This window comes from Chiloscyllium plagiosum, unplaced genomic scaffold, assembly GCF_037043375.1.
Source record: "Chiloscyllium plagiosum isolate Xiang-an unplaced genomic scaffold, Cpla_swu_hap1 HiC_scaffold_39, whole genome shotgun sequence".
NCBI lineage: Eukaryota > Metazoa > Chordata > Chondrichthyes > Orectolobiformes > Hemiscylliidae > Chiloscyllium > Chiloscyllium plagiosum.
The window spans coordinates 36,994,738-37,055,685 of record NW_028270177.1 but is presented as its reverse complement, the minus strand read 5'-3'; the positions used below and the strand labels follow the sequence as shown (position 1 = coordinate 37,055,685).

The 60,948-nt window shown below is 46.6% G+C and overlaps 3 protein-coding genes across 3 annotated transcripts; all 3 read left to right on the top strand.

The window, feature by feature from the left end:
• The first annotated feature begins 1,102 nt into the window (after positions 1 to 1,102).
• Positions 1,103 to 26,524, top strand: LOC148138660 (zona pellucida sperm-binding protein 3-like). The gene is made up of 9 exons (XM_087981223.1): positions 1,103 to 1,288; positions 2,575 to 2,690; positions 2,780 to 2,883; positions 2,972 to 3,149; positions 3,233 to 3,359; positions 3,437 to 3,525; positions 3,610 to 3,731; positions 26,191 to 26,325; positions 26,403 to 26,524. The coding sequence occupies exons 1-9, from the start codon at positions 1,103 to 1,105 to the stop codon at positions 26,522 to 26,524; spliced, it is 1,179 nt and encodes a 392-aa protein (XP_087837349.1).
• Positions 23,444 to 25,759, top strand: LOC148138661 (zona pellucida sperm-binding protein 3-like). The gene is made up of 5 exons (XM_087981197.1): positions 23,444 to 23,668; positions 24,956 to 25,071; positions 25,161 to 25,264; positions 25,354 to 25,531; positions 25,615 to 25,759. Exons 1-5 carry the CDS (start codon positions 23,444 to 23,446, stop codon positions 25,757 to 25,759), a joined length of 768 nt encoding a protein of 255 aa, XP_087837323.1.
• A 15,925-nt stretch (positions 26,525 to 42,449) lies between the features above and the next one.
• LOC148138659 (zona pellucida sperm-binding protein 3-like) lies at positions 42,450 to 44,766 on the top strand. The gene is made up of 5 exons (XM_087981222.1): positions 42,450 to 42,674; positions 43,961 to 44,076; positions 44,166 to 44,269; positions 44,361 to 44,538; positions 44,622 to 44,766. The coding sequence occupies exons 1-5, from the start codon at positions 42,450 to 42,452 to the stop codon at positions 44,764 to 44,766; spliced, it is 768 nt and encodes a 255-aa protein (XP_087837348.1).
• The last annotated feature ends 16,182 nt before the right edge of the window (positions 44,767 to 60,948 follow it).

Sequence of the window (60,948 nt, the reverse complement as noted above, 5' to 3'; positions counted from 1 at the left end):
AATCTGCAGTCCTCACTTTCTCCCTCAACACCATCCCCCAACAAACTCCACCAGAGCAAGGTCAGTGTGGGACGCGATACATGAGCTTCCTCTGCTCATTGTCACTGAACAGACAGCTGTCTCTACACTTTTAAACTAAACGTATAGCTACACGGTCTACATCAAACACTTTCAATCCAGGGACATCCCTGAGTTAGAAACAGAGTAAAAGATTCTACTCTTTCCAACTGAAACAAAATCTTCCTATTTTCTTGAAAACTGGAAGGAAAGCTGTCCCCATCAAAGGCTCCCAGGACAGAGACAGCACGCGGTGAAATACAGAGTAAAACTGCCTCGAGTCTATGAATTAAAAGGAAAGTGAAAGTAAAGCTCTCTCTGCATTGTCCCGATCAAACACTCCCCAGACAGGTACATGACAAGTTAACATATGCATCTTCCATATTGACTCCATCAAACACTTCCAGGGGGAGGCGTAGTATAAGGTCAATCCCTTTGTTCTACCCAAACCCCATCCTCAGACAATCTCTCCATGGGTCTCACTGTCAGTCCCTCGGGTGAGGGAGGGAGGCAGGCAGGACCCAGCAGACACCCTCCTGGATCAATGAGCTACTTGTATCCATGGGGCCTTCACCATGAGACCTTGTGGAGCTGAATTCAGTCAGGTGACAGCACAGCAGCTCACAGCCACTCCTATTGGTCCAAATGAGATAGGCCCTCCTGGTAATAACTCAATGAGTTCAGTCATTGGTGGAAATTGTAGAGATTGGGGCTGGTTGATTGGTTCAATGTTGCAGCGTCTGGTCACATTGGTGTCAGGTGAGTGCAGGTTGTGTGTATAAAAGGAGCTGGTTGGGGGTGTGGGGGGATGGTTGAGTTGTTTGTGATCATGGGTGATTGTGTAGTGAGGGGTTTGTTCCCTCTGTTGGTGTTAGTTGGAGCTGTTTGTTGCTCTGAAACATGGCAACAGTTTCTGAGCCAGAGCTTTCCATGGACAATAGTGAGAGCCAGCCCTGTTCCTGAGAGAGTGCCTCCTCATGGGGGTCCCATTGGTTCTAGTTTCTGAATGTCTGAGGTTGGGAGTGTGTCCCCACTGCAGACTGTGATGGTGCAGTGTGGAGAGCACAACCTGCTGGTTAGGGCCCAGCTGGATTTATTTGGAACCAGGCACCTGATTAAAGCTGCTGACCTGACCCTGGGGACAGCAGGATGTCGTCCAACCAGGGTCTACCCTGAGAACCAGACTGTCCTCTTTGACTATGGGCTGCATGAGTGTGGTAGCAGATTACAGGTAATGGGGGTTGTCTACACTTGCTGGAAGCTTGGGCTGCAGAAGGTTCCTGGCTGAGAGATCATTAATCTTGAGAAGGACCATTCTCCTGCTTTCTCAAATCCTCAGTCCATGTTCCTCTCCTGGATTGTCTGTACCTGAACTGTTCTCTATCTCTAGCCTTGTGCTCCATTCTCATTGGTTTAGAATCCCCTGATGATAGGGGTTGTTCTATTACAATGTGTTTTGTCAGTATGAATTGGGTATCATGTGGTGATTTGTGGGTGATGTTTTGATACTATGAACATTCTCCAAATTTGGTTGTGACCTTCTAAAGTGTGATTTCTTTTTTGATAGTGATTCTTTTCTCCAATGGTGAGGTCACAGGAACATAACTCATCGCAGCATGGCGTGTGGCTAGTTTGAGGGGAAAGTAGTTCCATTCCCATAAGACAAATTGACTTGATTCCCTCCCACTGGGGGCTATTTTATGAATAAACTGACTCTCCTCCTTGAGCTCTACATTTGACCTGTTGGTAAAAGTCTTTTATTTAATACTAGTAAATTGTTGTTTCCTCCACTCTTGTGTCTCCTTGCTATTAATCTCTTGGTATTCTGCTAGCAATCTCTGCTCACAATCTGGAGGTTTCCTGATAACATCGAGAGTTGATGTTGGAAAGATCCCTGCAGCCTTGTTCCTGTGTTAACAATCACCATTTTTTAAAATTAGATTTACATAGTGTGGAAACAACAGGCCCTTCAGCCCAACAAGTCCATGTTGAAGGGTGACGCACCCAGACCCATTCCCCTGCATTTACCCCTTCACCTAACATTCGGGGCAATTTAGCATGGCCAATTCACCTAACCTGCACATTTTTGGGATTGTGGGAGGAAACCCACGCAGACACAGGGAGAAGGAGCAAACTCAGTTGCCTGAGGTGGAAATTGAACCTGGGTCTCTGGTGCTGTGAGGCAGCAGTGCTAACCACCATGTCCCTGTTCCATCAATATTTATCTCTAACTCTGCCTGGGAGCCCAACACATCTCTTTAACCAACATTTGCATCAGGAATTCCCATCCTGATATTTGGCATTATGTAATACATTAAGTTGATCCTAAATGACTAACCCCTGAACTCTTGCACTTGAATACTGGTCTCTCCAGCTTGGTGTGGGAAAGCAGTCTCCTGGGCCCTGAGCCTGTCGCGCTCCCTAAAGCGTTGTCACAATGGGACGGTGTCATTGTAAACACTGTAGATCCTTCTCATTTCAGATCAGCCTCTCATTCTTTAACCTGGTGTCTTACAGATGACTGAAGATTTCCTGGTCTACACAACCCACCTGACCCACATCCCAAACTATCCTGGATCTGTCATTGTGAGAACCAATGGTGCTGTTGTTCCCATTGAATGTCGTTATTTGAGGTGAGACTCTTTACTTGATTGTCAGTACGATCCCCCGCTGTTGTTGTCTGACACTGTCCTAAAATGGCTGCCCTGTCTCCTTCCCCCAGGAAGGGCAATGTGAGCAGCAATCCCATCAAGCCCACCTGGATCCCGTTCAGCTCCACCAGGTCTGGAGAAGGGCATCTGTCATTCTCCCTGCGTCTAATGAATGGTATGTGATGGGTGGCTGGGGAGGGATCTCCTGGTGTCTCTCTGGAGTTGTACCCATTGGCTCCATCCCTTGTCTTGCTGTACTTCAGGTGACTGGCTGACAGAGCGCACTTCCACTGTCTACTCCCTGGGAGACCTCATTCACATTGAGGCATCGGTTTCACTGGCCAACCATGTGCCCCTGAAGCTGTACATTGATCGCTGTGTAGCTACACTGAGCCCAGACAAGGACTCCACCCCGAGATACAGCATCATTGACTACAATGGGTAAGGAGCTCTCTGCTTTCTCCAGCTGCTCCCATCTCAATGGCTTCACTCCATTCACTTCATGGCCCTTTGTCCATCTGCAGTTGCCTCCTGGACAGCAAAGCTGAGGACTCCTCTTCAACCTTTGTGTTGCCGAGAGACGTGCGGGAGCCGGACAAGCTCCGGTTTGACCTGGATGCCTTCCGTTTCTATGGCGATGAGCGATCCTTGGTAAGAGGAAGCTGCTGATGTGCTTCTCCACCCTGGGGAGGGAGTCACTAAACACTGACTTGTTCTGTGTCCCTCAGATGTTCATCACCTGTCACCTGAGAGTTGCTGCAGTGGATCAGGGAGATTCCAGGAATAAAGCTTGTACTTTCCAGAAGCTGCAGAATATGTAAGTTCCCTCTCCCTGTCCCTCAGGGATGTTGTTGGGAGAGGTGATGCACCATGTGGTTAATGGGCTGTATCTCTTGTTTAGCTGGACCCCATTGGAGGAGTCAGACAGTGACATTTGTGCCTGTTGCCATGTGGGGAATTGTGGGAGCACAAGAGAGATCCTGATCCCTTTCAGAGGAAGGAGAGACCTTGGTACTGAACCTGGTAGGATATTGACCCTCCAGATGTTGGGGATCTCCCCTCACCCCCCCCTCCCCTTCCTTGACTGGGATGTTTGATGTTTCAGAGAGTGAAGCTGGATTGAAGTGGGAGGGGGGAGGCCTCACTTGGCCCCCTGACCATCCTGGATACTGAGCTGACCAACCTGCCAACTCAGCCCCTGACTGAGGGTGACGGAAAGCTGCAGGAGAGGTCTCCTAGCGGTGAGTTGGCTGCCTGCTTGTTTCCCTTTCTGTCCCTGTTTTCCCTCCGTAACCATTGGTTTCTCCTTGTTTTGTAGGTGTGGAGTCAGAGCTGGTTGTGATGGTGGTCCTGACTGTGACAGCTGTCTATCTGATCTCTGCTTCATTGCTGGCCTTGTTCCTGTACAGGAGACACAAGCAAACACCCATCAACTGGTGATTGGAATAGTCAATAAAGCAGTGATTCATGGTGTCTTCTCTCTGGACCTGGTTTGTTTTATCATTCTTGGTTTAAACCATCCCTGGGTACAATCCCTGAGTTGAGCCTCTCCAATCCCTGAACTGAACTTTCTGATTGGGTTATGGAAGATATGTTTGCTGCTTCCAGGGAGTACAGGGGATTGATGACCACCTTGGAAAGGGGCTTTCCATTCTGATTAAATCACTGTTTGCAGAATGTGCTGGAAGAACAGCTCCGATGTGGCAGTGTCTGAGGGAGGAACAGCTGGTGTTTCCAGTCTGTTTAGATTCTCTTCAGCAGTGTCCAGGTGCGTTCCCAATGTTACTATCTCCTGGCGTGTGGCCAGTCCTGTTGTCAGTGTCCTGTTTTCCCTCGGAATACTGAAATCTACAGTATTCAGTTTTCAAACCGATGGGCTGAATGTTATCCTGTCCCTAAACCATCAAACTAAATGTCCAGAAAGGTATCTGCTCAGTCAAATGCTGAGAACCCCATTTGGAATATTGATTACTCTTGTTCTATTCTTTGAGGTGAATTTGTTTGACTGTGCTCTCTCATCTAGAACAGGGGATGTGGTTTCAGCCATCTAGGACTACCTGCTCTTTAATATTGAAAATTTTCAAGATGTCACCATCTCGTTCCCCATTTTCCACCTTCCATATTGTCCTCCACAGTAAACACTGAACTGTTCTTGCTCCACATGGGAGTACAACATGTTAACAATAGTCATCAATGAAATGGAGGGCAAGATGTGTAATGGTGGCAGTGTAGCTGTGGAAGAGGAACTGTTCCATGTACCAGACAGAGGCAGGCATAGCTGTGGTCCATGCAGGTGCCCATGGCTGCCCCTTTGGTTTGACAGTTGGTTCCACCCACCACCCTGTGGCTGAACGCTCCAACTGCCCCTCCTATTCTAAGGACCTGCAAGTCCTAGACTGCTTCTGCTACCAAATTCTAGCCACCCACAACTGGAGGAAGGACACCTCATCTTCCACCTTTAGGATCTTTCGGACCCTCCAACCTGATGAGATCAATGTGGACTTTGCCAGTTCTGATCTCGTGTTCTTCCCCTCCCATCCCAGATCCAACTTGCTAACTCAGCACAGTCCTTTCTGAACTGTCCATGTCTATCTTTCTCACCTATCACCAGCAGCCCCACCTTCATCTCCCTGTTGTATTCCCAGCTACCTTTCACCCAGCCCCACTCCCTCCCACTTACCTGTCTGTTGCCTTGGAGTCTCCTTCCACATTCCTGATGCTGAGCTTATTCTTGAAATGTTGACTCCCCTGTTCCTCAGATGCTGCCTGACTGGCTGTACTTTTCCAGCACCACATGGTTTGACTCTGGACCAGTAGTCATAATGGCATAAACCTGGAGAGGGGGGGAAAATAAGTTCCATTTCAAGGCTCCAAAACAACCACTGAAAGCTAACTCTACTAATTCTGGTTCTGAGAGCTGGACTGCACCCGTTCAGGCTGCTTCTTTTATTCCAATTTCTTAAACAAACCCCAAGGCCTCATAAGCTGTTTACTTCACTGGTTACTAATAGACAGTTACCTGCCTTTGCCTCCAAGTTTCTTTTCAAAAACCAGGACAAAATATAATTCTTACATTGACAGTACTGTCACATGCTGGAGACTCTGGAAGGAATTTACCCTCTGGACTAAAAGCAAGATACTGCGCAGCCTGTAAATCTGAAGCAAACCACACAATCCTGGGGGAAAAACAACATGGTCTGGCAGCATTGGAGGAGAGATACTGTAAACCTTTCAAAGGTCACACTCAACACAAAACATGAACTGTGTTTCCACACACTCTGTGAAGATTTCTCTTGCATTCTCGCTGGCGGCATAGCCGTGCAATGGTTAGCATTACTGCATCATTGCACCAGGGACCTGGGTTCGATGCCATCATTGGCCAATGATCTGTGTGGAGTTTTCCCTCCATCTGTGTGGGTTCCTCCCACAATACAACAACTAACAACAGGAAAGCAGATGAACTCAGGGTGTGGTTAGGAACTTGGGACTGGGATACCATAGCAATTACAGAAACCTGCCTCAGTGATAGATTGGACTGGCAGCTTGAAGTTCCACAATACAAACGTGACAGGAAGGGAGGCAAGAGAGGAGGGGGGGAGTGATGTTTTTGACGAGGGATATCGTTGCAGCTGTACTCTGGGAGGGTATTCTTGGGAATACATCCAGGGAAGTTGTTTGGGTTGAACTGAGAAATAAGAAAGGGATGATCACCTCATTGGGATTGTATTATAGACCCCCCAATAGTCAGAGGGAAATTGAGAAACAAACTTGTAAGGAGATCTGAGTTATCTGTAAGAATAATAGGGTAGTTATGGTAGGGGATTTTAACTTGCCAAACATAGACTGAGACTGTCATAGTGTTAAGGGTTTAGATGGAGAGGAATTTTTGAAGTGTGTAGAAGAAAATTTGTTGATTCATTATGTCGATGAACCGACTAGAGAAGTTGCAAAACGTGACTACTCTTGGGAAATAAGGCAGGGCAGGTGACTGAGGTGTCAGTGGGAGAGCATTTTGGGGCCAGCGACCAAAATTCTATTAAGTTTTTAATAGTGATGGAAAAGGATAGACCATATCTAAATGTTGAAGTTCTAAATCGGAGAAAGGCCAATTTTGACAGTATTAGGCAAGAACTTTCAAAAGCCGATTGGGGGCAGATGTTTGCAGGTAAAGGGACGGCTGGAAAATGGGAAGCCTTCAGAAATGAGATAACACGAATCCAGAGAAAGTATATTCCTGTCAGGGTGAAAGGGAGGGCTGGTAGGTGTAGGGAATGCTGGATGACTAAAGAAATTGAGGGTTTGGTTAAGAAAAAGAAGGAAGCATATGTCAGGAATAGACAGGATAGGTCAATGAATCCTTTGTAAAGTATAAAGGTGGTAGGAGTATACTTAAGAGAGAAATCAGGAGGGCAAAAAGGGGACATGAGCTAGCTTTGGCAAATAGAATTAAGGAGAATCCAAAGGGTTTTTACAAATACATAAAGAACAAAAGGGTATCTAGGGAGAGAACTGGGCCCCTCAAAGTACAGCAAGGCAACCTTTGTGTGAAGCCGCAGGAGACCGGGGAGATACTAAACGAATATTTTGCATCAGTATGTACTGCGGAAAAGGACTTGGATGATACAGAATATAGGGAAATAGATGGTGACATCTTGAAAAATGTCCATATGACAGAGGAAGAAGTGCTGGATGTCTTGAAATGGATAAATCACCAGGACCTGATCAGGTGTTTCCCAGAATTTTGTGGGAAGCTAGGGAAGTGATTGCTGGACACCTTGTAACCTCAATAGTCACAGGTGAGTTGCTGGAAGACTGAAGGTTGGCTAACGTGGTGCCACTGTTTAAGAAGGGTGGTAAGGACAAGCCAAGGAACGATAGACCAGTGAGCCTGACGTTGGTGGTAGGCAAGTTGTTGGAGAATCCTAAGGGACAGGACGTACATGTATTTGGAAAGGCAAGGACTGATTAGGAATAGTCAACATGGCTTTGTGCGTGGGAAATCATGTCTCACAAACTTGATTGAGTTTTTTGAAGAAGTAACAAAGAGGATTGATGAGGGCAGAGCAGTAGATGTGATTGAGATGGACTTCAGTGAGGTGTTTGACAAGATTCCCCATGGGAGACTGTTTAGCAAAGTTAGATCTCATGGAATACAGGGAGAACTCGCCATTTGGATACAGAACTGGCTCAAAGGTAGAAGACAGAGGGTGGTGGAGGGTTGTTTTTCAGACTGGAGGCCTGTGACCAGTGGAGTGCCACAAGGATCGGTGGTGGGTCCTCTACTTTTTGTCATTTATATAAATGATTTGAATGTGAGCATACAAGGTATAGTTAGTAAGTTTGCATATGACACCAAAATTGGAGATGTAGTGGACAGCAAAGAGGGTTACCTCAGATTGCAACGGGATCTTGATCAGATGGGCCAATGGGCTGAGAAGTGGCAGATGGAGTATAATTTAGATAAATGTGAGGTGATGCATTTTGGCAAAGCAAATTTTAACAGGACTTAGACACTTAATGGTAAAGTCCGAGGGAGTGTTGCTGAACAGAGACCTTGGAGTGCAAGTTCATAGCTCCTTGAAAGTGGAGTCTTCGGTAGAATAGGATAGTGAAGAAGGCGTTTGGTATGCTTTCCTTTTTTGGTCAGAGTATTGAGTACAGGAGTTGGGAGGTCATGTTGCGGCTGTACAGGACATTGGTTAGGCCACTGTTGGAATATTGCGTGCAATTCTGGTCTCCTTCCTACCGCAAAGATGTTGTGAAACTTGAAAGGGTTCAGAAAAGATTTACAAGGATGTTGCCAGCTTTGGTGGATTTGAGCTACAGGGAGAGGCTGAATAGGATGGGACTGTTTTCCCTGGAGCGACCTTATAGAAGTTTATAAAATCATGAGGGGCATGGATAGGATAAATAGACAAAGTCTTTTCCTGGGGTGGGGAGTCCAGAACTAGAGGGCATAGGTTTAAGGTGAGATGGGAAAGATATAAAGGAGGCCCTAGCGACAACGTTTCCACGCAGAGGGTAGTACTTGTATGGAATGAGCTGCCAGAGGAAGTGGTGGAGACTGGTACAATTGTAACATTTAAAAGGCATTTGGATGTGTATATGAATAAGAAGGGTTTGGAGGGATATGGGCTGGGTGCTGGCAGGTGGGACTAGATTGGGTTGGGATATCTGGTCAGCATGGATGAGTTGGACCGAAGGATCTGTTTCCAAGCTGTACATCTCTATGGCTCTATGTGCAGGTTAAGTTAACTGGCTATGCTAAATGGACCATTGTGTTCAGGGATGATTAGGTTTGGTGCATTAGTCAGGGGTAAATGTAAAGTAAGGCGATGGGTCTGGGTGGCTTACTTTTCAGAGGGTCAGTATGGACTTATTGGACTGAACGGCCTGCTTCCACACTACAGGGATTCTATGTTAATTAAACTCCTGATTCCTTGACACTAATGGCTATCACTGAGCTATCTGTCTCAGGCTCAGGCTTCTGTCTACAGGTGGGTGGAACAAGTGACATAATGGTAGTGTTACTGAGACAGGAATTCAGTGGGTCAGGTTAATCATCTGAGGCTGGGGTCTCCAATCTGATTGTAGTCGCTGATGGATTTTGTGTTCTATCTTTTTTGCGAATATCTAATCTTAGTAATTGTGACTGTGAAACCAATCTTTTATCATTCACAATTCCCATTAGGGAAGGGAATCTACCATCTTGACCTGGTCTGGCCTAAATGTGACTCCAGACCCACAGCAATATCGCTGATTCTGAAATAGCTGAGTAAACCAATCAAATCAAGGGCAATTAGGGACAGGCAACAAATCCCAGCCGAGGCAGAGAAGCCACAGGATGTTAATAGTGAGGGATTGAGCAATGGGAATGTCATGGAGACTGTCATGGTGTGACAGTGAGATTTTCCCTTGTTGGAGACAGTCATTGCCTGACAGTTGTGTGTTCTGAATGTGAATGTTGTTCAGGTCTTGCTGCATTTGAACAGGGGCTGTTTCAGTATCTGTGACGTTGTCAATGGGGCTGAACATTGGGCAATCATGAGCAAACATCCCCACTTCTGACATTCTGGTGGAAGGAAGGTCTTTGATGGAGCAGTTGACATGGTTGTGTCTAAGAGAGTACCTTGAGGAACTCTGGCAGAGATGTCCTGGGAATGTGGTGATTGAACATTGATAACTAGAACCATCTTTCTTTGTGCAGGGCAGGACTCCAAACAGCAAAGAGCTTTTTCTAATCCCACTGAGTCCAATTTTCCGAGGACTCCTTGGTAAATTGTTCAATCAAATTCTGCCTTGGTCTTCAAGCAGTCACCCTCACTTCCCCTCTTAAGTTCAGCTCTTTTACTCATTTGGACCAAGCTGTACTGAGATCAGGAGCTGGGTAGCCCTGGTGGAACACCGACTGAGCATCAGTGAACAGTTTAGTGTGGAGGACATGTGCCTTGATAACACTGTTGACAAAACTTTCCAACACTTTGCTTGTGATTGAGAGTGGATTGGTGGGGGAGTAATTGGCAAGGTTGGATTTATCCCACATTTTGTCAACAGGACACTACTGGGCAATTGTGAGAGGTAATTTCGGTTTAAACTTTAAGATGTGCCTGGACCACAGACTGATCTATAATAAAAGACAAAACTTTTGTTTCTTTTCTAACAACCATTTTATATACTCAAAAGTAGAGTAGTTTAAATTGTGCAGAATGCTGACAATTTGTGAGCGATAGTAAAAACAAGCAGGCTCTTGATTAATGAAGCCATTCACACAGCAGGGAAGGATGAGTCCTTGACTGATAAGACTCCAGGATGGGGGAACGACTTGAGACATCTGTTTCAGATTAAAGCCTTTGACTGATAAGACTACAGGGTGAGAAAAACAACAAACTTTGGAGACTCTGGAGCCTTTTGTTGCAGACTTTGTGATAAAAATAATGATGTTTTTAAGAATGTGAACCTTATGGCTTGTTGGAGCCAAGGAGAGGAGGGACTTGTGCTATATATAATGGAGACTTTGTAAGCCTCAGCGCGCCTTTTCTTTAAGGGTGCCCGACTCTGCAGACTTGACTTGTTAATAAAACTTTGTTTTCCTGAATTTGTCTAGAGCGATTATTGAGAAGCGATTTTTGTTTTTTAACAACTTGGGGGCTCGTCCGGGATCAACACTCCGGCCGCAAGGGGAGTTGAGTAAGGATATCGGAGAAGGTGCACCCTGCTGAGTTCAGCAGTCCCTGATTCCTTGCTTGTCGCCCCGCGCGGCTTGAGCGAGTGATATCTGGGAGGCTCAGGAAAACAAAGGAGGGGTGTACCCGAGGCAGTGGGGACGGTTAACGATCGAGTAATTTCGGTGCACCGAACCCAGGTAAGAAAAAAACTTGCGGGGGCCGTGTTTCCGGAGGACTGTGTACCTACGGGGTGCCTGTGGATTTTTTTCTACAGAGACGTGGGACTCCGGAATCTAGAGACCGGGGCTCGCCTGTGAGGGAATTTGCAGAGACCGTGTTTGAGGAGGAACGTGTATCTACAGGGTGCCTGTGATTTGTGTCACAGAGACGTAGGACACAGGAATCCAAAGACCGGGGGTGCCTGCAAAGGAACCTGGGCGATCACGGGACTGAAGGTCCGGGAATTGGCTACATTGTGATAGATTATCACGGGAAAAATACAAAGTCCTCGGAAATGGGAAATAAGGGATCTAAGGTGATTAAGGGAAAGGTAGGCTTAAACAGGGACAATGACACATACCCCGGGGTACCTGACGATAGTCCGTTAGGGAAAATGCTAAATAATTGGGATCAGGGTGGAAGAAAGGGAAAATCTAAAAGGAAGATGGTAAAATACTGTCAAAAGTGGTCCCAGAAACCTATTCAGGGCGACTCAGTGTGGTGGCCTAGACTCGGTACTGACGAAGACTGGGTCCGGCAAGCCCTCATTTTATATGTCAATTCAAAACCTGATGTTAATCTGGAAGAAAGTGATTATGCCCTTTGTTGGCTGCCGGTTACGATATCTTGCCAAATGCAGGTAACTAATAAAGACTCGAAAGGGCAGAAAGAATGGGACCCTTTAGATCACTTACCACCGCCCTACGTGACCCCGTCTGCCCCACAAAATGTTCCTTCGGGTGACGACGATTCAGGGGAAGGGGAAGAAAATGGGGAGGAATCACAAACTACCTCAGGGGTACAGACCAGATCTCAAGCTGAAAAGGGTCACAGACAAAACCCTGTCTCGATTGCAAGAATGAATCCACTCCGGGAAGTGCCCATGGGGGGCGAGGAAGGAAGGACGGGATATGTGAACGTTCCCTTGACGAGTACTGAAGTACGGAATTTCAGGAGGGAGATGAAGGGTCTACTAGAGGACCCCATGGGACTTGCTGAACAATTGGATCAGTTCCTGGGTCCGAATACTTACACGTGGGAAGAGATGTGTTCCATCATGAAAACATTGTTCTCTAGCCAGGAGCGTCAGATGATACGACAAGCTGCGCTCTTGGTCTGGGAGAGAGAGGGGGGAGAAGGAGGGGAGCAGAAGTTTCCCCTCACCGACCCCGAGTGGAATAAGAACACGGAGGGAGGACGGCGCAACATGAGAGACATGCGGGAATATTGGATAAAAGGAATAAGACACGCAGCCCCGAAGGGGCACAATTTTACCAAGGCCTTTGGTAATCATCAAAACCCGGAGGAAACCCCTACGGACTTCCTAGACAGGATTAGGAAGAACTTGCAGCAGTTTGCTGGGGTGGACCCTGAGACGGACATGGGGCAACAACTCATACGGGTAGAGTTTGTATCAAAGGCCTGGCCGGACATACGAAAGAAGTTAGAGAAAATGGATGATTGGGATAGTAAATCTTTAAGTGAATTACTACGAGAGGCGCAAAAGGTGTTTGTGAGAAGGGACGATGAGAAGCAAAGGAAGGCGACAAAGATAATGATGCAAACGGTGCAACAAATGACAGCTGGAAGAAAGGAAAAGGGAGAGCCGTGGCAGAAACAGGAAAGGGGAGAGTCGTGGCAAGAGCAGAGGAAAAGAGAACCATGGCCGGAACAAAGGAAGAGTGGAGGAACGCGAGACCGCGACAGGGAAACGAAGAGGACACTCAGATGTTACTATTGTAATGAAGAGGGACATTTTAAACGGGAGTGCTCCCGCTACAAGCGGGAGGTGAGGTCATACGCCCTGATGGAGGAAGATTAGGGAGGTCGGGGGTTCCTACCCTTGGGGCAAAAGGATTATCGACAGGAACCCCTGGTAAACTTGAAAGTAGGGTCCCAAGGATCGGAGATCACATTTATGGTGGACTCGGGAGCCGAAAGATCAAGTATAATCCAAATACCCCCCGGCACCCGAGCAGGAGGAAAAGTTATGGGGGTATCTGGAATTGGAGGACATAAATTACAAGTCCCAGTGGTGGAGGATGTGGAAATTGGATATGAAAACAGAACTACTAAACGAGACCTCCTTCTACTGCCATCGGCGGGGTTTAATTTGTTAGGAAGAGACTTGCAGGTCAAACTAGGGATCGGAACGGTACCAAGTAACGGGGAAATGGTGGTAAGGTTGTTCGCCCTCACCGAAGATGATGATCAACAAATAGACCCGGGAGTTTGGTACCGAGAGGGGAACAGAGGGGGTCTAAACATCAAACCTCTCCAAATCACCATGTTACCAGGAAGAGGCCCGGTAAGAAGGAAACAATACCCGATTGCTATGGAAGGACGGGAGGGGTTACAACCTGTGATAGAAAGATTAATCACAGATGGACTACTGGAGGAATGCATGTCCCCTTTCAATACTCCAATACTCCCTGTGAGGAAGCCGGACGGGACATATAGGCTGGTGCAAGACCTGCGGGGGTTGAATGAAGTAGTCCAGGCTAGATACCCGGTGGTACCTAATCCCTACACGTTAATGAGTAAAATTCCCCCCGAACATGAATGGTTCAGCGTAATAGATCTGAAGGATGCTTTCTGGAGTTGCCCCCTTGACGAAGAAAGTCGGAACCTTTTTGCCTTTGAATGGGAGAATCCCTTCACAGGACGAAAGCGACAGTTAAGATGGACGGTCTTGCCGCAGGGATTCACGGAGTCACCCAATTTGTTTGGACAAATACTGGAGCAGATCTTAGGAGGATTTCAGTGTAACGCGGAGAATCAATTGCTCCAATATGTCGATGATCTCTTACTCTCAGGACCAAGAGAAGAGGAGGTACGAGCAGACACCGTTGCCCTGTTGAACCTCCTGGGGAAACAGGGTCTACGCGTCTCCAGGACAAAACTCCAGTTTGTGGAGCGAGAAGTAAGATATCTGGGCCATCAAGTCAGTAAGGGGCACCGCCGTATCACGCCAGAACGAATATCAGGAATTACGGGTATGCCAATACCCAGGACGAAGAAGGAAGTCAGACAATTCCTGGGACTAGTAGGGTATTGCCGGATATGGATTGAAAGTTACACCACTTTAGTAAAATTTTTGTACGACAAACTGGGACAAGCAGGACAAAAGGTGGACTGGTCAGATGAGGAGGAGCAGCGATTTAATATTATTAAAAATAAACTGATTCGAGCTCCGGTATTGGCTTTACCCACCCTGAAGGAACCGTTCCAGTTATATGTTAATAGCGCCGGCGGAATTGCCCAGGGTGTGCTTACTCAGCTGCGGGCAGGGAAACGTCAGCCGGTTGCATTTTTGTCAAAAATGTTAGACCCTGTGTCATGTGGATGGCCGACCTGTATACAGGCAGTGGCAGCTACGGCAATGTTAGTAGAAGAGGCCCGAAAACTTACCTTTGGAGGAAGGATCACAGTATACTCCCCACATTCGGTTAGTGCCATACTGGCTCAAAAGGCTCACCGCTGGTTAACAGACTCTCGCATCCTAAAGTATGAGACGATTTTGATGACCGGGAACGATCTCAATTTTGCAAAAGGTCTCAGTTGCAACCCAGCCCAGTTTCTGTACGGACGTCCTGCAGACGGGGAACAGGAGCATGATTGTGTGGAATTTGTGGACTTGCAGACCAAAAGCCGAGAGGACCTGCAAGAAGCCCCGCTGGGTGAGGGACAGGAACTGTATATCGACGGGTCCTCCCGGTGCATCAGTGGAGTACGATACAGTGGCTATGCTGTTATAGATGGTGCAACGAAACGGACGATTGAGTCTGGACGACTGCCCGGGAAGTGGTCAGCCCAATCCTGTGAGTTGTACGCCCTCCAGAGGGCCCTGAAGTTGTTGGAAGGGAAAGTGGGGACCATATATACTGACTCAAAGTATGCATACGGAGTCGTTCATACTTTCGGGAAAATCTGGAAAGAGCGAGGATTGATAACTTCCCGGGGAAAAGAATTAGCTCACGAACAAATGATCAGCCTAATGTTGGAAGCCCTGGCGTTACCTACGGAACTTGCAGTAGTCCATGTACCCGGTCACCAGAAGGGGTCGACACCGGAAGCGGTGGGAAACCGGCTGGCAGACGAGGAAGCCAAGCGGGCAGCGGTCGAAAAATCCGTCCAATTGTTAACGTTAATACCGTTGAGGGAAGGGCTCGCTAAACAACCCGTCTTCACCCAGGGGGAGATTGATAAAATGGATCAATTGGGTGCCCGGCTAGATACTAACGGGAAGTGGACGGTTCCTGATGGGAGACAAGTACTGAACAAACAGATCACCCGGGGTATTCTGCGCCGATTACACCATCAGACCCACTGGGGGGTGCAAGCCATGTGTGACACAATCCTGAGAGACTATGTATGCAGGGGGATATACACATTAGCCCAACAAGAGGTAGTCGGATGCCCCACTTGCCGGCGTATTAATCAGAAAGCCATGCGTTCTATGCCAGCTGGTAGTCAGCCCCTAGCGATTAGGCCATTTCAGAGGATCCAAGTCGACTTTACAGAATTACCCCCAGTACAGAGATGGAAATATCTGCTAGTAATAGTAGACCATTTCACTCACTGGGTAGAGGCTTTCCCAACTGCCAAAGACGATGCACCAACCGTGGCCCGACTGTTGTTAGAGAACATAATCCCGAGATATGGCATAATGGAATCTATTGACTCCGATTGCGGGACGCATTTTATTTCTAAGCTACACCATTTGATCTGTAGTGCCCTGGGTATCCAATGGAAATTCCACACACCCTGGCATCCTCAGAGTTCGGGTCGAGTTGAGAGAATGAATGGCACGCTCAAGACCCAATTGACTAAGCTGATGTTAGAAACTAAGTTACCCTGGTCAAAGTGCCTGCCCATTGCCCTAATGAGGATACGTACGGCACCTCGCCGAGATGTCGGGGTTTCCCCCTATGAAATGCTCTTCGGATTACCGTATTGGAGTAAGGTTGATGGATGTCCCACTCTACAAGGGGGGGATGTATTTATCCGAACCTATTTACTGGCCTTATCCCGTTCTTTTGCAGAACTCCGGAGGAAAGGTCTCCTGGCTCAGACTCCGCCGCTCGACTTCCTCCTGCATAAGGTGGAGCCCGGAGATTGGATACTTGTTAAGACCTGGAAGGCCGAAAAGCTCCAGCCGCGGTGGGAAGGACCGTTCCTGGTTCTGTTAACAACTGAGGCAGCTGTTCGGACGAAAGAAAAAGGGTGGGTCCACGCATCAAGGATAAAGGGGCCCGTTCCGCCTGAAGAAGAAAGCACCTGGACATGCGAGCAAGGGGACAAGCCGTTGTCGGTAAAACTGAAAAGACAGCAATAATGAACTCTACTTGGACTGTATTGGTGGGGATATTGATCAGTTTACTCCTGTATGTGGGGGAGGGTGAGGGGAGATGTGACAAATGTCGAACTACAGTAAGACTTGGGATTCGAATCTATTCGGGATCATTTGTGTCCCATTCCTATGTGGACGATAGGTGTTACGATGTGAGTGCACGCCACGAATGTTGGGAGGATGGGAGACCCTATTATCAGGTATATAATAAAGGATACGGTGGCAAAATCCATGGATGCCCTATAAATGACCGCTGGGTGTGTATTAGCAAAACTGGGAGGTGGGACCTATCCTCCGTGTTGCTCAGGGAGCAGGTTGACAGAGTCAAGGAGACCAAGATACAGATCCCTGATCGGGGGTTGGGGAAAGAGCAAGACCGTCAGGGAACGGTCATGCTCCCTAAAGTGCCATCTGTATACGAAGAGGTAGAAGGACAGATTGAACTCCCTGATGTTACACAAAACCTGTTTATTGATCTCACCTCTAGAATAGCCACTGTTTTAAATGTTAGCAATTGCTGGGTCTGTGGGGGGCCGCATATGTCGGAACAATGGCCGTGGACTGGTCAAAGCTTAGACATAGGGGAATTGCTGCAAACCACTTGGACTCATGACAACGACAGAAAAAGCCAGGGGTGGAGACTGACAAACAGCCCTGAGGGCCAGTTCTGTATTGAAGGCAAGGGGACCGTGAAGGTAGGGATTAGCCCCTGTCAGAATATATTGGATGCAACCACGCGAGTATGGTGGCCTGAGAATATTGCTTGGTACATTGCAAACCGAGATCATCAAAATTGCATTCGGTTACGTTCTGATTCCTCCTCTTACGAGCTAAGTGCTGACCCTTCCGATGGCATGAAAAGAGTGTGGAATGGTGGTTGTCAGGGGAATCAATGCTGGAATAATCCTGTCCAGACTCTGCCACGGGGTCAACAATCCGAATACTGGAATTGCAGTGGTCCTGGTCCTTATGAGGGCGTCCCTGAGGTAAAGGAGTTGTGGGATGACGTTGTGAGGCAGGGAGGGCCTGCTCCAGATGGCCTATTTTGGATATGCGGTAATCAGGCATACTCCAAACTGCCCATGGGATGGGCTGGGGTATGCTTCCTGGGTCTAATACGACCTGCGTTCTTCCTATTACCCCGGGAGGAAGGCGATGATTTGGGAGTTAAACTCTTTGACTCCCTGCGTAGGTCGCCAAGGGATATCCAAGTCGGTGATTGGGGGGATGAGTGGCCACCGGCCCGGATTATTGAATACTATGGGCCGGCTACTTGGGCACAGGACGGATCATGGGGATATCGCACTCCTATCTATATGCTAAACCGAATTATCAGGCTCCAAGCAGTCGTAGAGGTCATTACTAACCGGACTGCCCTGGCCCTAGAGCTGTTGGCTCAGCAGCAGGATCAGATGAGGGCTGCTATATATCAAAACCGACTTGCCTTGGATTATCTGTTGGCCTCGGAGGGGGGTGTGTGCGGGAAATTTAACCTGACAAACTGCTGTCTAGAAATTGACGATAATGGTAAAGCGGTTTTGAAAATTTCCGATGAAATTCGGAGATTGGCCCATGTGCCAGTACAATCTTGGCGTCCTCTTAGTGACATCGGATGGTGGGATGGTCTCCTAGGTGGTAGCTGGTGGCGCACGGCGTTGCTGGTGGTTGGGGGAGGCATGATTCTTCTTCTCGTATTACCCTGCCTAACTCCCTAAGATTAAGTTTTTAATTCAGAAAAATATTTCCCGACTCCAGGCAGTGGTGGTTCCACAACATGGGACACGGGAACTTAAAGTGATGTTGCTGCGAAAGACCAAGGATTTCCCGGGCCCTTGAGGGGAAGGGGGGCTTATCTGGGTCAGGCACATCTTAAAGAAGAAAAGGGTGGAATTGTGAGAGGTAATTTCGGTTTAAACTTTAAGATGTGCCTGGACCACAGACTGATCTATAATAAAAGACAAAACTTTGTTTCTTTTCTAACAACCATTTTATATACTCAAAAGTAGAGTAGTTTAAATTGTGCAGAATGCTGACAATTTGTGAGCGATAGTAAAAACAAGCAGGCTCTTGATTAATGAAGCCATTCACACAGCAGGGAAGGATGAGTCCTTGACTGATAAGACTCCAGGATGGGGGAACGACTTGAGACATCTGTTTCAGATTAAAGCCTTTGACTGATAAGACTACAGGGTGAGAAAAACAACAAACTTTGGAGACTCTGGAGCCTTTTGTTGCAGACTTTGTGATAAAAATAATCATGTTGTTAAGAATGTGAACCTTATGGTTTGTTGGAGCCAAGGAGAGGAGGGACTTGTGCTATATATAATGGAGACTTTGTAAGCCTCAGCGCGCCTTTTCTTTAAGGGTGCCCGACTCTGCAGACTTGACTTGTTAATAAAACTTTGTTTTCCTGAATTTGTCTAGAGCGATTATTGAGAAGCGATTTTCGTTTCTAACAGCAATTTTCTCCATTTCCAGGTAGATGCTGCAGTTGTAGCTGTACTGGAACAGAATGGATAGGGACACGGCACATTCAGGATCACAGCTCTTTCACCTTATTCCCACAATGTTAGTCAGGGTGCATTGGCGTCACAGTATCCAATGTCTGCAGCTGTTTCTCTGTCACATGGAGTCAATAGTACTGACTGAAGACAGGTATCGGTGATGCTGGGGACTACAATGGATTGTCCCTTTGGAGATTACTGGCTGCAGGTTGTTGCAAATGCTTCAGCCTTATCCTTTGTGCTGGGTTCCCCCATCATTGAGGGTGGGGAAATTGTGGAACCTCCTCCCCTTGGCAAATTGGTCCTTGCCTATGAAAATGTCCATCCCCAGTAACCCCATTTCCCTGTACGTGTCCCACAGCCTTCTAATCCTTTCCTATCCATGAATTTGTCCAAATGCACTTTGAACGTTGTTTATGTACCTGCCTCAACCACCTCTGCTCGCTTCCTATTCCATATGCGGACCTCCATGTGTGTGAAATCATTGCCCCTCAATTCCCATTCATTCTCTCCCCTCTAACCTTAAACTGGTGCCCTCTAGTCCTTGACTCCTCAACCCTGGGGAAAAAGACTGAGCACATTCATCCCATCCATGCCTTTCTTGATCTTTTACACTTCCATAAGATTCCTACCCCAGGCTCCTTTGCTCTAAAGAAAAATGTCTGAGCTTGTGTCACTTCTCACTCCAACTCAGACCCGGAGTCCTGGCAACATCCTTGTAAATTCCTTCTGCACTCTATCCTGTTTAATAAAATCTTTCCTACAGCAAGGTGACCAAAGCTGAACACAATACTCCAAGTGCAGGCCTTGTCACCATTCTGTATAATTGCAACATAACTTCCCAACATCTCTACTCAATGCCCTGACTGATGAAGGCCAGTGTGTCAAAAGCCTCCTTCACTGCCCTGTCTACCCGTGACTCCACTTTCAGAGAACCATACACCTGAACTCCAAGGTCCCTCTGTTCCACTACACTACTTAAGGCCTGAACATTCATCATGAAACTCCTACCTTGATGTGACTTCCCAATACGTAACACCTCATACACGTGCACGTGCTCAGTTGGGAGAAAGTGAGGACTGCAGATGCTGGAGATCAGAGTCAGAAAGTGAGTTGCTGGAAAGGTACAGCCGGTCAGGCAGCATCTGAGGAACAAGAGAGACAATGCTTCATGCACAAGCTCTTCATCAGGAATGAGGGGATGCCCTCAAGATAAATGGGATGGGGTAGAGCTGGGAGGAGGGGAAATGAGGAAACTGGTGAAATCGACATGACCCAATCACATTGGATCATGGTCACCTCCTTCGCTCTCCACTACACCACCAATTTTGGTGTCATCTGCAAACTTACTAACGATACTTCCTATGTTAACATTCAAATCATCTATACAAATGATGAAAAGTAGTGGACCCAGCACCGATCCTTATGGCACACCATTGGTCACAGACCTCCACTCTGAAAAGCCATCCTCCACCACTACCCTATGTTTTCTACTTTCCAGCCAGTTCTGTATCCAAATCTCTGTATTCTATGAGATCTAACTTGCTGACCAGTCATCCATGAGGAACCTTGTTGAATGCCTTACTGAAATTCATATCAATCATGCCCACTACTCTGCCCTCATCAATCCTCTTTGTTACTTCTTCAAAAAACTCAATCAAGTACATGACACATGATTTCCCACGCACAAAGCCATGCTAACTATCCATAATCAGTCTTTGGTTTACCAAATACATGTGAATCCTATCCCTGGGATTCCCTCCAACAACTTGCCCACCACTGATGTCAGGCTGACCGGTCTATATTCCCTGGCTTTTCCTTAGCAACTTTCTTAAATCATGACAATGTGTTAGCCAACCTCCAATCTTCCAGCACCTCACGTGCAACTATCAATGATAGAAATATCTCAGTAAGGGGCCCAGTAATCATTTCCCTAGCTTCTCCGAGATCGAAGGGACACCTGATTAGCTCCTAGGGATTTATCCATCTTTATCTAGAATCATACAATCCCTACAAAATGGAAACAGGCCATTTGGCCCAACAAGTCCACACTGACCTTCTGAAAGATAACCCACCCAGACTCATTCCCCTCCCCTACTCCCCTATTACTCTACATGTCCCCTCACTAATGCATCTAACTTACACATCCCTGAGGAAAGTTTGCATGGCCAATCCACCGAACCTGCACATCTTTAGACAGTGGCAGGAAACCAGAGCACCCAGAGTAATCCCACACAGACACAAGGAGAGTGTGCAAACTCCACACAGAGAGGTGCCCGAGACTGGAATTGAACCCATGTCCCTGGTGTAGTGCTAACCAATGTGCCACCATGCTGCCCCATCTTCCCTTTTAGAGTGAATGTAAAATTCTCTGAACACCCCACACCTGCATCTACCCATCACCAACCCAGCTGCCTTGCCCCCATCCCCAAGGCATCTATCTATCGCAATCCGAGCTTCCTTGCCCCCACCCCTAACCTTCTATTTATCTCTAAGCCCCCTTTCCCAATCCACAATCCTGATGAAGGGCTTATACCCGAAACCAACTCTCCTGCTCCTCAGATGCTGCATGACCTGCTGTGCTTTTCCAGGGCCACACACTTTGACTGTGACCTCCAGAATCTGCAGTCCTCACTTTCTCCCTCAACACCATCCCCCAACAAACTCCACCAGAGCAAGGTCAGTGTGGGACACGATACATGAGCTTCCTCTGCTCATTGTCACTGAACAGACAGCTGTCTCTACACCTTTGAACTAAATGTATAGCTACACTGTCTACATCAAACACTTTCAATCCAGGGACATCCCTGAGTTAGAAACAGAGTAAAAGATTCTACTCTTTCCAACTGAAACAAAATCTTCCTCTTTTCTTGAAAACTGGAAGGTAAGCTGTCCCCATCAAAGGCCCCCAGGACAGAGACAGCACGCGGTGAAATACAGAGTAAAACTGCCTCGAGTCTATGAATGAAAAGGAAATTGAAAGTAAAGCTCTCCCTGCATTGTCCCGATCAAACACTCCCCAGACCGGGACATGACAAGTTAACATACAGAATAATGCATCTTCCATATTGACTCCATCAAACACTTACAGGGGGAGGTGTAGTATAAGGTCAATCCCTTTGTTCTACCCAAACGCCATCCTCAGACAATCTCTCCGTGGGTCTCACTATCAGTCCCTCGGGTGAGGGAGGGAGGCAGGACCCAGCAGACACCCCCCTGGATCAATGAGCTACTTGTATCCATGGGGCCTTTTTTTTTCACAAAGTGCTCCCTCCTGTGTTTTTTTTTCTTTTTCTTTTTTTTCTTTTTCTTTTTCTTAGACACAAAGTGCTCCCTCCTGTGTATTTTTTTTTTCCCCCCCCTTTCTTTTTTTAACCCCCACACTACCACCTAAGTGCGGTAGTGCTTATTTTATCCCCAGCACCCATGGTGTGTGTGTGCGCAGGTGTGAGACACAGTGAAAGACACAAAGTGCACAGAATCTTTATTCAATTTCCACCACCAGGAAGATAGGAGAACACCCGGGTGGCCAGTGACAAACACTGCCCTTCACATCAGTGGGCAGTGCTGTGTGATCAAAACAGTGAAGGGGAGGGTAGGGACTAAATCAAAATAGAATTGGAGGGAGAAATGATGCACTCGACTCCCTGCGGCGCCCACCTCTATCCATTTTTTTTTTTTTTTGGGTCCCTCCCCCCAGCCTTTCCAGGAATACGAATGGCTGGGGGAATACTCCTGTTTTTTTTTCTTTTAATTTAATCCCCACACTACCACCTAAATGCGGTAGTGCTTATTTTATCCCCAGCACCCATGGTGTGTGTGTGCAGGGGTGAGACACAGTGAAAGACACAAAGTGCACGAATCTTTATTCAATTTCCACCACCAGGGAGATAGGAAAACACCCGGGTGGCCAGTGACAAACACTGCCCTTCACAGCAAGGGACAGTGCTGTGTGATCAAAACAGTGAAGGGGAGGGTAGGGACTAAATCAAAATAGAGTTGGAGGGAGAAATGATGCACTCGACTCCCTGCGGCACCCACCTCTATCCATGGGGCCTTCACCATGAGACCTTGTGGAGCTGAATTCAGTCAGGTGACAGCACAGCAGCTCACAGCCACTCCTATTGGTCCAAATGAAATAGGCCCTCCTGGTAATAACTCAATGAGTTCAGTCATTGGTGGAAATTGTAGAGATTGGGGCTGGTTGATTGGTTCAATGTTGCAGCGTCTGGTCACATTGGTGTCAGGTGAGTGCAGGTTGTGTGTATAAAAGGAGCTGGTTGGGGGTGTGTGGGGATGGTTGAGTTGTTTAGGATCATGGGTGATTGTGTAGTGAGGGGCTTGTTCCCTCTGTTGGTGTTAGTTGGAGCTGTTTGTTGCTCTGAAACATGGCAACAGTTTCTGAGCCAGAGCTTTCCATGGACAATAGTGAGAGCCAGCCCTGTTCCTGAGAGAGTGCCTCCTCATGGGGGTCCTATTGGTTCTAGTTTCCGAATGTCTGAGGTTGGGAGTGTGTCCCCACTGCAGACTGTGATGGTGCAGTGTGGAGAGCACAACCTGCTGGTCAGGGCCCAGCTGGATTTATTTGGAACCAAGCACCTGATTAAAGCTGCTGACCTGACCTTGGGGACAGCAGGTTGTCGTCCAACCAGGGTCTACCCTGAGAACCAGACTGTCCTCTTTGACTATGGGCTGCATGAGTGTGGCAGCAGATTACAGGTAATGGGGGTTGTCTACACTTGCTGGAAGCTTGGGCTGCAGAAGGTTCCTGGCTGAGAGACCATTAATCTTGAGAAGGACCATTCTCCTGCTTTCTCAAATCCTCAGTCCAGATTCCTCTCCTGGATTGTCTGTACCTGAACTGTTCTCTATCTCTAGCCTTGTGCTCCCATTCTCATTGGTTTAGAATCCCCTGATTACAGGGGTTGTTCTGTTACAATGTATGTTTTGTCAGTATGAATTGGGTATCATGTGGTGATTTGTGTGTGATGTTTTGATACTATGAACATTCTCCAAATTTGGTTGTGACCTTCTAAAGTGTGATTTCTTTTTTTGATAGTGATTCTTTTCTCCAATAGTGAGGTCACAGGAACATAACTCATCGCAGCATGGCGTGTGGCTAGTTTGAGGGGAAAGTAGTTCCATTCCCATAAGGCAAATTGACTTGATTCCCTCCCACTGGGGCCTATTTTATGAATAAACTGACTCTCCTCCTTGAGCTCTACATTTGACCTGTTGGTAAAAGTCTTTTATTTAATACTAGTAAATTGTTGTTTCCTCCACTCTTGTGTCTCCTTGCTATTAATCTCTCGGTATTCTGCTAGCAATCTCTGCTCACAATCTGGAGGTTTCCTGATAACATCGAGAGTTGATGTCGGAAAGATCCCTGCAGCCTTGTTCCTGTGTTAACAATCACCATTTTTTAAAATTAGATTTACATAGTGTGGAAACAACAGGCCCTTTAGCCCAACAAGTCCATGTTGAAGGGTGACGCACCCAGACCCATTCCCCTACATTTACCCCTTCACCTAACATTCGGAGCAATTTAGCATGGCCAATTCACCTAACCTGCACATTTTTGGGATTGTGGGAGGAAACCCACGCAGACACAGGGAGAAGGAGCAAACTCAGTTGCCTGAGGTGGGAATTGAACCTGGGTCTCTGGTGCTGTGAGGCAGCAGTGCTAATCACCATGTCCCTGTTCCATCAATATTTATCTCTAACTCTGCCTGGGAGCCCAACACATCTCTTTAACCAACATTTGCATCAGGAATTCCCATCCTGATATTTGGCATTATGTAATACATTAAGTTGATCCTAAATGACTAACCCCTGAACTCTTGCACTTGAATACTGGTCTCTCCAGCTTGGTGTGGGAAAGCAGTCTCCTGGCCCTGAGCCTGTCGTGCTCCCTAAAGTGTTGTCACAATGGGACGGTGTCATTGTAAACACTGTAGATCCTTCTCATTTCAGATCAGCCTCTCATTCTTTAACCTTGTCTTTCAGATGACTGAAGATTTCCTGGTCTACACAACCCATCTGACCCACATCCCAAACTATCCTGGATCTGTCATTGTGAGAACCAATGGTGCTGTTGTTCCCATTGAATGTCGTTATTTGAGGTGAGACTCTTTACTCGATTGTCAGTACAATCCCCCGCTGTTGTTGTCTGACACTGTCCTAAAATGGCTGCCCTGTCTCCTTCCCCCAGGAAGGGCAATGTGAGCAGCAATCCCATCAAGCCCACCTGGATCCCATTCAGCTCCACCAGGTCTGGAGAAGGGCAACTGTCATTTTCCCTGCGTCTAATGAATGGTATGTGATGGGTGGCTGGGGAGGGATGTCCTGGTGTCTCTCTCGGAGTTGTACCCACTGGCTCCAACCCTTGTCTTGCTGTACTTCAGGTGACTGGCTGACCGAGCGCACTTCCACTGTCTACTCCCTGGGAGACCTCATTCACATTGAGGCATCGGTTTCAATGGCCAACCACATGCCCCTGAAGCTGTACATTGATCGCTGTGTAGCTACACTGAGCCCAGACAAGGACTCCACCCTGAGATACAGCATCATTGACTACAATGGGTAAGGAGCTCTCTGCTTTCTCCAGCTGCTCCCATCTCAATGGCTTCACTCCATTCACTTCATGGCCCTTTGTCCATCTGCAGTTGCCTCCTGGACAGCAAAGCTGAGGACTCCTTTTCAACCTTTGTGTTGCTGAGAGACGGGCGGGAGCCGGACAAGCTCCGGTTTGACCTGGATGCCTTCCGTTTCTATGGAGATGAGCGATCCTTGGTAAGAGGAAGCTGCTGATGTGCTTCTCCACCCTTGGGAGGGAGTCACTAAACACTGACTTGTTCTGTGTCCCTCAGATGTTCATCACCTGTCACCTGAGAGTTGCTGCAGTGGATCAGGGAGATTCCAGGAATAAAGCTTGTACTTTCCAGAAGCTGCAGAATATGTAAGTTCCCTCTCCCTGTCCCTCAGGGATGTTGTTGGGAGAGGTGATGCACCATGTGGTTGATGGGCTGTTTCTCTTGTTTAGTTGGACCCCATTGGAGGAGTCAGACAGTGACATTTGTGCCTGTTGCCATGTGGGGAATTGTGGGAGCACAAGAGAGATCCTGATCCCTTTCAGAGGAAGGAGAGACCTTGGTGCTGAACGTGGTAGGACATTGAACCTCTAGATGTTGGGAATCCTCACCCCACTCCCCCCTCTCTGACTGGAATGTTTGATGTTGCAGAGAGTGAAGCTGGATTGAAGTGGGAGGGGGAGGCCTCACTTGGCCCCCTGATCATCCTGGATACTGAGCTGACCAACCTGCCAACTCAGCCCCTGACTGAGGGTGGCGGAAAGTTGCAGGAGAGGTCTCCAAGCGGTGAGTTGGCTGCCTGCTAGTTTCCCTTTCTGTCCCTGTTTTCCCTCTGTAACCATTGGTTTCTCCTTGTTTTGTAGGTGTGGAGTCAGAGCTGGTTTTGATGGTAGTCCTGACTGTGACAGCTGTCTGTCTGATCTCTGCTTCATTGCTGGCCTTGTTCCTGTACAGGAGACACAAGCAAACACCCATCAACTGGTGATTGGAATAGTCAATAAAGCAGTGATTCATGGTGTCTTCTCTCTGGGCCTGGTTTGTTTCATCATTCTTGGTTTAAACCATCCCTGAGTTGAGCCTCTCCAATCCCTGAACTGAGCTTTCTGATTGGGTTATGCAAGATATGTTTGCTGCTTCCAGGGAGTACAGGGGATTGATGACCACCTTGGAAAGGGGCTTTCCATTCTGATTAAATCACTGTTTGCAGAATGTGCTGGAAGAACTGCTCAGATGTGGCAGTGTCTGAGGGAGGAACAGCTGGTGTGTCCAGTCTGTTTAGATTCTCTTCAGCAGTGTCCAGGTGCATTCCCAATGTTACCATCTCCCGGTGTGTGGCCAGTCCTGTTGTCAGTGTCCTGTTTTCCCTCGGAATACTGAAATCTACAGTATTCAGTTTTCAAACTGATGGGCTGAATGTTATCCTGTCCCTAAACCATCAAACTAAATGTCTGGAAAGGTATCTGCTCAGTCAAATGCTGAGAACCCCATTTGGAATATTGATTACTCTTGTTCTATTCTTTGAGGTGAATTTGTTCGACTGTGCTCTCTCATCTAGAACAGGGGATGTGGTTTCAGCCATCTAGGACCACCTGCTCTTTAATATTGAGAATTTTCAAGATATCACCATCTCATTCCCCATTTTCCACCTTCCATCTTGTCGTCCACAGTAAACACTGAACTGTTCTTGCTCCACATGGGAGTACAACATGTTAACAATAGTCATCAACGAAATGGAGGGCAAGATGTGTAATGGTGGCAGTGTAGCTATGGAAGAGGAACTGTTCCATGTACCAGACAGAGGCAGGCATAGCTGTGGTCCATGCAGGTGCCCATGGCTACCCCTTTGGTCTGATAGTTGGTTCCACCAACCAACCCCACCACGCTGTGGCTGAACACTCCAACTGCCCCTCCTATTTTTTTTATAGATATTTTTATTAGAAATTTAACATTTTTACAAGTTTACAAAAATAAACAAAACTCTCAGATATAAACATTGATATACAATTAGCTCCAATATACAATAGCCAAAATTTGACAAAAAAAAACAAAACAACAAAAAAAAACAAACAGACAAAACTCAACTATCTACTAATCTAACCTACAACTAACCAGGGTGTATATTTAAGTCTCTTACATGCTCGGGATGTGTTAACATCAGATATGATAAAACCCGTATTCGTGCGGGATTCCTCCCCCGAGGGGCCGCGGACCAGCCAGGTTTGTAGTCTCAATTAAATAAAAGCCCTTGTTAGGATAGCCGAAATATCTGTATTTATGTAATTCAAAAAGGGCTGCCATATTTTATAAAATAATTCGGTCTTTCGGTGCACCATATTTGTAAGGAAGTCAAGGGGAATACATTCCATAATTAGTCTGTGCCAATTTGAAAGTCCAGGGGGGCCCTCCGCCACCCAGTTCATCAAAATATTTTTCCTTGCACAGAAAGAAAGAATAGAAAATAGTCTCTTCCCGTACGTGTCCAGGGAGGGAAAGTTCGAAAAGCCCAAGAGGAGAGATACGGGGTCCACTTTTATTTCCGTTCCTAAAATTTCTGTCAGGGTACTTGCTACTTTAGTCCAATATCCACGGATCTTATGACAGGTCCATAAGCAATGTACAAGAGTGCCCACCTCTATTTTGCATTTAGGACACATTGGAGATGCTCCTGCCTTAAATTTTGCCAATCGAACCGGTGCTATATGGGCCCTATGAAGTATCTTCAGCTGGATAGCCTGGGTTCTGTTACAAATAGTAATTCTTCTAGCATTTTCCCAGATATCATTCCACGTTTCTGTGGAGATTTCTAGTCCCAGATCCTGATCCCATGTTTTAAGCAGATTATCCATATCTCCCGATACTTCATCATGTAGCAAATGATAAATATTACTGACGGAAGATACCCCCACTGGTCGTAGGACACTACATTCTCTATCGGATTTATAAAGACTATCTAATAACGTAGTCTTCTTCTGTATAAAATCTCGAATTTGGAAGTATCGAAAGAGGTCTCCATTGGGTAATCCGAATTTCTGACGCAGCTGTCCGAAAGACATCAGGACCCCATCTTTAAATAAATCCCCGAGACATGAGATACCCCTGGCTCTCCAGAGTTTAAAAGTGGCATCTGTTAGCCCCGGTTGGAATCCCCATGCTCCCACTATCGGTGCATAGGGGGATGTTTTATGTGAATTACCCTCATTTTGCCGCATTATATTCCAAGCCTTGATTGTATTCAGTATTATAGGGTTTTTACAGTGATCTGTAATGATTTTCCTCTTGTCTGAGAATAAAAGGTTAATAAGTGGGTATTTTACTTGAGAAGCCTCGATGTCCAACCAGATTGATTGTGGATCAGACAAGACCCAATCAGCTATATAACTTAATAGGGAACTTAATTGATATTTCCTAAAATCTGGGAAGTCCAATCCACCCCTTGCCTGTGGAAGCTGTAGCTTCTTCAGCTTAATGAGGGGCCGCCTATGGTTCCAGATAAAGGAACTCAGCCAGCCGTATAATTTACATAAAGCTGTCCTCGGCAGCATCACCGGAAGCATTCTCATAGGATATAGGAGACGGGGCAGGATATTCATTTTGATTAATGCTATTCTACCCAGCCAGGAAATTGGCAGGTCTCCCCATCGCTGGAGGTCCTGCCTTATCCTTTCCAATAAATACACAAAATTAGCCTTATACAACTGACCAAATACTGGAGTAATAAAAATGCCTAAATATAAGAAACCCTCCAGGGACCAGCGAAAGGGAAAAAGGGAACCGTCCGCTAAGCGGGGTATCACAGCAAGGCCACCCATTGGCATAGCCTCCGATTTTGAAAAATTAATTTTATAGCCTGAGAATGCACTAAATGTATTAATAACTTGGATTAAGCGAGGTATGGACATCAAAGGGTTACTGAGGAATAGAAGAACATCATCTGCATAAAGGGTAATTTTATGTTTACCTGTACCAATCCTTGGGGCCACTATATTAGGATCAGCTCGTATAGCTTCTGCTAGTGGTTCAATTATTAGCGTGAATAACAATGGTGAGAGGGGACATCCCTGACGGCAGCCCCTACCCACACTGAAGCTATCCGAGCCTAATCCATTGGTAACCACAACTGCTTTGGGATCACTATACAATGTTGAGATCCATTTGGTAAACACCTGTCCAACACCAAACCTCTCCAATGTGTAAAACAAATATGACCATTCGACCCTATCAAATGCCTTTTCCGCGTCTAATGAGACCACTACTCCTGGTATCTTTCCCTGATGACAAGCTTGAATCATATTCAGAGCCCTTCTAACATTATTGGATGATCTACGGCCCTTAATAAACCCCGTCTGATCCTCCTTTATAATATGTGGCAGTATCCTTTCTAATCTCAGTGCTAACGTTTTAGAGAGGATTTTAAAATCTACATTTAGCAAGGATATTGGTCTGTATGATGTACAATCTTCTGGGTCCTTTCCTTTTTTGAGGATAAGAGAGATATTTGCCTCTTTCAGCGAAGGCGGGAGACAGCCCTGACTATATGCATAGTTATACATGTCCATAAGTGGACCAACCAGTATTTCTGTAAATTCTTTATAGAATTCAGCTTGAAAGCCATCTGGGCCCGGCGTCTTACCATTTTGAAGGTGCCTAATTGCATCAACTATTTCTTGGGGTGTAAGAGGAGCATTTAGGACCGATACTTGTTCCGGAGTTAGGTCTGGAAAAGTCAAATTTTAAAAAAATGACTGCATCCTCTTCGCCCTATCTTCACAATCCTGTGATTTATATAACTCAGAATAGAATTTTCTAAAGGTCGCATTAATCTTTTTATGATCATGAGTCAAAATACCCGTACTTTCCTTGATAGACATAATAGTCTGAGGGGCCTTTTTTTTCTTTGCAAGAAATGCTAAGTATCTACCCGGTTTGTCGCCATATTCATATAATCTTTGCTTTGCAAATAATATTTCCCTCTTAGCCGTTTGAGTAAGTGTAGTATTTAGAGCTGTCCTAAGAGCTGTAATCCTTTGCAATTTAATAATAGAGGGTCTATCAATGTATGCTGTTTCAGCCGCTTTTAAGCGGGTTTCAAGCAAACGCTGTTGTTCTCCTTTTAATTTCTTCTGGATCGCTGAGTAGGAGATGATCAAGCCTCGCGTGTAAGCTTTGATGGTCTCCCACATCATTGACGGGTTGCTAGCTGTACCTGAATTAATTTCTAAAAAAGTTTTAAATTCTTGAGAGAAGTACTTTACAAATTTACTATCTTTCATTAGGAAGGGGTCCATACGCCAATGCCGAGGGGATGTCCCACTGTTCTTCGCCTTAGTTTCCATATATACAGCAGCGTGGTCAGAAATTGCTATATTACCTATTTTACAGGATGATATGGAATTTAAAAAAATTGAGGGGGCAAAAAACATATCAATTCTGGTATGACATTTATGTGGATTAGAGTAGAAAGAAAAATCTCTACCCTGTGGATGAAGACATCTCCATACATCTACTAATCCTAATTCTTTGTTCAGATCCATCAATTGTCTAGATCTGGGAGATACTCCTGCAGTACTCTTGGGAATCCTGTCTATTTCCGGATCCATAATACAATTAAAGTCTCCCCCTATAATTATATGACGGGCATCAAAAGCCATCAATTTTGAGAAGGCTTCCGTTATAAATTTAAAGGGGTGTGCCGGGGGGCAGTACAAATTTAAAATCCCATATTCCTCTCCATTTATGAGAGCTTTAATCAAGATATATCGTCCAGATTCGTCTTTTATCTGCTTTAGGATTTTGAAAGGGAAATTCTTCCGAACAAGAATAACAACTCCCCTGCTTTTTGAGCTAAAAGAAGAAAAAAAGGCCTGATCAAATCCGCCCTGTCGTAATTTCAAGTGTTCTTTATCTGACAGATGCGTCTCCTGTAGGAGAGCTATATCAACTCTTTCCTTCTTAAGATTTGATAATATTTTCTTCCTTTTAAGTGGCGAATTACTCCCTTTGACATTCCAGGTGCACCACTTAACCGATTGATCAACCATAATCCTCTGGGCCAATCCGAGACCCCTCGGGAGGGGGAACCCTATCCAGAACATCCCGGGCATGGAACATGTAAAATTTACAAAAATAAACCCTCTTTAATACACCCACAACAATACAGTAAAAAACTATTTCTAAATAAAAAAAATATAAAACGTATCTAAGTGGAGACTTTCCCCCTTGTTCCCAGGGGGCATCACTTCCTCTCCAAAAATCCCTCATATCCTCTCCCAACCAATGCCCCACCCTTGACCCAGGCACTCCTCAATAAAGTGAGGAAAATTCAAATATAATACAAAGCTAGAGTTAACAGTGAGCACCCCACCCCCACCCCTACCAACACCTGGGTATATTTGGTAATGTTAATACCATATATAAACATATAACTATAAAATTACCAGTTCAACAAATAATAATTAAATATGATAATACAAAATAACGAAGGGAAAAACAACCCCGCTCCTAAAGACAGAGGTAAAATCGAATAAGGTAACCACCTCCCCTCACCAACATTAACCAAATCCCCCAGCTTATATATACATATATATACATACACATACATATATATATATATACATACATACACACACACACACACACATATACATACACCCCTCATATATACATAAAATAATAACAGAAAACAACACCAAGGGGGGGGGGGGGGGGGGAGAAAATCAAATCCCTCTCCCCACCCCCCATAATAATATTAAGCAATAAGGTAAGAAAAAAAAAGGGAGGGGATATAAACCAAAACGGGGGGGGAAGGCAGACCAACATCCATTATGTCCTACAGTTTATCTAAGAGAGTCCAAGAATTCCTTAGCCTTTTCTGGTGATCCAAAGTTATATACAGATCCTTCATGGTTAAAGCGTAACATCGCTGGGTAGCGTAAGGAGTACTGTACATTTAAGTCCCTTAAACGCTTCTTCGCCTCGTCGAATGCCTTCCTCTTTCGAACCAGAGCCGGGGAAAAGTCCTGAAATAGCATGATCTTGGATCCTTTGTAGATCATAGCTTGGGGGTCTTTTCTGAGATTTCTAGAGGCTTCTAGGAGTATCTGCCTCTCCCTGTAGCTCTGCAGCCGGAACAGGACCGGGCGCGGGCGCTGGTTCGAGCCGGGCCCGCGTATTGGGACCCGGTAGGCCCATTCCACCCTTACCTGGCCTGATCCAGCTTGCAGATTTAAAAGTTGTGGCAGCCACTGCTCCAGGAATGCTGTAAGCTGGCCTTCCTCTTCCCGTTCGGGAAGGCCCAGCAAACGAATATTTTTTCGACGACCTCGATTATCGAGGTTGTCAATATGATTTTCCAAGGTCCGGACTCGCTGCTCGAGAGTCCGGACCCGATCCACGGCCGATTGAGCGGTTGTCTCCGAGGTCGCGGCCTTTAGCTCCGCCCCTCCGACTCGGCGTTGAATTTCTTCAATTTCACGGTCGTGCTTCTGCAGCGCGGCCGAGAGCGACTCCCAACGATTCCTGGATTCGACGATAAAGGCATCAATCTTCGAGTCAAGCTTGGAAAGCATTTCTGCAAGGCTTGTTACTGTTGGTAAGTCCCCCGGGGCGGCTGTGGACGCCTCTGCTGCAGCTGGAGCGTGTGGGGGAGGGGTTCCTGCTTGCTGAGAGCTGCGGGCTCCCTTCCCTTTAGTCATTTTAACTTAGGATAGAGTTGCTTAAATATAATATTACACCACTAATTCAGTTACTAAACTATTATAAATGATTTATAAATGATTTGGTGAGCTTGGTAGGGGGTAGGTGAGCCACTGTGCCCAAGTCTTGGGAGGAGCACTATAGACTCAGTCTTACTGGGTCGCCGCCATCTTGGATCCCCCTGCCCCTCCTATTCTAAGGACCTGCAAGTCCTGGACTGCTTCTGATACCAAATTCTAGCCACCCACAACTGGAGGAAGGACACCTCATCTTCCACCTTTAGGATCTTTCGGACCCTCCAACCTGATGAGATCAATGTGGTCTTTGCCAGTTCTGATCTCGTGTTCTTCCCCTCCCATCCCAGATCCAACTTTCTAACTCAGCACAGTCCTTTCTGAACTGTCCAACATGTCTATCATCTTTCCCACCTATCACCAGCAGCCCCCACCTTCATCTCCCTGTTGTATTCCCAGCTACCTTTCACCCAGCCCCACTCCCTCCCACTTATCTGTCTGTTGCCTTGGAGTCTCCTCCCACATTCCTGATGCTGAGCTTATTCTTGAAATGTTGACTCCCCTGTTCCTCAGATGCTGCCTGACTGGTTGTACTTTTCCAGCACCACATGGTTTGACTCGACCAGTAGTCATAATGGCATAAACCCGGAGAGGGAGGTAAATAAGTTCCATTTCAAGGCTCCAAAACAACCACTGAAAGCTAACTCTACTAATTCTGGTTCTGAGAGCTGGACTGCACCCATTCAGGCTGCTGCTTTTATTCCAATTTCTTAAACAAACCCCAAGGCCTCATAAGCTGTTTACTTCACTGGTTACTAATAGACAGTTACCTGCTTTTGCCTCCAAGTTTCTTTTCAAAAACCAGGACAAAATATAATTCTTACATTGACAGTACTGTCACATGCTGGAGACCCTGGATGGAATTTACCCTCTGGACTAAAAGCAAGATACTGTGTAGCCTGTAAATCTGAAGCAAACCACACAATCCTGGGGAAAAACAACGTGGTCTGGCAGCATTGGAGGAGATACTGTAAATTGAAACTTTATTGCTGGAACAGCGCAGCAGGTCAGGCAGCATCCAGGGAACAGGAGATTCGACGTTTTGGGCACAGGCCCTTCTTCAGGAGATACTGTAAACCTTACAAAAGTCACAACACATTCTCTTGCATTCTCTCTGGCGGCATAGCCGTGCAGTGGTTAGCATTCCTGCATCATCGCACCAGGGACCTGGGTTCGATCCCCGCATTGGCCAATGATCTGTGTGGAGTTCTCCCTCCATCTGTCTGGGTTTCCTCCCACAATACAACAACTAACATGAAAGCAGATGACCTCAGGGTGTGGTTAGGAACTTGGGACTGGGATACCATAGCAATTACAGAAACCTGCCTGTGATAGATTGGACTGGCAGCTTGAAGTTCCACAATACAAACGTGACAGGAAGGGAGGCAAGAGAGGAGGGGGGAGTGATGTTTTTGACGAGGGATATCGTTGCAGCTGTACTCTGGGAGGGTATTCTTGGGAATACATCCACGGAAGTTGTTTGGGTTGAACTGAGAAATAAGAAAGGGATGATCACCTCATTGGGTTTGTATTATAGACCCCCCCCTATAGTCAGAGGGAAATTGAGAAACAAACTTGTAAGGAGATCTGAGTTATCTGTAAGAATAATAGGGTAGTTATGGTAGGGGATCTTAACTTGCCAAACATAGACTGAGACTGTCATAGTGTTAAGGGTTTAGATGGAGAGAAATTTTTGAAGTGTGTACAAGAAAATTTGTTGATTCATTATGTCGATGAACCGACTAGAGAAGTTGCAAAACGTGACTACTCTTGGGAAATAAGGCAGGGCAGGTGACTGAGGTGTCAGTGGGGGAGCATTTTGGGGCCAGCGATGATAATTCTATTAAGTTTTTAATAGTGATAGAAAAGGATAGACCATATCTAAATGTTGAAGTTCTAAATTGGAGAAAGGCCAATTTTGACGGTATTAGGCAAGAACTTTCAAAAGCCGATTGGGGGCAGATTTTTGCAGGTAAAGGGACGGCTGGAAAATGGGAAGCCTTCAGAAATGAGATAACACGAATCCAGAGAAAGTATATTCCTGTCAGGGTGAAAGGGAAGGCTGGTAGGTGCAGGGAATGCTGGATGAGTAAAGAAATTGAGGGTTTGGTTAAGAAAAAGAAGGAAGCATATGTCAGGAATAGACAGGATAGATCAATGAATCCTTAGAAGAGTATAAAGGTGGTAGGAATATACTTAAGAGAGAAATCAGGAGGGCAAAAAGGCGACATGAGCTAGCTTTGGCAAATAGAATTAAGGAGAATCCAAAGAGTTTTTACAAATACATAAAGGACAAAAGGGTATCTAGGGAGAGAACTGGGCCCCTCAAAGTACAGCAAGGCGACCTTTGTGTGGAGCCGCAGGAGACCGGGGAGATACTAAACTAATATTTTGCATCAGTATGTACTGTGGAAATGGACTTGGATGATATAGAATATAGGGAAATAGATGGTGACAACTTGAAAAATGTCCATATTACAGAGGAAGAAGTGCTGGATGTCTTGAAATGGATAAATCACCAGGACCTGATCAGGTGTTCCCCAGAATTTTGTGGGAAGCTAGGGAAGTGATTGCTGGACACCTTGTAACCTCAATAGTCACAGGTGAGTTGCTGGAAGACTGAAGGTTGGCTAACGTGGTGCCACTGTTTAAGAAGGGTGGTAAGGACAAGCCAAGGAACTATAGACCAGTGAGCCTGACGTTGGTGGTAGGCAAGTTGTTGGAGGGAATCCTAAGGGACAGGACGTGCATGTATTTGGAAAGGCAAGGACTGATTAGGAATAGTCAACATGGCTTTGTGCGTGGGAAATCATGTCTCACAAACTTGATTGAGTTTTTTGAAGAAGTAACAAAGAGGATTGATGAGGGCAGAGCAGTAGATGTGATTGAGATGGACTTCAGTGAGGTGTTTGACAAGATTCCCTATGGGAGACTGGTTAGCAAAGTTAGATTTCATGGAATACAGGGAGAACTCGCCATTTGGATACAGAACTGGCTCAAAGGTAGAAGACAGAGGGTGGTGGAGCGTTGTTTTTCAGACTGGCGGCCTGTGACCAGTGGAGTGCCACAAGGATCGGTGGTGGGTCCTCTACTTTTTGTCATTTTTATATAAATGATTTGAATGTGAACATAGGAGGTATCGTTAGTAAGTTTGCAGATGACACCAAAATTGGTGGTGTAGTGAGCTGCGGAGGAGGTGACCATGATCCAATGTGATTGGGCCATGTCGATTTCACCAGTTTCCTCATTTCCCCTCCTCCCAGCTCTACCCCATCCCATTTATCTTGAGGGCATCCCCTCATTCCTGATGAAGAGCTTGTGCATGAAGCATTGTCTCTCTTGTTCCTCAGATGCTGCCTGACCGGCTGTACCTTTCCAGCAACTCACTTTCTGACTCTGATCTCCAGCATCTGCAGTCCTCACTTTCTCCCAACTGAGCACGTGCACCGAGAAATTGCAAATGGAGTTCAATGTAGATCAGAATGAGGTGTTACTTATTGGGAAGTCACATCAAGGTAGGAGTTTCATGATGAATGTTCGGGCCTTAAGGAGTGTAGTGGAACAGAGGGACCTTGGAGTTCAGGTGTATGGTTCTCTGAAAGTGGAGTCACGGGTAGACAGGGCAGTGAAGGAGGCTTTTGACACACTGGCCTTCATCAGTCAGGGCATTGAGTCGAGATGTTGGGAAGTTATGTTGCAGTTATACAGAATGGTGACGAGGCCTGCACTTGGAGTATTGTGTTCAGTTTTAGTCACCTTGCTGTAGGAAAGATGTTATTAAACAGGATAGAGTGCAGAAGGAATTTACAAGGATGTTGCCAGGACTCCGGGTCTGAGTTGGAGTGAGAGGTTACACAAGCTCAGACGTTTTTCTTTAGAGCAAAGGAGCCTGGGGTGGGAATCTTATGGAAGTGTAAAAGATCAAGAAAGGCATGGATGGGATGAATGTGCTCAGTCTTTTTCCCGGGGTTGAGGAGTCAAGGACTAGAGGGCACCAGTTTAAGGTTAGAGGGGAGAGAATGAAAGGGAATTGAGGGGCAACGATTTCACACAGAGGGAGGTCCGCATATGGAATAGGAAGCCAGCAGAGGTGGTTGAGGCAGGTACATAAACAACGTTCAAAGTGCATTTGGACAAATTCATGGATAGGAAAGGATTAGAAGGCTGTGGGACATGTACAGGGAAATGGGGTTAGTGGGGATGGACATTTTCATAGGCAAGGACCAATTTGCCAAGGGGAGTAGGTTCCACAATTTCCCCACCCTCAATGATGGGGGAACCCAGCACAAAGGATAAGGCTGAAGCATTTGCAACAACCTGCAGCCAGTAATCTCCAAAGGGCCAATCCATTGTAGTCCCCAGCATCACCGATACCTGTCTTCAGTCAGCACTATTGACTCCATGTGACAAACAGCTGCAGACATTGGATACTGTGACGCCAATGCACCCTGACTAACATTGTGGGAATAAGGTGAAAAGAGCTGTGATCCTGAACGTGCCGTGTCCCTATCCATTGTTCCAGTACAGCTACAACTGCAGCATCTACCTGGAAATGGAGAAAATTGCCCAGTAGTGTCCTGTTGACAAAATGTGGGATAAATCCAACCTTGCCAATTCCTCCCCCACCAATCCACTCTCAATCACAAGCGATGTGTTGGAAAGTTTTGTCAACAGTGTTATCAAGGCACATGTCCTCCACACTAAACTGTTCACTGATGCTCAGTCTGTGTTCCACCAGGGCTACCCAGCTCCTGATCTCAGTACAGCTTGGTCCAAATGAGTAAAAGAGCTGAACTTAAGAGGGGAAGTGAAGGTGACTGCTTGAAGACCAAGGCAGAATTTGATTGAACAATTTACCAAGGAGTCCTCAGAAAATTGGACTCAGTGGGATTAGAAAAAGCTCTTTGCTGGTTGGAGTCCTGCCCTGCACAAAGAAAGATGGTTCTGGTTATCAATGTTCAATCACCACATTCCCAGGACATCTCTGCCAGAGTTCCTCAAGGTACTCTCTTAGAAACAACCATGTCAACTGCTCCATCAAAGACCTTCCCTCCATCAGAATGTCAGAAGTGGGGATGTTTGCTCATGATTGCCCATTGTTCAGCCCCATTGACAACGTCACAGATACTGAAACAGTCCCTGTTCAAATGCAGCAAGACCTGAACAACATTCTCATTCAGAACACACAACTGTCAGGCAATGACCGTCTCCAACAAGGGAAAATCTCACTGTCATACCATGACAGTCTCCATGACATTCCCATTGCACAATCCCTCACTATTAAACATCCTGTGGCTTCTCTGCCTCGGCTGGGATTTGTTGCCTGTCCCTAATTGCCCTTGATTTGATTGGTTTACTCAGCTATTTCAGAATCAGCGATATTGCTGTGGGTCTGGAGTCACATTTAGGCCAGACCAGGTCAAGATGGTAGAGTTCCTTCCCTCATGGGAATTGTGAATGATAAAAGATTAGTTTCACAGTCACAATTACTAAGATTAGATATTCGCAAAAAAGATAGAACACAAAATTCCATCAGTGACTACAATGAGATTTGAGAGCCCAGCCTCAGATGATTAACCTGACCCACTGAATTCCTGTCTCAGTAACACTACCATTATGCCACTTGTTCCACCCACCTGTAGACAGAAGCCTGAGCCTGAGACAGATAGCTCAGTGATAGCCATTAGTGTCAAGGAATCAGGAGTTTAATTAACATAGAATCCCTGCAGTGTGGAAACAGGCCGTTCAGTCCAATAAGTCCATAGTGACCCTCTGAAAAGTAAGCCACCCAGACCCATCCCCTTACTTTCCATTTACCCCTGACTAATGCACCTAACCTAATCATCCCTGAACACAATGGTCCATTTAGCATAGCCAGTTAACTTAACCTGCACATAGAGTCATAAAGATGTACAGCTTGGAAACAGATCCTTCGGTCCAACTCATCCATGCTGACCAGATATCCCAACCCAATCTAGTCCCACCTGCCAGCACCCAGCCCATATCCCTCCAAACCCTTCTTATTCATATACACATCCAAATGCCTTTTAAATGTTACAATTGTACCAGTCTCCACCACTTCCTCTGGCAGCTCATTCCATACACGTACCACCCTCTGCGTGGAAACGTTGTCGCTAGGGTCTCCTTTATATCTTTCCCATCTCACCTTAAACCTATGCCCTCTAGTTCTGGACTCCCCACCCCAGGAAAAGACTTTGTCTATTTACCCTATCCATGCCCCTCATGATTTTATAAACTTCTATAAGGTCGCTCCAGGGAAAACAGTCCCATCCTATTCAGCCTCTCCCTGCAGCTCAAATCCACCAAAGCTGGCAACATCCTTGTAAATCTTTTCTGAACCCTTTCAAGTTTCACAACATCTTTGCGGTAGGAAGGAGACCAGAATTGCACGCAATATTCCAACAGTGGCCTAACCAATGTCCTGTACAGCCGCAACATGACCTCCCAACTCCTGTACTCAATACTCTGACCAATAAAGGAAAGCATACCAAACGCCTTCTTCACTATCCTATTCTACCGAAGACTCCACTTTCAAGGAGCTATGAACCTGCACTCCAAGGTCTCTGTTCAGCAACACTCCCTCGGACTTTACCATTAAGTGTCTAAGTCCTGTTAAAATTTGCTTTGCCAAAATGCATCACCTCACATTTATCTAAATTAAACTCCATCTGCCACTTCTCAGCCCATTGGCCCATCTGATCAAGATCCCGTTGTAATCTGAGGTAACCCTCTTTGCTGTCCACTACACGTTCAATTTTGGTGTCATCTGCAAACTTACTAACGATACCTCCTATGTTTACATTCAAATCATTTATACAAATGATGAAAAGTAGTGGACCCAGCATCGATCCTTATGGCACACCATTGGTCACAGACCTCCACTCTGAAAAGCCATCCTCCACCACTACCCTATGTCTTCTACTTTCCAGCCAGTTCTGTATCCAAATCTCTGTATTCTATGAGATCTAACCTTGCTGACCAGTCATCCATGAGGAACCTTGTTGAATGCCTTACTGAAATTCATATCAATCATGCCCACTACTCTGCCCTCATCAATCCTCTTTGTTACTTCTTCAACAAACTCAATCAAGTACATGAGACATGATTTCCCCTGCACAAAGCCATGCTAACTATCCATAATCAGTCTTTGGCTTACCAAATACATGTGAATCCTGTCCCTCAGGATTCCCTCCAACAACTTGCCCACCACTGATGTCAGGCTGACCGGTCGATATTCCCTGGCTTTTCCTTAGCAACTTTCTTAAATCATGACAACGTGTTAGCCAACCTCCAATCTTCCGGCACCTCACCTGCAACTATCAATGATAGAAATATCTCAGTAAGGGGCCCAGCAATCATTTCCCTAGCTTCTCCGAGATCGAAGGGACACCTGATTAGCTCCTAGGGATTTATCCATCTTTATCTAGAATCATACAATCCCTACAAAATGGAAACAGGCCATTTGGCCCAACAAGTCCACACTGACCTTCTGAAAGATAACCCACCCAGACTCATTCCCTTCTCCTACTCCCCTACTCCCCTATTACTCTACATGTCCCCTCACTAATGCATCTAACTTACACATCCCTGAGGAAAGTTTGCATGGCCAATCCACCGAGCCTGCACATCTTTAGACAGTGGCAGGAAACCAGAGCACCCAGAGTAATCCCACACAGACACAAGGAGAGTGTGCAAACTCCACACGGAGAGTCGCCCTAGACTGGAATTGAACCCATGTCCCTGGTGCACTGCTAACCAATGTGCCACCATGCTGCCCCATCTTCCCTTTTAGAGTGAATGTAAAATTCTCTGAAACCCCGCACCTGCATCTACCCATCACCAACCCAGCTGCCTTGCCCCCATCCCCAAGGCATCTATCTATCGCAATCTGAGCTTCCTTGCCCCCACCCCGAACCTTCTATTTATCTCTAAGCCCCCTTTCCCAATCCACAATCCTGATGAAGGGCTTATACCCGAAACCGACTCTCCTGCTCCTCAGATGCTGCATGACCTGCTGTGCTTTTCCAGGGCCACACACTTTGACTGTGACCTCCAGAATCTGCAGTCCTCACTTTCTCCCTCAACACCATCCCCCAACAAACTCCACCAGAGCAAGGTCAGTGTGGGACGCGATACATGAGCTTCCTCTGCTCATTGTCACTGAACAGCCAGCTGTCTCTACACTTTTAAACTAAACGTATAGCTACACTGTCTACATCAAACACTTTCAATCCAGGGACATCCCTGAGTTAGAAACAGAGTAAAAGATTCTACTCTTTCCAACTGAAACAAAATCTTCCTCTTTTCTTGAAAACTGGAAGGTAAGCTGTCCCCATCAAAGGCCCCCAGGACAGAGACAGCACGCGGTGAAATACAGAGTAAAACTGCCTCGAGTCTATGAATGAAAAGGAAATTGAAAGTAAAGCTCTCCCTGCATTGTCCCGATCAAACACTCCCCAGACCGGGACATGACAAGTTAACATACAGAATAATGCATCTTCCATATTGACTCCATCAAACACTTCCAGGGGGAGGTGTAGTATAAGGTCAATCCCTTTGTTCTACCCAAACCCCATCCTCAGACAATCTCTCCGTGGGTCTCACTATCAGTCCCTCGGGTGAGCGAGGGAGGCAGGACCCAGCAGACACCCTCCTGGATCAATGAGCTACTTGTATCCATGGGGCCTTCACCATGAGACCTTGTGGAGCTGAATTCAGTCAGGTGACAGCACAGCAGCTCACAGCCACTCCTATTGGTCCAAATGAGATAGGCCCTCCTGGTAATAACTCAATGAGTTCAGTCATTGGTGGAAATTGTAGAGATTGGGGCTGGTTGATTGGTTCAATGTTGCAGCGTCTGGTCACATTGGTGTCAGGTGAGTGCAGGTTGTGTGTATAAAAGGAGCTGGTTGGGGGTGTGTGGGGATGGTTGAGTTGTTTAGGATCATGGGTGATTGTGTAGTGAGGGGTTTGTTCCCTCTGTTGGTGTTAGTTGGAGCTGTTTGTTGCTCTGAAACATGGCAACAGTTTCTGAGCCAGAGCTTTCCATGGACAATAGTGAGAGCCAGCCCTGTTCCTGAGAGAGTGCCTCCTCATGGGGGTCCCCTTGGTTCTAGTTTCCGAATGTCTCAAGTTCGGAGTGTGTCCCCACTGCAGACTGTGACGGTGCAGTGTGGAGAGCACAACCTGCTGGTTAGGGCCCAGCTGGATTTATTTGGAACCAGGCACCTGGTTAAAGCTGCTGACCTGACCCTGGGGACAGCAGGTTGTCGTCCAACCAGAGTGTTCCCTGAGAACCAGACTGTCCTCTTTGACTATGGGCTGCATGAGTGCGGCAGCAGATTACAGGTAATGGGAGTTGTTTGCACTTGTTGGAAGCTTGGGCTGCAGAAGGTTCCTGGCTGAGAGACCATTAATCTTGAGAAGGATCACTCTCCTGCTTTCTCAAATCCTCAGTCCAGGTTCCTCTCCTGGATTGTCTGTACCTGAACTGTTCTCTATCTCTAGCCTTGTGCTCCATTCTCATTGGTTTAGAATCCCCTGATTACAGGGGTTGTTCTGTTACAATGTATGTTTTGTCAGTATGACTTGGGTATCATGTGGTGATTTGTGGGTGATGTTTTGATACTATGAACATTCTCCAAATTTGGTTGTGACCTTCTCAAGTGTGTTGTTTTTTTTTGTTGGATAGTGATTCTTTTCTCCAATGGTGAGGTCACAGGAACATAACTCATCGCAGCATGGCGTGTGGCTAGTTTGAGGGGAAAGTAGTTCCATTCCCATAAGACAAATTGACTTGATTCCCTCCCACTGGGGGCTATTTTATGAATAAACTGACTCTCCTCCTTGAGCTCTACATTTGACCTGTTGGTAAAAGTCTTTTATTTAATCCTAGTAAATTGTTGTTTCCTCTACTCTTGTGTCTCCTTGCTATTAATCTCTCGGTATTCTGCTAGCAATCTCTGCTCACAATCTGGAGGTTTCCTGATAACATCGAGAGTTGATGTCGGAAAGATCCCTGCAGCCTTGTTCCTGTGTTAACAATCACCATTTTTTAAAATTAGATTACTTAGTGTGGAAACAGGTCCTTGGGCCCAACAAGTCCATGTTGAAGGGTGACACACCTAGACCCATTCCCCTACATTTACCCCTTCACCTAACATTCGGGGCAATTTAGCATAGCCAATTCACCTAACCTGCACACTTTTGGGATTGTGGGAGGAAACCCACGCAGACACGGAGAAGGAGCAAACTCAGTTGCCTGAGGTGGGAATTGAACCTGGGTCTCTGGTGCTGTGAGGCAGCAGTGCTAACCACCATGTCCCTGTTCCATCAATATTTATCTCTAACTCTGCCTGGGAGCCCAACACATCTCTTTCTCCAACATTTGCATCAGGAATTCCCATCGTGATATTTGGCATTATGTAATACATCAAGTTGATCCTAAATGACTAACCCCTGAACTCTTGCACTTGAATACTGGTCTCTCCAGCTTGGTGTGGGAAAGCAGTCTCCTGGCCCTGAGCCTGTCGCGCTCCCTAAAGACTTGTCACAATGGGACGGTGTCATTGTAAACACTGTAGATCCTTCTCATTTCAGATTAGCCTCTCATTCTTTAACCTGGTGTCTTACAGATGACTGAAGATTTCCTGGTCTACACAACCCATCTGACCCACATCCCAAACTATCCTGGATCTGTCATTGTGAGAACCAATGGTGCTGTTGTTCCCATTGAATGTCGTTATTTGAGGTGAGAATCTTTACTCGATTGTCAGTATGATCCCCCGCTGTTGTTGTCTGACACTGTCCTAAAATGGCTGCCCTGTCTCCTTCCCCCAGGAAGGGCAATGTGAGCAGCAATCCCATCAAGCCCACCTGGATCCCTTTCAGCTCCACCAGGTCTGGAGAAGGGCATCTGTCATTTTCCCTGCGTCTAATGAATGGTATGTGATGGGTGGCTGGGGAGGGATCTCCTGGTGTCTCTCTCTGGGAGTTGTACCCATTGGCTCCAACCCTTGTCTTGCTGTACTTCAGGTGACTGGCTGACCGAGCGCACTTCCACTGTCTACTCCCTGGGAGACCTCATTCACATTGAGGCATCGGTTTCACTGGCCAACCATGTGCCCCTGAAGCTGTACATTGATCGCTGTGTAGCTACACTGAGCCCAGACAAGGACTCCACCCCGAGATACAGCATCATTGACTACAATGGGTAAGGAGCTCTCTGCTTTCTCCAGCTGCTCCCATCTCAATGGCTTCACTCCATTCACTTCATGGCCCTTTGTCCATCTGCAGTTGCCTCCTGGACAGCAAAGCTGAGGACTCCTTTTCAACCTTTGTGTTGCCGAGAGAGAGGCGGGAGCCGGACAAGCTCCGGTTTGACCTGGATGCCTTCCGTTTCTATGGAGATGAGCGATCCTTGGTAAGAGGAAGCTGCTGATGTGCTTCTCCACACTGGGGAGGGAGTCACTAAGCACTGACTTGTTCTGTGTCCCTCAGATGTTCATCACCTCTCACCTGAGAGTTGCTGCAGTGGATCAGGGAGATTCCAGGAATAAAGCTTGTACTTTCCAGAAGCTGCAGAATATGTAAGTTCCCTCTCCCTGTCCCTCAGGGATGTTGTTGGGAGAGGTGATGCACCATGTGGTTGATGGGCTGTTTCTCTTGTTTAGTTGGACCCCGTTGGAGGAGTCAGACAGTGACATTTGTGCCTGTTGCCATGTGGGGAATTGTGGGAGCACAAGAGAGATCCTGATCCCTTTCAGAGGAAGGAGAGACCTTGGTGCTGAACCTGGTAGGACATTGAACCTCTAGATGTTGGGGATCTCCCCTCACCTTCCCCCACCACCTTCCTTGACTGGGATGTTTGATGTTTCAGAGAGTGAAGCTGGATTGAAGTGGGAGGGCGAGGCCTCACTTGGCCCCCTGATCATCCTGGATACTGAGCTGACCAACCTGCCAACTCAGCCCCTGACTGAGGGTGACGGAAAGTTGCAGGAGAGGTCTCCAAGCGGTGAGTTGGCTGCCTGCTAGTTTCCCTTTCTGTCCCTGTTTTCCCTCTGTAACCATTGGTTTCTCCTTGTTTTATAGGTGTGGAGTCCATGCTGGTTTTGATGGTAGTCCTGACTGTGACAGCTGTATGTCTGATCTCTGCTTCATTGCTGGCCTTGTTCCTGTACAGGAGACACAAGCAAACACCCATCAACTGGTGATTGGAATAGTCAATAAAGCAGTGATTCATGGTGTCTTCTCTCTGGACCTGGTTTGTTTCATCATTCTTGGTTTAAACCATCCCTGGGTCCAATCCCTGAGTTGAGCCTCTCCAATCCCTGAACTGAGCTTTGATTGGGTTATGGAAGATATGTTTGCTGCTTCCAGGGAGTACAGGGGATTGATGACCACCTTGGAAAGGGGCTTTCCATTCTGATTAAATCACTGTTTGCAGAATGTGCTGGAAGAACTGCTCAGATGTGGCAGTGTCTGAGGGAGGAACAGCTGGTGTTTCCAGTCTGTTTAGATTCTCTTCAGCAGTGTCCAGGTGTGTTTCATTGTTACCATCTCCCAGTGTGTGGCCAGTCCTATTGTCAGTGTCCTGTTTTCCCTCGGAATACTGAAATCTACAGTATTCAGTTTTCAAACTGATGGGCTGAATGTTATCCTGTCCCTAAACCATCAAACTAAATGTCCAGAAAGGTATCTGCTCAGTCAAATGCTGAGAACCCCATTTGGAATATTGATTACTCTCGTTCTATTCTTTGAGGTGAATTTGTTCAACTGTGCTCTCTCATCTAGAACAGGGGATGTGGTTTAAGCCATCTAAGACTACCTGCTCTTTAATGAAATTTTTCAAGATGTCATCTCGTTCCCCATTTTCCACCTTCCATATTGTCCTCCACAGTAAACACTGAACTGTTCTTGCTCCACATGGGAGTACAACATGTTAACAATAGTCATCAATGAAATGGAGGGCAAGATGTGTAATGGTGGCAGTGTAGCTGTGGAAGAGGAACTGTTCCATGTACCAGACAGAGGCAGGCATAGCTGTGGTACATGCAGGTTCCCATGGCTACCCCTTTGGTCTGACAGTTGGTTCCATCAACCAACCCCACCACCCTGTGGCTGAACACTCCAACTGCCCCTCTTAGTCCAGGACTTGCATGTCCTTAGAATACTTCTGCTCCCAAATTCTAGCCACCCACAACTGGAGGAAGGACACCTCATCTTCCACCTTTAAGATCTTTCAGACCCTCCAACCTGATGAGATCAATGTGGACTTTGCCAGTTCTGATCTCGTGTTCTTCCCCTCCCCTCCCATCCCAGATCCAACTTTCTAACTCAGCACAGTCCTTTCTGAACTGTCCAACATGTCTATCATCTTTTCCACTATCACCAGCAGCCCCCACCTTCATCTCTCTGTTGTATTCCCAGCTACCTTTCACCCAGCCCCACTCCCCTCCCATTTGTCTGTTGCCTTGGAGTCTCCTCCCACATTCCTGATGCTGAGCTTATTCTTGAAATGTTGACTCCCCTGTTCCTCAGATGCTGCCTGACTGGCTGTACTTCCAGCACCACATGGTTTGACTTGAGACCAGTAGTCATAATGGCATAAACCCAGAGAGGGGGGGTAAATAAGTTCCATTTCAAGGCTCCAAAACAACCACTGAAAGCTAACTCTACTAATTCTGGTTCTGAGAGCTGGACTACACCCGTTCAGGCTGCTTCTTTTATTCCAATTTCTTAAACAAACCCCAAGGCCTCATAAGCTGTTTACTTCACTGGTTACTAATAGACGGTTACCTGCCTTTGCCTCCAAGTTTCTTTTCAAAAACCAGGACAAAATATAATTCTTACATTGACAGTACTGTCACATGCTGGAGACTCTGGATGGAATTTACCCTCTGGACTAAAAGCAAGATACTGCGCAGCCTGTAAATCTGAAGCAAACCACACAATGCTTGGGAAAAACAAAGTGGTCTGGCAGTATTAGAGGAGAGATACTGTAAACCTTTCAAAAGTCACACAACACAAAACATGAACTGTGTTTCCACACACTCTGCGAAGATTTCTCTTGCATTCTCGCTGGCGGCATAGCAGTGCAGTGGTTAGCATTACTGCATCATCGCACCAGGGACCTGGGTTCGATCCCAGCATTGGCCAATGATCTGTGTGGAGTTCTCCCTCCATCTGTCTGGGTTTCCTCCCACAATACAACAACTAACAGGAAAGCAGATGAACTCAGGGTGTGGTTAGGAACTTGGGACTGGGATACCATAGCAATTACAGAAACCTGCCTCAGTGATAGATTGGACTTGCAGCTTGAAGTTCCACAATACAAACGTGACAGGAAGGGAGGCAAGAGAGGAGGGGGAGTGATGTTTTTGACGAGGGATATCGTTGCAGCTGTACTCTGGGAGGGTATTCTTGGGAATACATCCAGGGAAGTTGTTTGGGTTGAACTGAGAAATAAGAAAGGGATGATCACCTCATTGGGATTGTATTATCGACCCCCCAATAGTCAGAGGGAAATTGAGAAACAAACTTGTAAGAAGATCTGAGTTATCTGTAAGAATAATAGCGTAGTTATGGTAGGGGATCTTAACTTGCCAAACATAGACTGAGACTGTCATAGTGTTAAGGGTTTAGATGGAGAGAAATTTTTGAAGTGTGTACAAGAAAATTTGTTGATTCATTATGCCGATGAACCGACTAGAGAAGTTGCAAAACGTGACTACTCTTGGGAAATAAGGCAGGGCAGGTGACTGAGGTGTCAGTGGGGGAGCATTTTGGGGCCAGCGACCAAAATTCTATTAAGTTTTTAATAGTGATGGAAAAGGATAGACCATATCTAAATGTTGAAGTTCTAAATTGGAGAAAGGCCAATTTTGACGGTATTAGGCAAGAACTTTCAAAAGCCGATTGGGGGCAGATGTTTGCAGGTAAAGGGACGGCTGGAAAATGGGAAGTCTTCAGAAATGAGATAACAGAATCCAGAGAAAGTATATTCCTGTCAGGGTGAAAGGAAGGGCTGGTAGGTGTAGGGAATGCTGGATGACTAAAGAAATTGAGGGTTTGGTTAAGAAAAAGAAGGAAGCATATGTCAGGAATAGACAGGATAGATCAATGAATCCTTAGAAGAGTATAAAGGTGGTAGGAATATACTTAAGAGAGAAATCAGGAGGGCAAAAAGGGGACATGAGCTAGCTTTGGCAAATAGAATTAAGGAGAATCCAAAGGGTTTTTACAAATACATAAAGGACAAAAGGGTATCGAGGGAGAAAACTGGGCCCCTCAAAGTACAGCAAGGCGACCTTTGTGTGGAGCCGCGGGAGACCGGGGAGATACTAAACGAATATTTTGCATCAGTATGTACTGTGGAAAAGGACTTGGATGATATAGAATGTAGGGAAATAGATGGTGACATCTTGAAAAATGTCCATATTACAGAGGAAGAAGTGCTGGATGTCTTGAAATGGATAAATCACCAGGACCTGATCAGGTGTTCCCCAGAATTTTGTGGGAAGCTAGGGAAGTGATTGCTGGACACCTTGTAACCTCAATAGTCACAGGTGAGTTGCTGGAAGACTGAAGGTTGGCTAACGTGGTGCCACTGTTTAAGAAGGGTGGTAAGGACAAGCCAAGGAACTATAGACCAGTGAGCCTGATGTTGGTGGTGGGCAAGTTGTTGGAGGGAATCCTAAGGGACAGGACGTACATGTATTTGGAAAGGCAAGGACTGATTAGGAATAGTCAACATGGCTTTGTGCGTGGGAAATCATGTCTCACAAACTTGATTGAGTTTTTTGAAGAAGTAACAAAGAGGATTGATGAGGGCAGAGCAGTAGATGTGATTGAGATGGACTTCAGTGAGGTGTTTGACAAGATTCCCCATGGGAGACTGTTTAGCAAAGTTAGATCTCATGGAATACAGGGAGAACTCGCCATTTGGATACAGAACTGGCTCAAAGGTAGAAGACAGAGGGTGGTGGAGGGTTGTTTTTCAGACTGGTGGCCTGTGACCCACCACCAAGGATCGGTGGTGGGTCCTCTACTTTTTGTCATTTATATAAATGATTTGAATGTGAGCATACAAGGTATAGTTAGTAAGTTTGCATATGACACCAAAATTGGAGGTGAAGTGGACAGCAAAGAGGGTTACCTCAGATTGCAACGGGATCTTGATCAGATGGGCCAATGGGCTGAGAAGTGGCAGATGGAGTTTAATTTAGATAAATGTGAGGTGATGCATTTTGGCAAAGCAAATTTTAACAGGACTTAGACACTTAATGGTAAGGTCCGAGGGAGTGTTGCTGAACAGAGACCTTGGAGTGCAAGTTCATAGCTCCTTGAAAGTGGAGTCTTCGGTAGAATAGGATAGTGAAGAAGGCGTTTGGTATGCTTTCCTTTGTTGGTCAGAGTATTGAGTACAGGAGTTGGGAGGTCATGTTGCGGCTGTACAGGACATTGGTTAGGCCACTGTTGGAATATTGCGTGCAATTCTGGTCTCCTTCCTACCGCAAAGATGTTGTGAAACTTGAAAGGGTTCAGAAAAGATTTACAAGGATGTTGCCAGGGTTGGAGGATTTGAGCTGCAGGGAGAGGCTGAATAGGATGGGACTGTTTTCACTGGAGCGACCTTATAGAAGTTTATAAAATCATGAGGGGCATGGATAGGGTAAATAGACAAAGTCTTTTCCTGGGGTGGGGAGTCCAGAACTAGAGGGCATAGGTTTAAGGTGAGATAGGAAAGATATAAAGGAGACCCTAGCGACAACGTTTCCACGCAGAGGGTAGTACTTGTATGGAATGAGCTGCCAGAGGAAGTGGTGGAGACTGGTACAATTGTAACATTTAAAAGGCATTTGGATGTGTATGTGAATAAGAAGGGTTTGGAGGGATATGGGCTGGGTGCTGGCAGGTGGGACTAGATTGGGTTGGGATATCTGGTCAGCATGGATGAGTTGGACCGAAGGATCTGTTTCCAAGCTGTACATCTCTATGATTCTATGTGCAGGTTAAGTTAACTGGCTATGCTAAATGGACCATTGTGTTCAGGGATGATTAGGTTAGGTGCATTAGTCAGGGGTAAATGGAAAGTAAGGGGATGGGTCTGGGTGGCTTACTTTTCAGAGGGTCAGTATGGACTTATTGGACTGAACGGCCTGCTTCCACACTACAGGGATTCTATGTTAATTAAACTCCTGATTCCTTGACACTAATGGCTATCACTGAGCTATCTGTCTCAGGCTCAGGCTTCTGTCTACAGGTGGGTGGAACAAGTGACATAATGGTAGTGTTACTGAGACAGGAATTCAGTGGGTCAGGTTAATCATCTGAGGCTGGGGTCTCCAATCTCATTGTAGTCACTGATCGAATTTTGTGTTCTATCTTTTTTGCGAATATCTAATCTTAGTAATTGTGACTGCGAAACCAATCTTTTATCATTCACAATTCCCATTAGGGAAGGGAATCTACCATCTTGACCTGGTCTGGCCTAAATGTGACTCCAGACCCACAGCAATATCGCTGATTCTGAAATAGCTGAGTAAACCAATCAAATCAAGGGCAATTAGGGACAGGCAACAAATCCCAGCCGAGGCAGAGAAGCCACAGGATGTTAATAGTGAGGGATTGATCAATGGGAATGTCATGGAGACTGTCATGGTGTGACAGTGAGATTTTCCCTTGTTGGAGACAGTCATTGCCTGACAGTTGTGTGTTCTGAATGTGAATGTCGTTCAGGTCTTGCTGCATTTGAACAGGGGCTGTTTCAGTATCTGTGACGTTGTCAATGGGGCTGAACATTGGGCAATCATGAGCAAACATCCCCACTTCTGACATTCTGGTGGAAGGAAGGTCTTTGATGGAGCAGTTGACATGGTTGTGTCTAAGAGAGCACCTTGAGGAACTCTGGCAGAGATGTCCTGGGAATGTGGTGATTGAACATTGATAACTAGAACCATCTTTCTTTGTGCAGGGCAGGACTCCAAACAGCAAAGAGCTTTTTCTAATCCCACTGAGTCCAATTTTCCGAGGACTCCTTGGTAAATTGTTCAATCAAATTCTGCCTTGGTCTTCAAGCAGTCACCCTCACTTCCCCTCTTAAGTTCAGCTCTTTTACTCATTTGGACCAAGCTGTACTGAGATCAGGAGCTGGGTAGCCCTGGTGGAACACAGACTGAGCATCAGTGAACAGTTTAGTGTGGAGGACATGTGCCTTGATAACACTGTTGACAAAACTTTCCAACACTTTGCTTGTGATTGAGAGTGGATTGATGGGGGAGTAATTGGCAAGGTTGGATTTATCCCACATTTTGTCTACAGGACACTACTGGGCAATTGTGAGAGGTAATTTCGGTTTAAACTTTAAGATGTGCCTGGACCACAGACTGATCTATAATAAAAGACAAAACTTTTGTTTCTTTTCTAACAACCATTTTATATACTCAAAAGTAGAGTAGTTCAAATTGTGCAGAATGCTGACAATTTGTGAGCGATAGTAAAAACAAGCAGGCTCTTGATTAATGAAGCCATTCACACAGCAGGGAAGGATGAGTCCTTGACTGATAAGACTCCAGGATGGGGGAACGACTTGAGACATCTGTTTCAGATTAAAGCCTTTGACTGATAAGACTACAGGGTGAGAAAAACAACAAACCTTGGAGACTCTGGAGCCTTTTGTTGCAGACTTTGTGATAAAAATAATGATGTTTTTAAGAATGTGAACCTTATGGCTTGTTGGAGCCAAGGAGAGGAGGGACTTGTGCTATATATAATGGAGACTTTGTAAGCCTCAGCGCGCCTTTTCTTTAAGGGTGCCCGACTCTGCAGACTTGACTTGTTAATAAAACTTTGTTTTCCTGAATTTGTCTAGAGCGATTATTGAGAAGCGATTTTTGTTTTTTAACAACTTGGGGCTCGTCCGGGATCAACACTCCGGCCGCGAGGGGAGTTGAGTAAGGATATCGGAGAAGGTGCACCCTGCTGAGTTCAGCAGTCCCTGATTCCTTGCTTGTCGCCCCGCGCGGCTTGAGCGAGTGATATCTGGGAGGCTCAGGAAAACAAAGGAGGGGTGTACCCGAGGCAGTGGGGACCGTTAACGATCGAGTAATTTCGGTGCACCGAACCCAGGTAAGAAAAAAACTTGCGGGGGCCGTGTTTCCGGAGGACTGGGTACCTACGGGGTGCCTGTGGATTTTTTTCTACAGAGACGTGGGACTCCGGAATCTAGAGACCGGGGCTCGCCTGTGAGGGATTTTGCAGAGACCGTGTTTGAGGAGGAACGTGTATCTACAGGGTGCCTGTGATTTGTGTCACAGAGACGTAGGACACAGGAATCCAAAGACCGGGGGTGCCTGCAAAGGAACCTGGGCGATCACGGGACTGAAGGTCCGGGAATTGGCTACATTGTGATAGATTATCACGGGAAAAATACAAAGTCCTCGGAAATGGGAAATAAGGGATCTAAGGTGATTAAGGGAAAGGTAGGCTTAAACAGGGACAATGACACATACCCCGGGGTACCTGACGATAGTCCGTTAGGGAAAATGCTAAATAATTGGGATCAGGGTGGAAGAAAGGGAAAATCTAAAAGGAAGATGGTAAAATACTGTCAAAAGTGGTCCCAGAAACCTATTCAGGGCGACTCAGTGTGGTGGCCTAGACTCGGTACTGACGAAGACTGGGTCCGGCAAGCCCTCATTTTATATGTCAATTCAAAACCTGATGTTAATCTGGAAGAAAGTGATTATGCCCTTTGTTGGCTGCCGGTTACGATATCTTGCCAAATGCAGGTAACTAATAAAGACTCGAAAGGGCAGAAAGAATGGGACCCTTTAGATCACTTACCGCCGCCCTACGTGACCCCGTCTGCCCCACAAAATGTTCCTTCGGGTGACGACGATTCAGGGGAAGGGGAAGAAAATGGGGAGGAATCACAAACTACCTCAGGGGTACAGACCAGATCTCAAGCTGAAAAGGGTCACAGACAAAACCCTGTCTCGATTGCAAGAATGAATCCACTCCGGGAAGTGCCCATGGGGGGCGAGGAAGGAAGGACGGGATATGTGAACGTTCCCTTGACGAGTACTGAAGTATGGAATTTCAGGAGGGAGATGAAGGGTCTACTAGAGGACCCCATGGGACTTGCTGAACAATTGGATCAGTTCCTGGGTCCGAATACTTACACGTGGGAAGAGATGTGTTCCATCATGAAAACATTGTTCTCTAGCCAGGAGCGTCAGATGATACGACAAGCTGCGCTCTTGGTCTGGGAGAGAGAGGGGGGAGAAGGAGGGGAGCAGAAGTTTCCCCTCACCGACCCCGAGTGGGATAAGAACACGGAGGGAGGATGGCGCAACATGAGAGACATGCGGGAATATTGGATAAAAGGAATAAGACACGCAGCCCCGAAGGGGCACAATTTTACCAAGGCCTTTGGTAATCATCAAAACCCAGAGGAAACCCCTACGGACTTCCTAGACAGGATTAGGAAGAATTTGCAGCAGTTTGCTGGGGTGGACCCTGAGACGGACGTGGGGCAACAACTCATACGGGTAGAGTTTGTATCAAAGGCCTGGCCGGACATACGAAAGAAGTTAGAGAAAATGGATGATTGGGATAGTAAATCTTTAAGTGAATTACTACGAGAGGCGCAAAAGGTGTTTGTGAGAAGGGACGATGAGAAGCAAAGGAAGGCGACAAAGATAATGATGCAAACGGTGCAACAAATGACAGCTGGAAGAAAGGAAAAGGGAGAGCCGTGGCAGAAACAGGAAAGGGGAGAGTCGTGGCAAGAGCAGAGGAAAAGAGAACCATGGCCGGAACAAAGGAAGAGTGGAGGAACGCGAGACCGCGACAGGTAAACGAAGAGGACACTCAGATGTTACTATTGTAATGAAGAGGGACATTTTAAACGGGAGTGCTCCCGCTACAAGCGGGAGGTGAGGTCGTACGCCCTGATGGAGGAAGATTAGGGAGGTCGGGGGTTCCTACCCTTGGGGCAAAAGGATTATCGACAGGAACCCCTGGTAAACTTGAAAGTAGGGCCCCAAGGATCGGAGATCACATTTATGGTGGACTCGGGAGCCGAAAGATCAAGTATAATCCAAATACCCCCCGGCACCCGAGCAGGAGGAAAAGTTATGGGGGTATCTGGAATTGGAGGACATAAATTACAAGTCCCAGTGGTGGAGGATGTGGAAATTGGATATGAAAACAGAACTACTAAACGAGACCTCCTTCTACTGCCATCGGCGGGATTTAATTTGTTAGGAAGAGACTTGCAGGTCAAACTAGGGATCGGAACGGTACCAAGTAACGGGGAAATGGTGGTAAGGTTGTTCGCCCTCACCGAAGAAGATGATCAACAAATAGACCCGGAAGTTTGGTACCGAGAGGGGAACAGAGGGGGTCTAAACATCAAACCTCTCCAAATCACCATGTTACCAGGAAGAGGCCCGGTAAGAAGGAAACAATACCCGATTGCTATGGAAGGACGGGAGGGGTTACAACCTGTGATAGAAAGATTAATCACAGATGGACTACTGGAGGAATGCATGTCCCCTTTCAATACTCCAATACTCCCTGTGAGGAAGCCGGACGGGACATATAGGCTGGTGCAAGACCTGCGGGGGTTGAATGAAGTAGTCCAGGCTAGATACCCGGTGGTACCTAATCCCTACACGTTAATGAGTAAAATTCCCCCTGAACATGAATGGTACAGCGTAATAGATCTGAAGGATGCTTTCTGGAGTTGCCCCCTTGACGAAGAAAGTCGGAACCTTTTTGCCTTTGAATGGGAGAATCCCTTCACAGGATGAAAGCGTCAGTTAAGATGGACGGTCTTGCCGCAGGGATTCATGGAGTCACCCAATTTGTTTGGACAAATACTGGAGCAGATCTTAGGAGGATTTCAGTGTAACGCGGAGAATCAATTGCTCCAATATGTCGATGATCTCTTACTCTCAGGACCAAGAGAAGAGGAGGTACGAGCAGACACCGTTGCCCTGTTGAACTTCCTGGGGAAACAGGGTCTACGCGTCTCCAGGACAAAACTCCAGTTTGTGGAGCGAGAAGTAAGATATCTGGGCCATCAAGTCAGTAAGGGGCACCGCCGTATCACGCCAGAACGAATATCAGGAATTACGGGTATGCCAATACCCAGGACGAAGAAGGAAGTCAGACAATTCCTGGGACTAGTAGGGTATTGCCGGATATGGATTGAAAGTTACACCACTTTAGTAAAATTTTTGTACGACAAACTGGGACAAGCAGGACAAAAGGTGGACTGGTCAGATGAGGAGGAGCAGCGATTTAATATTATTAAAAATAAACTGATTCGAGCTCCGGTATTGGCTTTACCCACCCTGAAGGAACCGTTCCAGTTATATGTTAATAGCGCCGGCGGAATTGCCCAGGGTGTGCTTACTCAGCTGCGGGCAGGGAAACGTCAGCCGGTTGCATTTTTGTCAAAAATGTTAGACCCTGTGTCATGTGGATGGCCGACCTGTATACAGGCAGTGGCAGCTACGGCAATGTTAGTAGAAGAGGCCCGAAAACTTACCTTTGGAGGAAGGATCACAGTATACTCCCCACATTCGGTTAGTGCCATACTGGCTCAAAAGGCTCACCGCTGGTTAACAGACTCTCGCATCCTAAAGTATGAGACGATTTTGATGACCGGGAACGATCTCAATTTTGCAAAAGATCTCAGTTGCAACCCAGCCCAGTTTCTGTACGGACGTCCTGCAGACGGGGAACAGGAGCATGATTGTGTGGAATTTGTGGACTTGCAGACCAAAAGCCAAGAGGACCTGCAAGAAGCCCCGCTGGGTGAGGGACAGGAACTGTATATCGACGGGTCCTCCCGGTGCATCAGTGGAGTACGATACAGTGGCTATGCTGTTATAGATGGTGCAACGAAACGGATGATTGAGTCTGGACGACTGCCCGGGAAGTGGTCAGCCCAATCCTGTGAGTTGTACGCCCTCCAGAGGGCCCTGAAGTTGTTGGAAGGGAAAGTGGGGACCATATATACTGACTCAAAGTATGCATACGGAGTCGTTCATACTTTCGGGAAAATCTGGAAAGAGCGAGGATTGATAACTTCCCGGGGAAAAGAATTAGCTCACGAACAAATGATCAGCCTAACGTTGGAAGCCCTGGCGTTACCTACGGAACTTGCAGTAGTCCATGTACCCGGTCACCAGAAGGGGTCGACACCGGAAGCGGTGAGAAACCGGCTGGCAGACGAGGAAGCCAAGCGGGCAGCGGTCGAAAAATCCGTCCAATTGTTAACGTTAATACCGTTGAGGGAAGGGCTCGCTAAACAACCCGTCTTCACCCAGGGGGAGATTGATAAAATGGATCAATTGGGTGCCCGGCTAGATACTAACGGGAAGTGGACGGTTCCTGATGGGAGACAAGTACTGAACAAACAGATCACCCGGGGTATTCTGCGCCGATTACACCATCAGACCCACTGGGGGGTGCAAGCCATGTGTGACACAATCCTGAGAGACTATGTATGCAGGGGGATATACACATTAGCCCAACAAGAAATAGTCGGATGCCCCACTTGCCGGCGTATTAATCAGAAAGCCATGCGTTCTATGCCAGCTGGTAGTCAGCCCATAGCGATTAGGCCATTTCAGAGGATCCAAGTCGACTTTACAGAATTACCCCCAGTACAGAGATGGAAATATCTGCTAGTAATAGTAGACCATTTCACTCACTGGGTAGAGGCTTTCCCAACTGCCAAAGACGATGCACCAACCGTGGCCCGACTGTTGTTAGAGAACATAATCCCGAGATATGGCATAATGGAATCTATTGACTCCGATTGCGGGACGCATTTTATTTCTAAGCTACACCATTTGATCTGTAGTGCCCTGGGTATCCAATGGAAATTCCACACACCCTGGCATCCTCAGAGTTCGGGTCGAGTTGAGAGAATGAATGGCACGCTCAAGACCCAATTGACTAAGCTGATGTTAGAAACTAAGTTACCCTGGCCAAAGTGCCTGCCCATTGCCCTATTGCGGATACGTACGGCACCTCGCCGAGATGTCGGAGTTTCCCCCTATGAAATGCTCTTCGGATTACCGTATTGGAGTAAGGTTGATGGATGTCCCACTCTACAAGGGGGGGATGTATTTATCCGAACCTATTTACTGGCCTTATCCCGTTCTTTTGCAGAACTCCGGAGGAAAGGTCTCCTGGCTCAGACTCCGCCGCTCGACTTCCTCCTGCATAAGGTGGAGCCCGGAGATTGGATACTTGTTAAGACCTGGAAGGCCGAAAAGCTCCAGCCGCGGTGGGAAGGACCGTTCCTGGTTCTGTTAACAACTGAGGCAGCTGTTCGGACGAAAGAAAAAGGGTGGGTCCACGCATCAAGGATAAAGGGGCCCGTTCCGCCTGAAGAAGAGAGCACCTGGACATGCGAGCAAGGGGACAAGCCGTTGTCGGTAAAACTGAAAAGACAGCAATAATGAACTCTACTTGGACTGTATTGGTGGGGATATTGATCAGTTTACTCCTGTATGTGGGGGAGGGTGAGGGGAGATGTGACAAATGTCGAACTACAGTAAGACTTGGGATTCGAATCTATTCAGGATCATTTGTGTCCCATTCCTATGTGAACGATAGGTGTTACGATGTGAGTGCACGCCACGAATGTTGGGAGGATGGGAGACCCTATTATCAGGTATATAATAAAGGATACGGTGGCAAAATCCATGGATGCCCTATAAATGACCGCTGGGTGTGTATTAGCAAAACTGGGAGGTGGGACCTATCCTCCGTGTTGCTCAGGGAGCAGGTTGACAGAGTCAAGGAGACCAAGATACAGATCCCTGATCGGGGGTTGGGGAAAGAGCAAGACCGTCAGGGAACGGTCGTGCTCCCTAAAGTGCCATCTGTATACGAAGAGGTAGAAGGACAGATTGAACTCCCTGATGTTACACAAAACCTGTTTATTGATCTCACCTCTAGAATAGCCACTGTTTTAAATGTTAGCAATTGCTGGGTCTGTGGGGGGCCGCATATGTCGAAACAATGGCCGTGGACTGGTCAAAGCTTAGACATAGGGGAATTGCTGCAAACCACTTGGACTCATGACAACGACAGAAAAAGCCAGGGGTGGAGACTGACAAACAGCCCTGAGGGCCAGTTCTGTATTGAAGGCAAGGGGACCGTGAAGGTAGGGATTAGCCCCTGTCAGAATATATTGGATGCAACCACGCGAGTATGGTGGCCTGAGGATATTACTTGGTACATTGCAAACCGAGATCATCAAAATTGCATTCGGTTACGTTCTGATTCCTCCTCTTACGAGCTAAGTGCTGACCCTTCCGATGGCATGAAAAGAGTGTGGAACGGTGGTTGTCAGGGGAATCAATGCTGGAATAATCCTGTCCAGACTCTGCGACGGGGTCAACAATCCGAATACTGGAATTGCAGTGGTCCTGGTCCTTATGAGGGCGTCCCTGGGGTAAAGGAGTTGTGGGATGACGTTGTGAGGCAGGGAGGGCCTGCTCCAGATGGCCTATTTTGGATATGCGGTAATCAGGCATACTCCAAACTGCCCATGGGATGGGCTGGGGTATGCTTCCTGGGTCTAATACGACCTGCGTTCTTCCTATTACCCCGGGAGGAAGGCGATGATTTGGGAGTTAAACTCTTTGACTCCCTGCGTAGGTCGCCAAGGGATATCCAAGTCGGTGATTGGGGGGATGAGTGGCCACCGGCCCGGATTATTGAATACTATGGGCCGGCTACTTGGGCACAGGACGGATCATGGGGATATCGCACTCCTATCTATATGCTAAATCGAATTATCAGGCTCCAAGCAGTCGTAGAGGTCATTACTAACCGGACTGCCCTGGCCCTAGAGCTGTTGGCTCAGCAGCAGGATCAGATGAGGGCTGCTATATATCAAAACCGACTTGCCTTGGATTATCTGTTGGCCTCGGAGGGGGGTGTGTGCGGGAAATTTAACCTGACAAACTGCTGTCTAGAAATTGACGATAATGGTAAAGCGGTTTTGAAAATTTCCGATGAAATTCGGAGATTGGCCCATGTGCCAGTACAATCTTGGCGTCCTCTTAGTGACATCGGATGGTGGGATGGTCTCCTAGGTGGTAGCTGGTGGCGCACAGCGTTGCTGGTGGTTGGGGGAGGCATGATTCTTCTTCTCGTATTACCCTGCCTAACTCCCTAAGATTAAGTTTTTAATTCAGAAAAATATTTCCCGACTCCAGGCAGTGGTGGTTCCACAACATGGGACACGGGAACTTAAAGTGATGTTGCTGCGAAAGACCAAGGATTCCCCGGGCCCTTGAGGGGAAGGGGGGCTTATCTGGGTCAGGCACATCTTAAAGAAGAAAAGGGTGGAATTGTGAGAGGTAATTTCGGTTTAAACTTTAAGATGTGCCTGGACCACAGACTGATCTATAATAAAAGACAAAACTTTGTTTCTTTTCTAACAACCATTTTATATACTCAAAAGTAGAGTAGTTTAAATTGTGCAGAATGCTGACAATTTGTGAGCGATAGTAAAAACAAGCAGGCTCTTGATTAATGAAGCCATTCACACAGCAGGGAAGGATGAGTCCTTGACTGATAAGACTCCAGGATGGGGGAACGACTTGAGACATCTGTTTCAGATTAAAGCCTTTGACTGATAAGACTACAGGGTGAGAAAAACAACAAACTTTGGAGACTCTGGAGCCTTTTGTTGCAGACTTTGTGATAAAAATAATCATGTTGTTAAGAATGTGAACCTTATGGTTTGTTGGAGCCAAGGAGAGGAGGGACTTGTGCTATATATAATGGAGACTTTGTAAGCCTCAGCGCGCCTTTTCTTTAAGGGTGCCCGACTCTGCAGACTTGACTTGTTAATAAAACTTTGTTTTCCTGAATTTGTCTAGAGCGATTATTGAGAAGCGATTTTCGTTTCTAACAGCAATTTTCTCCATTTCCAGGTAGATGCTGCAGTTGTAGCTGTACTGGAACAGAATGGATAGGGACACGGCACATTCAGGATCACAGCTCTTTCACCTTATTCCCACAATGTTAGTCAGGGTGCATTGGCGTCACAGTATCCAATGTCTGCAGCTGTTTCTCGATGTCACATGGAGTCAATAGTACTGACTTAGACAGGCATCGGTGATGCAGGGGACGACAATGGATTGTCCCTTTGGAGATTACTGGCTGCAGGTTGTTGCAAATGTTTCAGCCTTATCCTTTGTGCTGGGTTCCCCCATCATTGAGGGTGGGGAAATTGTGGAACCTCCTCCCCTTGGCAAATTGGTCCTTGCCTATGAAAATGTCCATCCCCAGTAACCCCATTTCCCTGTACGTGTCCCACAGCCTTCTAATCCTTTCCTATCCATGAATTTGTCCAAATGCACTTTGAACGTTGTTTATGTACCTGCCTCAACCACCTCTGCTGGCTTCTTATTCCATATGCGGACCTCCATGTGTGTGAAATCATTGCCCCTCAATTCCCATTCATTCTCTCCCCTCTAACCTTAAACTGGTGCCCTCTAGTCCTTGACTCCTCAACCCTGGGGAAAAAGACTGAGCACATTCATCCCATCCATGCCTTTCTTGATCTTTTACA

Excerpts from the sequence above, each read along its gene's own strand:
- LOC148138660 (XM_087981223.1), top strand. The coding sequence starts at position 1,103 with ATGGTGCAGTGTGGAGAGCACAACCTGCTGGTTAGGGCCCAGCTGGAT. Across the intron at positions 3,150-3,232 it reads AGCATCATTGACTACAATGG|TTGCCTCCTGGACAGCAAAG; the intron begins GTAAGGAGCTCT and ends GTCCATCTGCAG. Across the intron at positions 3,732-26,190 it reads AGACCTTGGTACTGAACCTG|AGAGTGAAGCTGGATTGAAG; the intron begins GTAGGATATTGA and ends TTGATGTTGCAG.
- LOC148138661 (XM_087981197.1), top strand. The coding sequence starts at position 23,444 with ATGTCTGAGGTTGGGAGTGTGTCCCCACTGCAGACTGTGATGGTGCAG. Across the intron at positions 25,072-25,160 it reads ATTGAATGTCGTTATTTGAG|GAAGGGCAATGTGAGCAGCA; the intron begins GTGAGACTCTTT and ends TCCTTCCCCCAG. Across the intron at positions 25,532-25,614 it reads AGCATCATTGACTACAATGG|TTGCCTCCTGGACAGCAAAG; the intron begins GTAAGGAGCTCT and ends GTCCATCTGCAG.
- LOC148138659 (XM_087981222.1), top strand. The coding sequence starts at position 42,450 with ATGTCTCAAGTTCGGAGTGTGTCCCCACTGCAGACTGTGACGGTGCAG. Across the intron at positions 42,675-43,960 it reads AGTGCGGCAGCAGATTACAG|ATGACTGAAGATTTCCTGGT; the intron begins GTAATGGGAGTT and ends GGTGTCTTACAG. Across the intron at positions 44,077-44,165 it reads ATTGAATGTCGTTATTTGAG|GAAGGGCAATGTGAGCAGCA; the intron begins GTGAGAATCTTT and ends TCCTTCCCCCAG.